Genomic DNA, 72,089 nt, shown 5'->3' on the forward strand with positions numbered 1-72,089 from the left:
TAAAAAAACAAACTTCCCTACATGCTCTAAAACAACATTGTAGTCCTGAACACCTGGTACTGATCAGCCAAGGTCAAGTACATTCTGATGCTTAGCTCACTGTCAGAGTCCACTCTCCAGAAAGAAACAGTGGGAGACATTTCACATGTATTGGTGTGTATGTGACTTGGCTTTTTTAGACTGCATTATTAATTGACAGTTTAACTAAAAAGCTGTCGTAACACTCGGAACTAAAAGTTAATTTTTAGCCACTCAGTAACCTTTGTTAGTTAGTTACAAATCTTTTAATCAACCTAGATAAATTGTCTTTGTCCAAAATAAAAAGCATGGCTTGTAGTTCAGTGTCTCTAGTTCCTCACCCGCTATCAAGAAAGTGGCAAAAAGAACATAAATAGGTAAGGGTTTTCTTTTAATATGCAATATAGAAAATAGTGTTAATAAATATCCTGACTTTTCCTGAATAGAAGACTTGCATGAGTTAGGAATGTAGGCCCAAGCCTTCAGTAGTAGAGCTGGTTGGGGAATTTTAACCTGGCTCTTCTGCATCCCAGAGGAGTGCTCTAACCAGCAAGCACTTTGGCTCTTCTTGTGTGGATGTCTCTCCATCTCTCCTGTTGGAGCTGTTCCGTTTTGTATAAATTAAATATTCATTGGGCCAGAGAGAGAATCAGGCAGAGCAGAGACATGAATCTGGGTCTCCCACACCCTAACTGGGCTATAGAATCAGTCTCTCTGTATAAGTAATTACATATTTACTAGGTCAAAACAGCTCCAACAGATGAGATTGAGAGAGTAGTCAAGTGAGTGCCCTCACCACTGGGCTATTGGCTGTTGTGGGCTGGATGTCTCTCTCTTTTTTAAATTTTTTTTTTTTTTTTCAAAAAATTTTTGAAAGGTTTTCACTGCATTCTATGGAACCAAAAAAAAAAAAAATATCACAACCTCACATTTTTTTCACAAAACAGAATTCTTGGTTTCCCACCTGCTCTAGTCGTAGCACTATTATCTGTCTTGGAAACGGCTTTACAAAGAATTGCAAAAACAGCATTTCAAACAGTAGCGATCAGTGTGTGGATGTGCTTTCTATCTACTAACCAAATGTCAGATCCTGCCAGCACTTCACCGGGAGAACTTCCATTTTAGTTATAAGGCTGCAGGATGAAACTCTGTTTCTTTGCCCAGCTTAAATAACTGCCAGATTTGGTGAGAGGCTGAGATCTTGCTGAATGCCTTTTGCTCCTATGGAGTACAATGGAAGCTGCTTTGCATGGCTGAGCCTTTTCTGGAGAATTTGCTCAACGAGAAATGTGTGAATACTAGAACCAGCCATGTGGCCACAAGGGGTCCCATTGCTTCAGTCAGAATTGTATTCAAACAAATGGTTGCCCTTTTGTGCACTAGGTAGGTAGGTCTTTGGACAACAGCGCAACACTAAGTTTTTGTCTGTGTTATTTTTAAACGACCTTCATTGATAGTAGTTCCATTAGGAAGATCTTACCTTCAAGAAAAAACCCACCATTTATTTGCCAGACTAACCCTTGCTGTAACTGAAGACTCTTCCCATTTCAAATGTTCAGTTCACTGTGAACAGGATGTAAACCCAGGTATTCTCCAGCTTTTTCATGTTATAAAGAAATTCTTTCATAGGATCCACCTCCCATCAACAAACATCACCTCCACCCCCGACTCTGCTTGGTCCTCAAAATATTTCATTCTATGGATGACTGGCTTGTTGACTTCAAAGCATCATACCCAGATCCACAGCACCCGATTGCGATGGCATAAACCAGAGAGTCACTTCAAGCAACAACTAAGGCCTATCTTGGTTAGGGGTGTGACTTTTCTATCAGAATAATTAAATCACTACAATGCCTCGTGTGGATGCAGTTATCCTCATAAAGGTAATGAGGGCTTGTCGACACTACAGAGCATTGGCCGATATAGCTATGCTGACAGAGACTCCAAGCTGAGAGACAGCATAAGCAGGCAGAAGCAGTTCTGCTGCAATAGTTACGCCAACTCCCCAAACAACGTTAGCTAAGCTGACAGAAGCACTCCTCCATTGGCATAATTGCGCCTACACCTGTGATTTTCTCTGCATGGCTTTTTTTCACACTCCTAGCTCATAAAACTTTGTTGTGTAGATCAAGGATTGCATCTCTATAGTTTATTCCTGTTACTGACAATAATAGCTATGTGATATAAGGTGCCTTTATCCTGATGTAACCCACTAGACTGGGTTGTACTGATACAGTTAAAGCATTACAACTTGTGCGTAGACAAGGCTGAAGCTGCAAAACAGAACACTTAAAAAGCAAAGATCCTCGTTTCTTATTAATGACTGTTGAATAAAAAGAGGAAAGTGAAACACAGAAAATGTGCTTATTAATAAGGAGGGAAGGAAGGGAAGTGCTAAAAATATATATATCTATATATATATATAAATTTCTAAAAACAATTGTTTTGTTTTAAACTTTCCCAGGGGCTGTTAGCTGCTCTTTAAGGTCAGACCAATTCAAATGCGTTAGGATTTTAACATGATAGTGTTTGTTTTTTCCTTTGCTATTGTATGTCTGTACCATCCTATGAAACTAGTGCCTGATGGTTTTTGTTGCAACAATGAGTTGCTTTAGTGTCACCAGAAGGCTCACTTCTGTTTATTAAACCAACTCCCCTTACACAGCTCTTTCTGGTTACTACACAAATGCTAAGTAGACGTTGCTGTTTTGTGTAGTGCAAGTACCATGTAGTTTCTTCTCTTAATTTCCCCGCCCAGATGAACAGCACAACATGGTTGCTATCTAATTCCTTTTTGGATTTACAGTATTTAGTTACCTTGTTACCTCTGAGGGCTCTGTGAGTATTTTCTCATCTCTCTCTTTTCAGGTTTTTCATGTACGTGTTTACTCTTTGCTTAAAAAAGCAGAATTTCACCAAAATCTGTTTAACAAGTGATTAGATCCCCTCCAATTGGACACTTGTAGAATTAATCATTTTACTCTTCTTTTTCACACAGCATTTTAGTTTCTTTGCTTTTTTTCAACCCCGTTTAAAGCTAATTGTGAATAAAAATTAAATCCTGGGCTTCATTTGTGAATTGTAGCATTGCCAGGCATCTGGTTTTTGACCAGAACACCCAGTCAAAAAGGGACCCTGGTGGCTCTGGTCAGCACCGCAGCCACTGGGAGCTGCAGGGGCAGCGTCTGCGGGTGCGGGTAGCGCACACCGCGCAGAGCCACCTGGCCACCCCTGCACCTAGGAAGCAGACATGCTGACTGCTTCTGGGAGCCACGCGGAGCCAGGGCAGGCAGGGAGCCTGCCTTAGCCTTGCTGCACCTCCAACCAGGAGCCACCTGAGGTAAGCACTGCCTGGCTGGAGCCCGAACCCACATCCAAACCCTGGCCCCAGGCCAGAACCCCCTCCCACACCCAAATTCTGACCCGGAGCCTACAACCCCTCCCGCACTCCAAACTGCTCGGCCCCAGCCCAGAGGCCCCACCTGCACCCCAAACCCCTCATTTATGGCCCCACCCCAGAGCCCACACTCCCAGTCCAGAGCCCATACCCCTCCCGACCTGGACCCCCTGTTCCAACCCAGAGCCCTCTCCTGCACCCTGAACCTCTCATTTCTGGCCCCACCCCAGAACCTGAACCCCCAGCCAGAGCCCTCATCCCCTCCCACACCCCAACCCCCTGCCCCAGCCCAATGAAAGTGAGTGAGGGTAGGGGAGAGCAAGCGACTTAGGAAGGAGGGATGGAGTGAGTGGGGGCAGGGCCTCAGAGAAGGGGCAGGGCAGGGCAGAGGCGGGGCCTTGGGGGAGGGGTGGGGCAGGGGGTGGGACAAGGGTGTTCAGTTTTATGCCATGAGAAAGTTGGCTACCCTAGTGTATTGGGCAGACTGTTGGGCTGGCTTCTGAGACCTTATCCACTTAGTTTCCAAAAACTCAGCTCAACTCCAAACTTGTCACTGAGATGTCTTTATTGGCATACAATTAAACTACACTTTAATTGTATGCCGATGTGATCAGGCTTAAGCATAGTGCAGTGGCTCTCAACCTTTCCAGGCTATTGTACCTCTTTCAGGAGTCTGGTTTGTCTTGTGTACCCCCAAGTTACACCTCACTTAAAAGCTACTTGCTTACAAAATCAAACATAAAAATACAAAAGTGTCACAACACACTATTAGTGAAAAATTGCTTACTTTCTCCTTTTTACCATATAATTATTAAATAAATCAATTGGAATATAAAGACTGTACTTACATTTCCGTATATAGAGCAGTATGAACAAGTCATTGTCTCTATGAAATTTTAGTTTGTACTGACTTCATTAGTGCTTTTTTATGTAGTCAGTTGTAGAACTAGACAAATACCTAGATGAGTTGATGTACACATAACCCTGGTTGAGAACCACTGGCACAGGGCATAGATTCAGTGCATACCACATGTCTAAAGATAAACAGCAAATCTCTACTTTATTGCATTTATTATACATTGCATCAGATGTTCTGAGGCTGGCTTTATCAGTTTGTAGGAACCAGTCCCTGTACAGCAGGCTATGTCTACACTACTCAGCTTTTAGTGACCCGGCTATGCCGCTACAGCCGCGCTGCTAAAAAGCGCACAGTGTAGCCACTGTTTGGCGGCTCTCCTGCCAACAAAAAACTAGGGCCTGTCAATTAATCTCAGTTAACTCACGCGATCAACTCAAAACAATGAATCATGATTAAAAATATTAATCGTGATTAATTGCACTTACAACAATAGAATACCAATTGAAATTTATTAAATATTTTTGGATGTTTTTCTACATTATCAATATTGGTTTCAATTATAACACAGAATACAAAGTGTACAGTGCTCACTTTATATTATTTTTATTACAAATATATGCACTGTAAAAATGATAAACAAAAGAAATAGTATTTTTCAATTCACTTCATACAAGTACTGTAGTGCAATTTCTTTATCGTGAAAGTGTAACTTACAAATGCAGATTTTTTTTTTTTTGGTTCCATAACTGCACTCAAAAACAAAACAGTGTAAAACTTTAGTGCAGTGGTTCTCAAACTAGGGCCGCCATTTGTTCAGGGAAAGCCCCTGGTGGGCCAGGCCACTTTGTTTACCTGCTGCGTCTGCATATTCGGCCGATCGCGGCTCCCACTGGCCACAGTTCACCGCTCCATGCCAATGGGGGCTGCAGGAAGGGTGGCCAGCACATCCCTCGGCCTGCAACACTTCCTGCAGCCCCCATTGGCCTGGAGCAGCAAACCGTGGCCAGTGGGAGCCGCGAACAGCCAAACCTGAAGATGCGGCAGGTAAACAAACCGGCCCAGCCCTGAACAAGCAGCTGCCCTAGTTTGAGAACCACTGTTTTAGTGCCTACAAGTCCACTCAGTCCTACTTCATATTCTGCCAATTGCTAAGACAAACAAGTTTGTTTACATTGACGGGAGATACTGCTGCCCGCTTCTTATTTACAATGTCACCTGAAAGTGAGAACAGGCATTCTCAAGGCACTTTTGTAGCTGGCGTTGCAAGGTATTTACATGCTAGATATGCTAAACATTTGTATGCCCCTTCATGCTTCGGCCACCATTCCAGAGGACGTGCTTCCATTCTGATGATGCTCGTTAAAAAAATGTGTCAATTAAATTTGTGACTGTACTCCTTGGGGGGAGAATTGTATGTCTCCTGCTCTCTTTTACCCACATTCTGCATATATTTCATATTATAGCAGTCTCGGATGATGATCCACCACATGTTCGTTTTAAGAACACTTTCACATCAGATTTAACAAAACACAAAGATGGTACCAATGTGAGATTTCTAAAAATAGCTACAGCACTCGATCCAAGGTTTAAGAATCTGAAGTGTCGTCCAAAATCTGAGAGGGATGAGGTGTGGAACGTGCTTTTAGAAGTCTTAAAAGAGCAACCCCCAAACCACCAAAAAAGAAAATCAGCCTTCTTCTGGTGGCATCTGACTCAGATGATGAAAATGAACATGCACCCGTCCACACTGCTTTGGATCGTTATCAGGCAGAACCCATCATCAGCATGGAAACATGTCCTTTGGAATGGTGGTTGAAGCATGAAGGGACATATGGATCTTGCAATGCCAGCTACAACAGTTCCATGTGAATGACTGTTCTCACTTTCAGGTGATATTGTAAACAAGAAGCACGCAGCATTATCTCCTGCGAATTGTAACCAACGTTGTTTGTCTGAAGGATTGGCTGGCTAAGAAGTAGGACTGAGTGGACTTCTAGGCTGTAAAGTTTTCCATTGTTTTATTTTTGAAAACAGGTTTTTTGGACATAATTCTACATTTGTAAGTTCACCTTTCATGATAAAAAGATTGCACTATAGTACTTGTATGAGGTGAATTGAAAAATATATTTTTTGTTTTTACAGTGCAAATATTTGTAATAAAAAATAAATGTAAAGTGAACACTGTACACTTTGTATTCTGTGTTGTAATTGAAATTAATATATTTGAAAATGTAGAAAACATCCAAAAATATTTAAAATAAACTATATTCTATTAACAGCGCGATTAATTTTTTTGATTGTGATTAATTTTTTTAATTGCTTGACAGCCCTACAAAAAACTGCCACCGCACATGAGCGGCATTTGCGTTGTCAGCAGGAGAGCACTCCTGCCAACAAAGCACTGTTCACACTTGTTGCACTTGTCGTTGGCAAAACTTTTGTCTTTCAGGGGGATGTTTTAACACTTCTGAACGACAAAAGTTTGTCTTTCACTTGCCAGTGCAGACATAGCCTTAGGGTATGTCTTGACCAGCAACGTTAAAGCTGTGGCTGTCTAGTCGTGGCAGAGCACTGGGAGAGAGCTCTCCCAGCGCTCTAAAAAAACCACCTCCACGAGGGGAATAGCTACCAGCGCTGAGAGTGTGGCTCCCAGCATTGGCGCACTGTTTACACTGGCACTTTACAGCACTGAAACTTGCAGCGCTCAGAGGGGTGTTTTTTCACACTCCTGAGCAAGAAAGTTGTAGCGCTGTCAAGTGTTAGTGTAGACAAGCCCTTACTCTTTATCTCATCTTACATTCCAGGCTTATTTTATCCATTGTTATCTTGTCCATTGTAAATGGTTCCTTGGCTAGTGCAGACATTCTTTTCCAGCCTGCTGATCCATTTACCTCCCTAATCCTGTCTCCCAAGAAATGAGGCCTCACCAATTACTCATGTCAAGTCAGGCCTACACAGACATAAAAAGAGAGGTCATGATGGCCATATCAGAAACAACAAAATAAAAATAAGCATTTTCTGTAGTTGCATTCTTCATATTAAAAGTGCTGTATTTCTTTGGGCAAACACCAAAACCTGAAAGTATTTTCATCTTCAGATTTCATCGAAAACAAAATAAAAAAAATTGTGAAACATTTTCACTTTCAAAAAAAGACCATTTTCAACCCTTCCCCCCTCCAAATCATTTGTCAGTCCCTGGTCAAAGAAGAGACAAAGCACGGGATTTGGTCCTAACTACAGAGAACAATATTCCTGCAATAAACTGATGGATGACTACTTTCCTCCAGGGTCTTAAGCTCTTTGTAAAGACACAGAAGATAAATTTGCAAATTAATTAGAATAAATATTTTTTGTTCAGCAGTATAAATCTTTAATCTTTGTATTACAAATTTAGAAATACTTCTCACTCTAACTAGTACTGAGCACTCTCAGAGTTACTTGATTAAAATAGTTAAAGGTAAATGTTCCAAGTGGGGCGGAGGCAAAGGGATGGAAATAACTGATTAGTTTTCTGAATGCCAGAGCATGTCTGCATTAAAGCTGAGTTTTGCTATGAATAACAATGGCATCATAATGGTTTTTATTTAATAACTGGTATTTCTCAGTACTGTGGTAATTAGCTGATTTGTTATTACAATGTGAAATATAATGAGTGCAGATGTACACCTAAGTGGCCAAATTACTGGCACTTGCACTTGCTATTAAAGTGGAAAAAAGAACATAAGGTTAGTAGAAATTAAAGAACTAAATAGAGAGAGAGTGAGTGAGCATCTTAGAACTCTGGAGTGCTGGATGGACGCTCAGGAGAAAATTCCTTATGGTTCTTAGAAGAGAGATCACCCAGTGCTCTGGCCAGAAGTGCGCTAGAAGCTTTTGCTGGTATAATAATGTTTGCTAGCAGTGTGATTTTTTTTTTTAACAACATTTTTATACTGGCGAACTCTCCTGGTGTAGACGCAGTTATACCAACATAAGTGTCTTTGTCAGTATACCTTATTTTGCGAGGGGCATTAGTATAAACTATACCAGCAAAAAAACTTTTTTGCCAGTATAAGTTGCATCTACACTGGGAGGGTTTGCTGGTATAGTCTGGTCCCAGTTGTATGTCCCAATGTAATAAGATTGAGGGCGAAAACTGGAAAAAGGATTGTGGTAGAAAATTTAAACTGGACACACTGAAATTAAACAAATGGAAAATGAAAGTAATAGTACCTCGGCTGGCCAATGGCAGGAGAGCTCAATTTAAGCTCGTATAGAACCAATGGCAGAAGATTTAACAAAGGTAGTGTTGGGTAATCGCACAGGATTAGGTGTCAGGAGAACTTGGTTCTAATCCCAACTCTGACAGACTCTCAGAATGACTTTATACAAGTAACACAACTGCTGTATCTCTTTTTCCCCATCTGTAAAAGCATACCGCTCACTATACCTCCCAGTTGTGGGTGTTGTGGGGCTTAATCAGTCAACCTCTAGAGAAGCACCTGGATATTGTTGGATGGAAGATGCTACGTAAAAAATTATTTATTTGTATTGTAGAAGTGCCTAGGAACCCTGGGTATGGACCGCAGTGCGCTAGGCACTGTATAAATACAAAATAAAAGGATTAAAGGATTAGAAAACATGCCTTAAAGTAACATACTCCAGTAACTCAGTCTATTTAGCTTAATAAAGAGAAGGCTAAGGGGTTATTTGGTTACAATCTGTATGTACTTACATCTTTGGGGAACAAATATTTAACAATGGGCTCTTCAGTCTAACAGAGAAAGGTATAATGCCATCCAGGGGCTGGAAGTTGAAATTAGACACATTCAAATCGGAAAGAAGGCATACATTTTTAAAGGTGAGAGTAATTAATCAATAAGGCGATGTTTCTGTCACAGGTATTTCTAGTAATAGTCACGGACAGGTCATGGGCAGTAAAGAAAAATTCATGGCCCGTGACCTGTCCATAACTTTTAGTATATACCCCTGACTAAAACTTGGGAGCGGGGCGGCTGGGGGCGGGGCCGGGGTGTGTGCGGTGGGTGCTGCAAGGGAGGGTTAGCGGGGCTGGGGCAAGCTCCTTACCTAGCTCCTAAGCTCCATGGGCTGCCTCCACTCCGCCCCAAGCCCCAGTTCTCCCATTGGCTGGGAACTGCTGGCCAATGGGAGCTGCAGGGGGGGGGCGGTGCCTGCTGGCAGAGGCAGCACATGGAGCTAGGAGCTGAGGGAGGAGAGTTCCTGTTGCCCTTCTGGGGATCCACCCCCCTCCTCCCCGGTAAGCACCACCCCGCACCCCAATCCCCAGCCATGAGCCCCCAGCACCCAAACTCCTGCTGCTGGGGTGGGGGGGTGAAACTGCCCCAGCAGTAGTCCACGCGAAGTCAAGGAAGTCACGGAATCCGTGACTTCTGTGACCTCCGTGACAAACATGGAGCCTTATTAATCAATAGAACAACTTACCAAGGGGTTGTGGTGGATTCTACATCGCTGACCATTTTTAAATTGAGATTGGATGTTTTTTTTAAAAGACCTCGTCTAGGGGTTATTTGGGGAAGTTCTATGGCCTGTGTTATACAGGAGGTCAGACTGGACGATCACAGTGGTCCCTTCTGGCCTTAGAATCTCTAAATCTATGAGAAAGATGATCCCCGTCCCAAAAGTAATATGTCTGAGGCGGAGCAGCTGCTCAAAAACCACACTCAAGAACCATAAACAAGAAATTGCTCACCTAAACTTTATTGAAAATGGACTGAAATAAACGTTCTGTGACACAGGACTGAAAAAGGTGGCATACACATACACAATACAAACAGGTGTTCAAAAATTGCTTTAACTTGGAAATACTGGAACTGTCAAGACTGCCCTTCCCTGGCTTTGCTGGGGAGCCTCCTGGGTGTCTTGGAGGTTGTGCATTGTGAGCTCTCAAACGGCAATGGAATGGCCAGGGTGCTGAATTTTAACAAAGGTATCTTTTCTCTGAATTATTAATTCATCATAGAAGGTAGAGGTCTGAACAAAACTGGAGTTTTATATGGTCACATTACAAATCCTTTCCTCTTGGTTTTCACACTTCTGTGGTGTTATTTCACTAGTTCGCCTGTGATTATAGACTTTCCACCACAGACAAGACTTAATTTCCAACATTAAAAAAATAAATAAATAAAAAAGCAGAAAAATGAATCTTTAAAAAGCAAAGTTTCAGGTTCCCTTTATACATCATAAAAAATGAGACAAGCTCCATTTTTGTTTTTCCTTTATGTAATGGCAAGCATTGGCTTTTGACCTCTTGCTACACTGATCATATTGGTTTTGTGATCTCACAGAAAGCCTCATTAATATTTTTCTGCAGTTAAAGGCATTTTCTAGCACCTTCTGAATTGATGATGAGCATTTCCTTGTGCAGCCAGAGCCTTTCAACAAGGAGCCATCCCTCTTCTTAGAGTTTTCTCTGGGTCTGATTTAATTCCTCCCGTCTTAAGAAACGTGTATCCCCCAACTCTTGCATGGTATTTCCAGTCTCACAAGCCCTTTTGTCTCAGTGCTAAGGGCTCTCACTCTAAAATGGGTCCCAAGCCACAAATGTTTGTAGCAGTTTTCACGCTGAAACATTATGGGAGAGGTTCAGATCTGGGATTTTGGACTCTATTGTAAGCCTCCTATTGTTAAATCCTCTCTGCTGCTGCTCTGTCCTAAACTTTAAGATACTTTGAACAATTAAAAACAAAAGCACCAACAAGCATCACCTATTTCTTATTAACCCCTCTAAGATATTTTTTCCCCACTCAAAATTTCCTGGCTTTTTTTCATGCTTGCTTCAAAAGTCCCTTCACTATTTCCATTTGGTTTTACCCCACACTTCTATTGCTATAACTGATTAATGGAATCTATAAATCATGGAATGTTTATTAGCTTAAACTATGAATGGTTTATTAGCTCCATCTGCTGGATGAAATTTTTGCCTTTTCTTTATCTGGAGAAAAAACCCTCATTAATGGAAGGAAATTATTATGCTGATCACTGCTTGAGGTTTTTTTCCTCTCTAACCACTCTTAGTATTTCTACAGTATCCCCATATTTAATCTCGACACTTCAAAATATCTAAACATCTTTTTCTTATGCTGTCATTTATATTTGCCGCTCTTTTAAATAATGAGCAAATGATTTCTCCTAACCCACCTTCACACTTTCCATTACTCTACTTTCCAGTAACATTCAAATATCTGGTACATACAATATGACCCACACTAATTCTAAACAAAATACATTCTAATTGGGCTATTCTGCCTAAATCTATTTTTGGAATGCTCTTGTTTTTTGGACTCCACCTGCTTACATCACTCAGATCTCTCAAATGCCAATGTTTCAAGTGCTGATATGCTGCAGAACTGTATATGTCAGGAATATCTTCCATTTAAATATTAAATTTGATGACACAAGGCCTTATCCTGCAAATTCTACTTCTTCACAAGTCTCTGCTTGTGTACAGTAAACATGTCGACTTCACCCATGAATAAGGGTCACTGGATTGGGCCCATGCTTGGTCCCAGCATTCCCAAGCTGAAGTGGGCAGCATTCTAGATCACCATAATAAATCCATTAACTTGCTCATATGCATGACCTCTAACTTTTTGTCTAAGAAAGGGGTTCTTGAATTGGGGGTCGTGACCCCTCAGGGGGTCGCGAGTTGTCAGCTTCCACCCCCAAATCACGCTTTGCCTCCAGCATTTATAATGGTGTTATACATTAAAAAAAAGTGTTTTTAATTATAAGGGGGGTCACACTCAGAGGTTTGCTGTGTGAAAGGGGTCACCAATGCAAAAGTTTAAGAACCACTGCTCTAAGATCTGCTCTTCACTAAACTTGTGCGGACAAAGAATCTAGCCACGAATTTCAGATAGTTGATGAGGAGGTTGCTGTCTACCTGGACCATTACAGCCCATTTGTCACCACCGTCCAACAGACTAGCATTCCATTTCCACGTCAAACTGGAGTTTGAGAGACATGAAAAATGGTAGCAACCATTTCCAGGGAGGACTCAATAACAAGCCCTCCAACCTTCCATGTGATGGAACCAGGAGAGTAGTTTGCCCAGGATGGCTTCTAGCTCAGGGAGACTTGCAGGCCATAGTTTGACTTTAAGGCTCAAGCCTCCAATCTCTGCAGCTTAATTAAACTCTAGAAATATTGCCCATATGAAAACTGAGAGCAGGCCTTAGGGTCTTACAATAGTAGAAAAAAGTGAGTTTTTGTTACTTTGCCTGCCTGCTCTAATGATAAAATAGTAGAGATGGCTGTCTTTCAAGTTTTAAGCTTCTTTTGGTCACCTACAAGGCCCTTCACCACTTTGCCCCTCTTTGCTTTTCCTTTTCTGTCTCATAGCCCCCTGCCTCCTCCACTATGCCAATGCCTTGGCTGCCAGTTTGTCAGCTTATCACAGCTGTTACCATACTTCCCTCTCTTTCAAATCCCTCCTCAAGAACCACCTCTGCTGTGGTGCCTACAAGAAATTATCCAACTGGTAAAAGTTGGTTTTGTGTCAGGTGGGTTTAGGTGATTGTAGGTACATTTAATAAAAGAGAGAGCTCTTTTATAAAACTAGAGGCTAACATTTCAGGAAAGCATTTTTGCATTTCACATGCCAGAATCAAAGTATGAACATTACAGTTTGTGCATGCAGCGGCTTGTTTTGTGGACTCAATTTAAAGTACAACTTTTTGGACAGGCAGCTCATTGTTTTAAATCCCAGAATCCCTTTTTCTGAAGAGATCACTCCCTACAAAACTATTTCATTTTTAGCCCCACCCTTCCAATGTCAAGTATCTAGCTCCCAGCTCAGAGAACCATTAGCAGAAACTCCAGGAACACAGCAGGAGAAGCATTTTCAAACGCTTGTGAAGCAAGAACAATATTTTAACTAAAGTGGCTTGTTAAATCTTGTTTTGTCTAACGTTCGTAGCAGTGGGACTACACAAGGCAGTAAGTGACTTCTGCATTATCTAATGTTTCAGCTTTTCCCTCGTGTCTAATCATCCACAAAAGCCATTTATTGACTCATATACTTCTCCATCAGGATTGTTATCCCTTTAAACAAATTGCACGTACCATGTGGAATGTACATTATTGAATTAGTTCTTCTTTTTCCTTTTGGAAATGTCAGAATAGAAAGCTGAGCGACTTGGGCCATTGGTATTTGTTTTTGCATTCCCCGCCCATGATGGTTTGTTGTGTTTGGCAGAACCTACAGTTTGAGATTGTTTCACAGTTTCTCATGAAGAAATAAATGTCTCTTTAGAAAATGTTTGTGTATCAAAATAATTCCCAGAAGTTGCTTTTAGTCCAGATAGTGCAAAACCCATTTCCCATTTCCCACCCCCTACAGATTGACCAATAAATTCTGCATGCTGTATGTGCGATATGCCTTTGCCTAGTGCAGTTGGACTTTAAAGCAGACTGACCTGTCCATTGTTCAGCAGTTATTTGTGGCTGCCTGCCCAACCGTGAAATATACCTGACAAATGCTTGTGGATGTCTTCTCTTCCATATAGCAAATTTTGTCTTGAACTTGCAGATATTGGCTCTTTCTGTTATCATGCTGCTCTTTGAGGCAGGAGTGTCCTCATCCTCCTCTTCCTCAGGCTTGGAGAATCAGATCTTCCAATATATTGATCTTCATCAAAATGAATTTATTCAGGTAAGAGCTACACATATTGTCAAATAGCTACAATGCAGAAGTGAAGTAATAAAGACCAACAATGTGTGTTTATGAGACCACATCTTTTTTCTTCTAAGGGGAAAAATACTGAGCAGGCTTCCACAAGGCCTCAGATGTACTGGAAATGCCACATTTCACTACATAGCAGGGCTAGGCAAGGAAAAGTCTATGGTGGGGACACTGTACTCTTCTTGTGTTCCATGTAGCAGAGATCGGTGGTGGCTTTGCGCAGTGTACCATTCAACACGGGAATGTGGGTGGACTGTGGCCATCACCACTAGATCCATGCAGAGTATGCAAATCCATACTGAGCCAAAACCTTGAATGAAGGGGAGAAGCAGGCTACTTATGCTGCTGCTTCACTCACTTTGCCATGCAGACATGCCAGCTCTGCACCGATTACTAGGTTGGGGGCAGGGCTCAGGATTCTTTTCCTCAGTGCTGTGATGTTTTTGTGCATTTCTGTGAGTGCACAGCTTGTTCATTTGGCCTGTGCCCTCTTCTCCAGGGTTTAGCCTTTCAAGAGATGCTTTTTTTTAAAAAAAAAAAGTGGGATCAATTTGCATTGGGGGAAAAGGAAGAATTGAGGAATGGTTCAGACATGATTAGTTCATGTCAAATTATGAACGCTTCATTTTGCTGGAATTACTCAATAGCAGTACTCATTGTAACAGTGGGCATGTCTGAAACTAGATGAGGATTGTCTAGACTCTAGACAATTCATGCAAAATACAATTACCCAGTTGAAGGGAATTTAGATGGACAGCTTTAATACTACTCTGGTCCCTCTCTACATTCTCTAAGACTTGAGTTTAGATCCTATGATGACAGTTAGCTTAGAATTACCTCAGATGGATAGAAGACAGAAAGATAGACCATCCCTGCCCTGCAAAATCTCTCTAGAGCACCCTATCTTTAAGGAATCCATTGGGGTGCATTTTGTTTGCTCTGAAACTATACCCCCCCCCCAAGGTGTATTATACGTGTGAAAATGGTGCTTCCTGAGGGACAAGTAGAAAGGTAATCAGAACTGTTGGGGTCCGCTGATGGAATCAAGAGGGTTGTTTCAATGAAGCACTGTAAAGATGGATGAGGGAATCAGATTCTGATCACTCTGACTTTAGCAGCAGAGCTGACACTTTAACAAGAGAGAAAGTGATCCAGTGTCCTGACAATTCTTTGCCAGATAGAACAGGCAAAGAGGCTAGACAGAGCTGGAATTAAAACAGCTTCAAATCTGATGTGTTTTGAGTTCAAAACGCAAACAACAGTGCAGATCTGGTTTTCAGTACCCCAATGGTTCATTTAATTATATTCCTGGCTTCCTTTGCAGACCCTTAAGGAATGGGTAGCCGTGGAGAGTGATTCTATTCAACCACGGCTAAGACAAGAAGTAACACGAATGGTGGAATTAACAGCAGACAGGCTTCGAGCTTTGGGAGCCACTGTTGGGTTAGTGAAGTTGGGCTCCCACAAGGTACCTATTTATCGTTGCCATGTTTCAAAATACTCTGATCTGTACTTTAACGGTGTGTTCTAAAGTAACGTATGAATAATTCTCATTGGTAGGAAGGAGTGAGACACCTATTGTCACATGGATAGTCACTTCTAAGCATAGGATCAAAACATTAACCCAGGAAGTAAGGTGGTTTCTTATATTTGGACCCAGCAGAGAAGGAGATACAGACAGAGAGAAGCTCATTTAAGCACATCTCTAGCTACCTTGGAAACCTTTATTGTTCTTGCAACAAAACTGAAACCAACCCGAAAGTGAGGCTTTGCTCTGGGGAGAGGAGAGTTCTCAAACATTTAAAGGGACAGGACAACACATTTTTACACCCTACATTAAAAAAAAAACTTCCCAAATATATATGTACCTTATCATTTACATAGACCCACAATCTTTATGGCCAGAAGGGACCATCAGGGATCATCTAGTCTGACTTTCTGCACATTGCAGGCCACAAAATATCAGCCACCTACTCCTGTAATAGACCCTTAACCTCTGGCTGAGTTACTGAAGTCCTCAAATCATGATTTAAAGACTTCAAGTTACAGAGACTCCACCATTTACACTAGTTTAAACCTGCAAGTGGCCCATGCCCCATGCAGCGGAGGAATGTGAACCTCCACACACACACACACACATCCGCCTCAGGGTGTTTGCCAATCTGACCTAGGGGAAAATTCTTTCCCTACCCCAAATATGGTGATCAGTTAGACCCTGAGCATGTGGGCAAGACCCACCAGCCAGACACCTGGGAAAGAATTATCTGTAGTAACTCAGAGCCCTCCCCATCTAGTATCCCATCTCCAGCCATTGGAGATATTTACTACAAGCAGTCGCAGATTGGCTACATGCCATTGTAGGCAGTCCCATCATACCATCCCTTCCATAACTTATCAAGCCCAGTCTTGAAGCCATTTAGGTTTTTTGCCCCTACTGCTCCTCTTGGAAGGCTGTTCCAGAACTTCATTTCTCTGTTGGCTAGGAACCTTCGCCTAATTTCGAGCCTAAACTTGTTGATGGTGAGTTTATATCCATTTGTTCTTGTGTCAGCATTGATGCTTAACTTAAATAACTCCTTCCCCTCCCTGATATTTATCCCTCTGATATCATTGCACTTTAAAAATATATCTCCCCTCAACCTTTGTTTGGTTAGGCTACACAAGCCAAGCTCTTTGAGTCTCCTCTCATAAGGTAGGCTTTCCATTCCTCTGATCATCCTAGTGGCTCTTCTCTGCACCTGTTCCAGTTTGAATTCATCTTTCTTAAACTTGGGAGACCAAAACTGCACACAGTATTCCAGATGAGGTTTCACCAGTCCTTTGTATAATGCTATTAACACTTCCCTCTCTCTTCTGGAAATAAGTTGCCTGATGCATTCTAGGACTGCATTAGCCTTTTTCACAGCCACATCATGTTGGCGGCTCATAGTAATCCTGTCATCACCCAATATACCCAGGTCTTTCTTCTCCTCTGTCACTTCCAATTGATAAGTCCCCACCTTATAGCAAAAATTCTTGTTAGTCCCTAAGTGTATGGCCTTGCACTTCGCACTACTAAATTTCACCTATTTTTATTACTCCAATTTTCAAGGTCATCCAGATTTTCTTGTATGATATTCCAGTCCTCCTCCATATTGGCAATACCTCCTAAGTTTGTGAGATCTGCAAATTTTAATAACACATTTCCACTTTTTGTGCCAAGGTCATTAATAAAAATGTTAAATAAGATAGGTACCAAGACTGATCCCTCAGGAACTCCACTAGTAACCCCCCTCCAGCCTGACTGAAAGGTTCACCTTTCAGTATGATCTATTGTAGTCTCCCCTTTAACAAGTTCCTTATCCAATTTTTATTTCTCATATTAATTCCCATCTTCTCCAATTTAATTAATAATTTCCCATGTGAAACTGTATCAAATGCCTGACTTACATCCAGGTAGATTAGATCTACTGCATTTCCTTTGTCTAAAAAATCAGTTATCTTCTCAAAGAAGAAGATTAGGTTGGTCTGGCATCATCTACCTTTTTTAAAACTATGTTGTATTTTATTCCAATTATCATTTACCTCTGTGTCCTTAACTACTTTCTCTTTCAAAATTTGTTCTGAGATCTTGCATACAATTGAGGCCTATAGTTCGCCAGATCACTTTTCCACCCCTTTTTTAAAAAGAGGTACTATATTAGCAATTCTACAGTCATAGGGCACAACCCCTGAGTTTACAGATTCATTAAAAATCCTTTCTATTGGGCTATCAATTTCATATGCCAATTCCTGTAATGTTCTTGGACGGAGATTATCCAGGCCCCCGCAATTTAGTGCCATCAAAGACTAAATAACCTAACTAAAATTTGTGAGTGGACAAGCCATGATCTGCCAAATAGCGGTGGATATTTTCCTTCGATCACATAAAAGGGATTGTCCTTCTAGTTGAAATTTCACTTGGAGTATCCCTTTTGGGACTAACTTTTCTCCAGTATAAATCTTCAAAACCATAAAAGTTTCTTCCAGAGGAACTTGTAACAAAGTCTGGTGATATCAATGAAATGCCAGCTCCAGGATCAAGCTCCATTCTTGTAGACATTCCTTCAATCAAGGGTGCGACCCAGATGCCATTTCTGACTCCAGCTTGTGATAAGGTAGTGCTAAGTCTTGGCCAGTGTCACTAGAGCTCTTGTTTTTTTCCACATTATGAATTCCTAATTCCCATCTTCTCTTAGGTTCAGTCTTCACAGGTGTCTTCTGGTATGGACGATTAACCTGTGCTGGAGGTCATTGAACTGTGACAGATCACAGCAATGTGTCCTTTCTTCTGGCACTTCCTGCAAATGACCTGGTGTGTCCAGCAAGTCTTCTCAGCATGCATAGTTTGTGCACAGTGGCCACACAGAAATTCCTTATGTAAGGGGGCTGTTGCCCCCTTACTAACATTCAGTGGGGGTGTTTTGGTTGGCTAGCTCCCAGTACAAAAGGGGGAAGGGTCTATGGGAAACCATGACCCTAAGACTGATAGTCCCCAGGAACAATGGGGAGAGCCCAATGCTCCAGGCCAGCCTGAATGACAGGGTGGGCAGGCTAATCAGGGAGTCAGGAGGCCAGGGAGGTCCCGTCTTCCGTGTGAGCTGGATTTGCCTGGGTCAGACAGAGTGGGGCCGAGCTAAGGAGAAAGCAGGGGCCCAAGCTAAGCTGGGAGCAGAGCTGTGCCAGATCCAGAGGGACCAGCAAAGCAGCCCAGAGAGAGCAAACCCTGTCCCGGGAGCACAGCTGCAGCCCCAAAGCCAGAGGCACAGCCCAGAGAGAGGAGACTTGCCCTGGGAGCAGAGCTGCAGCAACCAGAGCCAGAGGGGCCAGAAAAGCAGCCCAGGAAGCAGGTCAGTGCTGGGACCAGAGTCACAGAAGCAGCCTGCAGAGCAGACCTGTCCTGGGAGCAGAGCTGTAGCAACCAGAGGCAGAGGGGCCAAAGAAGCAGCCCAGGGAGCTGGAGGCAGAACAGCAGCAGCAGTGCTGAGACCGAGTGGTGGAGCTGGGGCTGGAGCAGTCTGGAGCTGGGTGCGGTGAGCAGCTGTGGAGACCGAGGGGGACCCTGGGCAGCGGGCCCAGCACAGGGAGACACCTCAGCCAAGGGGCTCTGCAGGCCAGGCTTGGATCGTAACCCTGACGGTGCGGGGGCGACACTGGGAAGAAGGGTCCTACCACTTAGAGCCTGAGAGCGTGTAGCCACCACCAGAGCAAGTGTCCAACCCACAGCATGCCTACAGCACAGCCAGGGCCTGAGAAGAAGGCCTGGGACTTTCAAGGAACAGACTGTGAACTGCCCTGACATTCCAGAGACACCGTTTGTGATGTTCCCTGCCACAGAGTGGGGTGATGTGTTTCCTTTAACCTTTCCCATTATTCCTTATTCTTTTTAAAATTAATTGTTGATTAAATAACTTGCATTTGCTTTAACTTGTATGTAATGGTCAGTGGGTCAGAGAAGTGCCCAGTGCAGAGAGAGCACCCCGGCGTGGGGACACCCTAGCCCCTGTCCTAGGTGACCACAGCAGGGTTGGGGGTCAAGCCCCCCAGGAATCCTGGGCCCAGCCTTGTTGGGGTTACGAGGACTCTGCCAGACAGGAGAGTGGAAGGGGAGTCCTCAAGGGCAGGGAGGCCACTGGGTAAAGGAAGTGGGAGCGAGGACTCAGGTCCTTTCATTAGCCCACTTCACCGGGGTAGTGCATAGTGACTATTCCCCCGCTTACACTTACATTCCCGTGGTTTTCTGTCTCATCAGTTCACAAGATGAACTTGTCAGTTCATGCTAAAGTCCAGAGAATCCTCTGCACTTTCCATTGCAACAGCCACTTCAACAGCCTTCTTGAATGTAAGCACTGATACAGTAAATAATTTTTTCAGGACCTGCTCATTGCATAATCCAGAGACTAACTGGTCATGGAGGGGAATCACTTAATATTTGTCTGAACTGACAACTTCCTTAGAGCAGCAGTGAACTGTGCTACCAACTCTCCACTTCCCTGATGTCGCTGATGTGACTGATATCATTCTGCTACCATCGATGGGTCGGAGAAAAATGTTCCTGTATTTCTGCATGAATTGCAGCGTACGTGGCGGTTCCGGGCACAGTTGGAGACAATAGATCATGCAGCAGTCCCTATGCCTTCAGTATGCCCATCACTGTTAACAAGGGTCTAACTCGTCTGACTGGAATAGAACAGCAAGTTACAAATTACTCAAAATTTTGGAGATACACCACCCATGATTTGCAGTTGTTGTTGAATTCACCAACATTGCCCACACAAATTTCCATTCCTCTGTTCTCCTGTTGGACTTCAAACCTCCTGGACACCTTCTCTGCCACAAGGAAATTCTTTTTTTGTTACTCTGCATCTGCACTCAGTCTGCCTCTTTTGGCTGCATGGCAACACTAGACTGTAGACTTCTCCCTTTGGCTGTATTTGGGCTCCCTCTACTGTCCGTAGACCCTCTGGGCAGGCTAAGCAGCTGCTCCGTCGCCTGCTTGCACATGGTCTGTCAACATGGTTGCTTACTTCCCGCTCACTGCTTTGTTTTCAGTAGCTCTGAGTAGTAGCCTATTCTTTGTTCAGTTTGTAATTGCCAGTTCCCCCTCTCTAGCTGAGTGGATCACACTCTCCCAGTAGCAAAAGCAGCAGACTGTCACCTTGTGCCTCTGGGTAAACTTTCCCCCCTTTTTACAGTATTATTTCCTTCCTTTGTCTTCTTTTCATTCAGGCAGTAGGAGCACTGGACATGCATGGGATAGAAATCCTTCATTGCCAAATGTTGTATCTGGACCCAGCGGAGAACGAGATACAGACACAGAGAAGCTCATTTAAACTCATCTAGCTGCCATGGAAACCTGGCAAAAAAACAACCCAAAAGTGAGGCTTTGCACTGGGGAGGGGGAGAGACCTCAAACATTTAAAGAGACAGGGCATCCATTTTCCTTCATTCTGTAGGGAGGAGAAAGCACTACACTTCTTACAAATTTCCTCTCCTACCAGTGTAATGCAGCAGCTACCTTCCTTTCATGCAGACCAAAAGCACGTGTTAATGCAATGCAGTCTGCAAATTCTTCTCCTCTGAAACAGAGAGCTGCTCCTTTTGTGAGCCATCCAGTTTTCTCTGACCTGTGCAGAAATCTGTCTTGTGTGCCATATTAGCTTGAGACCTTAGCCTGTCTTCAGAATGGTGTGCCTACCAATACGGCTTTATATTCATTTTTTAGTCGATTCCAAGAGCCTGGAACTTCAATCTGTTGCAAAACCAAAGTCAAAAGGCTTCTGTGCAGCCTTTGTTTTATTTTCCTGTCACATGTGGACAGTTTTCTATTGTCTCCATTGCAGGCTGAGTTTGGGAGGGAATGGAAGGGCCTAGCAAAGAGCGTGTGCTATCATTGTATTACAGTTAAACATTAGATGGGCTCTTCAGTTTCAAGAAGAAGCTCAATGGCTGGGGAGAGGAACTTAGTTTCTGTATAAGCTTTAGCGATAGGGTGGAAATCAGTTTTGACAACCTGCTCTGATAAGAGTCCAGTGCACCAGTAAAGGGTCATTTGAATACTGACAATTCCAATTCCCCTTGTAACTACTAGCATGTTCTCACAAAGCTTTGGCGTTTCTTTGTTACTGTGTTAATGTTCCTCCACAGCTACCTGATGGCCAGAGCCTTCTGTTGCCTCCTCTAATTCTAGCAGAACTTGGGAAAGATCCACAAAAACCCACTGTATGTTTCTATGGCCATGTGGACGTACAACCTGCCAAAAAAGAAGATGGATGGAAAACTGACCCCTACACACTGACTGAAACTGATGGTCTGTACATGGTCATTATTCTGGCACAAGTATTTGTATGCAAGACGGTAAATTATGGAGTGGGAGGAGGTTCCCTCTAAACTCAAGCCTGGTGTAAGAAGGTGCTACTCTTGTGGAAATCTCTGGGACAAATTCAAGGGAAATGGGCTTTCAGGAGCCATGCTGTCATTGGTTGAGTCCTGCTTGTGACTGCACAGAATCAGCTGGGAAAGAGCCAGCAGGAGTTAATCAGGGTTGGTTGTAGGAGCAGGCAAGCAAGGCAGTTGCCCTGGTTGTTAGTCTCTATGGTGCCACAAGTACTCCTTTTCTTTTTCCAGCGGGCACTGTACTGCTGTGCTGCTTGTGGGTTTTTGGTTTTGGGGGGTGTTTTTTGTTTTGTTTTTGCTCTGCTTTAATTGGCTGGTTTTGGTTTTGTTTTGGCTCTGCTGATTTGTTGGCTGTGGGCTGCACGTGGTGGGATTTTGTTGGTTTTTTGTTTGTTTGGTTGGTTGGTTGGTTTGCTTAGACGCTGGTGGGCTGAAAACATTTTCTGCCTTGGCCAACAAAACAGAATGTTTTTGCTCTGAAATCTTCTGGGTCAGAAGAGGATAATGCAGAATGTACAGCGCCTCCTCCCATTCTGCTCTCTACCCAGTGCTGTGATACCGCAGCTCCACAGAGCTCTGCCCAAGGACCTTCCACAGGGGCCAACAGTCATGGGCAGCTGTGAGCCCCCAATGTGGGGAGGCTAGCCGTGCACCTGCGGTCCCACCCCTTCTGTCCAAAGCCCTGCCTCCCCCTATCCCAATCTGCTGGAGCCCCGAGCCTCCCCCCATCCCTTCTGTTGGCCAGAGGAGCCCCAGCTGAACCCCCTTGAGCCTCCGGCCGGCCCCACCACTGGGCCACCAACTGGTCCCTGCTGGCCTCTAGCCGGAGCTGAGCTCCCTCTGGCTTGGCAGAGCTCATGCAGGGCCAAGGCTAGGCTTATGGGAGGCTTAGCCCCCTCCCCCCCCGCCCCCAGCCTATTATACCCGCCACCCATGCCGACAGTGATGCATGAAACTCAGTCGTATTCCCTCCCTTAATTTCATGCTCCCTCGAGAAATCAGATGGATCTAAGACAATGTAGAAAAGAAAACTATGGAGCCAAGGTCAAAGTGAGTCAGTAGAAGAGTAAGGTAGAGAACTCAGAAATCCCAACTCCTACTCCTGTGCTCTAACCACTAGTCCACTCCTTCCCACTCTTTGGGACCAATTCCTATCAAACTTACCAGTGTAGCTCCATTGACTTCAATGGCAGTTTCTCTGGATTTACACCAATGTAAATGAGAGCAGAATCTGGACCCTTATAAATGTATACAGATTTATCAATCTGAAAAGTTTTGTAGTAATACCATGGCCTGTAACCCTGGATGCATATATAGGACTTCAAGGTAGTGTGTAATTCCTACACACATCACTGCTGAGTGATACCATCCCTACAGTTCTTTTTGTGGGCTTCATCTGCATAGCAACTGCATGTTGTGCCAGACTGTATCAAAATGTTGTGATCTGGACAAACTTCTGTTAAGAACTAGAATAAAACCAGCAAGCAGACTTGTGCCACAAATCAACATTTGAACTTGGAGTCCTCAGAGGTCTAGTGCACTAACCCTACTGGGAAACATCTAACACCTTTACTTAAAACTATTCTGTGAAACGCTGGTTCCATTGACCTCAATGGGAGTTTTGCCATTGACTTCAGTAGAGCCAGGATTTCACCCATTTATATCTGAAGCAGCATCAGAGGCTCCAAAGTTTGATATAAGCTTTTTGTTTTTATTTTTTTAAGGAAATCTTTATGGGCGTGGAGCAACAGATAACAAAGGACCTGTCTTGGCCTGGATAAATGCAGTGGATGTATTCAGAGCACTAAAATTAGTAGGTAGCAAAGAGAAAACATTTGTATTCCAGTGGCACTGTGCAGGAGTGAATTTCAGATGTAACCTCATCCCCACAAATTGGTTTAATATATTTGTAAACATTAGTATAGTTTTAATACTGTTTCCAAGCCTTCCCCAAGAGCATTTTGTGCTTGGTATTTTATATATTGACCAGGCTCAATGTAATGCAGAGGGTGCAACCTCCTTGTCCTGCTTTATAGAAGGCACTGAGGAAAAAGGCAAGCATTAAACTGATTGGATACCCAGGAAGACCATTTGCTTGAAAGCTTTTTAAAATTGTAAAAGAACTGACTTTAAAGCAAGCTTTGGTCATGCTTAGTTTTGCACCTTTTAGTTCTGCTCTTGGCTGCAAGTTATCATCAGTATATGTGTATCCATGGTCAGAATAAGGATATGAAGCACCTGGAAAATGCTCATTCAGAACAGTATATTCTTGCAACAGCATATGAGATTCAGCAAAGAAAACAGCTAGCCTGCAAATATATAAATTATATCTTAGGTTATTTGCTGTCCAAGTCAGCTGTTGTAAACTGATTTGATTTATGGCTGTTTTCTACAATGTGCTAATCTTTCAAATCAGTAATGTCCAGGTTGGCATTTTAACAAGTGAATCAGATAAGGCTTAAGCTCCTGAATCCTCTCTCTAGCAAACAGCAAAGTTCATTATACAATATATGTGCACAGTTTATTCCTAATTTCTTTGTGGTTGTTTGGCGAACCACTCTGGTTTATCCGATCACTCAGGTTAAATTCCTCCCGGACATAAGTCCGTTAAAGTCCAGGGATTGTACTGGTGTTAAATCTGAAACCTGAAGAAAAGCAACGTGATGCTTTCTGTTTAACCTAGAAGACAATCTCCATAGCCTGAAAATGAGCCACAATGGAATGCTGAGCTTAGTTTTTCTTTCTTGTATGGGACATATGAGCATTTCTGCCGACTGCTGGCCCTTGATGAAAGTTGTCGGATGACCTTGCCTGCACTGAAGATTTTCTCAGACTCTCTCTATGCTGGAGTAGCTGGGCAATTTCACTGGTGCTCAGGGCACTGGCAGTACCGCTGGAGACTGCCCATCTGCATTTTTACCACCATGTCTAACCCTGCAGGTTTAGAGAACACAATGATAAAAATGCCAGCAAAGGGCCTACACTGACAGCCCCTCCATTGCTAGCATTGCTAGAGCTGCAACAGTGGGAGATATAGAGGAAAACTTCAGTGAGGATGCAGCCTGTATGTTAGGGAGCAAAGGGGAAAAAAAGGGAAAATAAGGAAGAGCTAGAGGAAAAAGTTTATCAGGGAAAGGAAATGTTGTCCCTGAGGCTGTATGTTCCAGGAGTGCCCTTTCTGGTGGGATGCGTTGTTATTATTTTTTATGACTTGTATTACTGTAGTGCCCAAGAACCCTAGTTGTGGACCAGGACCCCATTGTGCTCGGCAAACATTGCACAGAAAGGGGCTCCCTGCCCCAAAGAGATGACAATTTAATTAGATAGCCCACTTGGGCTGCCCCCCCTTTAGCCCAGTTTATTGGCCCTCTTAATGATTGAAAATGCCAGTTTCTTACCTAGGCTTTGTTGATTTTTTTACTTAGGACATGCCAGTAAACCTCAAGTTCATTATTGAAGGTATGGAAGAAGCAGGATCTCTTGGACTAGAGGAATTAATTAAGAAAGAAAATCAGCTTTTTTTCTCTGATGTTGACTATATTGTGATTTCGGATAACCTTTGGCTTAGCAACAGGAAACCAGCCCTCACCTATGGGACTCGGGGGAATCTCTGCTTCTCCGTGGAGGTACAAGAGAAAATGGCATTGATTTATTTGGGGTTGGGTCCTGGGGTGGAGGATGACAATGTGCTCTGTAAATACATGTTTGTGAGCAGAGGGACAGACTGACTGAATGCGAGTGCAGACCCTTCATCCCCATTCTCTCCAACTTCCACACCCTCCCCGCCCTAATTTCATCAGCTCCATTCACTCGCTCTCTCTTCTCCCAATCCCTCTCCTACTCCCCCTCACCTTCTCCCCACTCACAATTTCACATTCACTTTCATTGCCTCCTTCTCTCCCTCTCTCTCTCCCTCCTCCAACCTCCCACCTCCCCTCCACCCCCAAGGGTACATCTATGCTGCAACTGGAGGTGCAGTTTCCAGCTCGGGTAGACATACATGCACTAGGTTTGATCAAGCTGGCACACTAAAAATAGAAGTTGTTGCCTTAGTGACGCAGGCAGTGGCACTGGCTAGCTGCCCAAGTACAACCCTGGCCCCACTGCTGCCCCACCCCTGTGTGGCAGGCACTGCTCAATGCATGGTGTCTGCCGGCAGAGTGCACAACTTAGTGATATTGGGGACTGTTGGTTGAGAAGCCACACTAAGGTTCTGAAGCCACTGACCAGAGTAAGTAGTACATTGTAAGTGATTTACCAGTTTGCATGAGCCACTGGGAAATAAAGGGAGGACAGGAAAATAAATTCCTTATCTGGAAGTTTTTGCATCAGTAAGTAAGATGGGAGATCCTTCCTTGGCACCATCCTTCAATCTAATCCCTAGAGAACCAAATCAAAATCTACATCAGCCCCAGTACTGGAAAAAGAATAAAATTAGTCAATGAATATTTTGACTAAAAGCAAATCTCTCAAGCTCCTGAATACAACTCTTTCAAGCCATGCTGAAAATGAATGACTCCATCAAAACAGCAAAAATGATCCATATCTGCTACTAGGTGGCTGCCCAGAATGATACTTGGAGCTCAACTTGTCTGTCTCATACTATGTCGCAAAGCCACTAGGCCATCTTTCACTTGCCAGAAGCAGACCTGAGACCATTTCTGACCCGGAGTTTTCCACATTGCAGCAGAGGGAATTTCCTAAAAGTACCTAGGATACGTCTTTTTTTAAATAGAGGCCATAAATAAACATAAATACCTGAGTCCCTATGGAAAGCCAGTGATTTGAAAGCATTAAAATAATGTGCTTTGCTTGTCAACATGTTGCCTTTATTTCATACAGGTACAGTGTGGGGAGAGAGATCTTCATTCAGGAAGTTTTGGAGGCATCATTCATGAACCAATGACCGATCTAATAGCTCTGCTTGGTAAGACTGCATTTCATATGACTAGGCAATAACTAGTTGGTAATGGGTGAGGGTGAACCTCAGAAAGTTCAGTGTGGTTTGTGTAAGTATCCTGACTTTTGGATGATCGTGTGTGGGGTTTTTTTTTGTGTGAAGCTGGCCCACTGACTTCAGTGGAGTAGCTCAGGTGCTTAAAGTTACACGTTAAAGTGCCTTGCTGACTCCAGGCCTATTAAATGTGGCCCCTCGGTGCATGTCTAAAATACAAATACTTCGCACTATTTCCACCAGTGCTACCAGTGTTAGGAGCCCTAGAGTAGATGGCCCACCAGTTGCTGACATCATTGTCAGCACCATGTTTATTAGACTGCTCCAGGCAAGTCTTATTGACATGTGCTATTAGTGAAGCCTTCTGACATTGGATATATTTTATGCTAATTGTTATATAAACTGAATGATGTTTCCATATCAGCTTCATGAAAGACTGAACAGCAAACAGCAACTCAATGGGTTTTTTTAGTAAATTAGCAAATACCCCAAGCCAGAGTACTGTATTGTTAAATGGGAACGAGTGACTTGACTAGATGTGACTGGGTCTTGGTATGAAAAAAAGGGGTCCCAGTATGGAAATGGTTGAGAACCACTGCCCTAAATTAAAGGGATGATTATGTCTGTTGCTATGTGTTCTGTAGATAGCCTTGTGGATACATCAGGTCGTATTTTGATCCCTGGAGTCTATGATAATGTTGCTTCCCTTATGGAAGAGGAGAAGAAGTTGTATGAAGCAATTGAATTTGATCTAGAGGAACATAAAAATAATAGCGGTGTGAAAAAATTCCTATATGACACTAAGGTACAGTAACATCTTTATTAATGGTCTGCAGAAAGAGTTTAAATGACCCATTAATTACTTTCACCGATTACTCCAAACTTCAAGGTTTTTCAAGCAACAGTGAACACAGGCAAAAAAACCCCAGGAATCTAAAGAGTTAAAAGCTCAGGTAGGAAGTTTAAAAAAAAAAGATTTGGCCTGGTCAAATGCAAACATCTAGGGGAAAATAATCAAAAATGCAGATAGTCAATAAAAAGTAATAATACAAAAAAACCCTCCAAAACCCAACAACCCCCCAAAAGAAACAAAAAACACTTATTAGACAGCCAAGGTGGATGACATGATATCTTTTATTAGTATTCATATCATTACCTCACCCATCTTGTGTCTCTAATATCCTGGGACCAACACAGCTACAACAACACTGTAGACAAAAAGCCACTTATGTAAGACCGTAGACTAGAGAGTAAAATTGTATTCAGTTTGGAAAGTGGATGGCAGCAGAAAAGTTGGTATAATTTGGGGCTGGTTTTATTTATTTAATTTAGATTTTGATGTCTGAAGCTTTTGACAGAATTTTAAGATGACGATCCCAAAAACGAACAATACCAATAAAACCCAGCAGCTAAGAACTGGTCTACCCAAGTTGTACCAGTATTCCTATGTCACTTTGGGATGTGATTTTTTAAAAATTACCTCTATATTTACGTTGGTGTAAAACCCTAGCACATATGCAGTTATTCCGGTATATAAGTGCCTTATACTGGTATAGCTTATTCCACTTCCTGAACCAGAATAAAAGCTATACCGTTTTAAGCACTTTTATATTGATATAACTGAGTCCACACTAGGGAGGGTTTGCCACTTTAACTATATTAGTATAGTTAAAGCCGTACAAATTGTCTTTTGCATCCGCTCCAGAGAATTGATGGGACTGTTCGCTGATCACTGTCCAGTTACTATTTCCATTATTTAAATATGAGTTGCCCATTATTAAAAGCTTTTCTTCCCTTCTTCACCGTCGGAGCTTGTCCATTCTGCTTAGTATCATTTGAACCAATGCACGAATAGGGTACGGCAAGATGGTGTAAAACCTTGTAAGCTGAGTAGGCCAGCAGTTCTAAGGTGAGTGGCCACGGAGATCTGAGGGGTTTTAGTAGCTGACTGGAGACTGCATAATAATGATCCCTGTTAACTTGCATCCGATGAAGTGAGCTGTAGCTCACGAAAGCTTATGCTCAAATAAATTGGTTAGTCTCTAAGGTGCCACAAGTACTCCTTTTCTTTTTGCGAATACAGACTAACACGGCTGTTACTCTGAAACCTGTTAACTTGGTAACGATCATATTCCAGGCTAATACACTCCTTTGCCATTGGCATCAGAATTTATTAGCCCAGGATACAACTACTACTTTGCAAACAAGAAGAACGCTCAAGTAATTTATAAACAAATAGAATACAGTTTATTAAGAGATTATCACAATTCATGATCCTTCTGTAAAATTAGAAGTAATGACAATCGAAAATAGCTAAATAATCACTTCATAAGTCAGTTGGTATTTTCCTTTTTAGTTCATTATTTTTATTATCCACTTTTACCTCCAAGACACTCTTCCCATGCTGTTTTTTCACCTGTCTGCTCCTACTGTCACCAGAGTTGTACATGAATAACTTTCCCCTTCCATATATTTTAACCACAAATCAATCAGCTCTTAATTGCAGAAATGATCAAGCACAAATTTTACATGCAAGATACTTAGCTTTTCAGTAGATTGTGTGAATTTTGAATGGCTGTGGCATTGTCACTTTTATTTTGTTTTGTTTGTTACATTATAAAGGAGGAAGTACTTATGCACCTGTGGCGTTACCCCTCTCTCTCTATTCATGGGATTGAAGGAGCTTTTCATGAACCAGGAATAAAAACAGTTATACCCGCAAGAGTAATAGGAAAATTTTCAATCCGGCAAGTCCCTCACATGGACATTTCAATCGGAGAACGTCAGGTAATACTGGCAAACTTGAACTTTTGGTCAGTCCTCTGCATGTTAAATTCCTGTTAATTTCAGAGATCCTCTCAACACTTAAAATTTACAGCCAGAATAATGAACTGCATCTTTCCACTGTGTGGCCGTGTATGGGCTTGGGAGTGAAAGTGTGTGTCTGTGAGTGCACAATTTCTGGATACATTATTGTTGAAGGATGTAATTTATAAACACTGTTAATGAAATGATGCTTTCCTTTTAGGTGATACAATATTTAGAGGATGTATTCTCTAAGAGAAACAGCCCAAACAAACTGAAGGTGTCTGTGCCAATAAGTGCAATGCCATGGGTTGCTGACATAAATTCTCCTCTTTATACAGCAGCAAGAAGGGCAATCAAAACAGGTTTGTTCTTTCTTTTATTATTTTTAACATCCACCAAACAATGTCACACTAACAGTGACTTGCACAAAGGAAAAGGAGCTTTTCTAAAATTAATGAATTTCTTGTTTGGAAGATTATTTAGATCCAGATAATTTGGGAAGGCGGGGCGAGGTACTTATTCAGTGAATGAACTGTCCCTGTTTGGTGACACTCTTGCAATTTGGTTTTATGGTTCTAGTCTCCCAACAGTTCATGGAAGAATTTAGTTGCAGGTAACCACTTACTGCTGCTGTCTTATGTATCAGGCACACTAAGGAAAACTCACCTCAGTGCTGCCCTTTGACATATCATAATGTACCTGATTTCAGTGGAGTGTAATACTTAAATAAATAAATGCAGCACAGCAGGTAAATGGGGCAGCTATGCAGATAAGCATTACCCTTGTAAATGCTCCCACTTGTTGATAAAAGATCTTTTTAATGTTCCCCCTCAGAAATATCAAATATGGTTGTCTCTCTACCTCAGGAAAGGTAATGTAAGCAGGTCTTTCACTGCTAGATCTGAGTTAAAGTTTCTCTTCCCCGGGACACTGTAAGCTTCTCCTGGAACCCCCAGGAACTGCCCTCCTCCCTTGCCTGTCCTCTTTTCTTCTCTCCATTCCCAAGTAACAGGGTACAAATATTAAGAACCTGATTCTGCCTCTCTGCAACACTTTTGCTTAGGTTATTCAAAGGGGGCTTGGGGCAATAGAGAGGGTATTTCCTCTTCCCCTAGGAAGGAGTGTGCAATGCTGTCTCTTTCTCACTTCATGTATCTTTGCTTTCTACACAACATTTAATATATGTGACACAGCAGGACTCCAAATAATTTTGTTTACTAACTATATATAAACACACAAGGCCTAGCTACATATATACACTGCTGCACTGTTAGATTCTGGTGGCTTCTATGATAGAAAAAATGGAAACCCATAAGAGGGTTACATTACTTTTCAAAAGCAGAAGATTCGCTTACAGCACTTTAAAAAGAGGAGAAAACCTAAACCCAGTGCAAATAGCTGGTTTTTGAGGCTTTGATTTAGCAAGGTATTTAACCATGTGCTTAATATTAATCATGTGAGTTGAATCACTGATTTCAATAGGACTACTTGGTCTTAAAGTTAGGTATATGCTTAAGCACCTTCTTGGATTGGGGCCTATATTACAAGGTAAGAGGCAGCTGGAAGATACTGTCTCACTTTTCTGTGTACTGTGATGCAAAATCAGAATAGTATCAAAAGACTAGTATAGTTTTCTAGGATGTGCATAATGGTATTATTACATCAGCTGGCTATACAGTCTCCCACAAAAGAAATACTACCAAGAAAAGTTTGTGCTGGGCAGAATGCCAAAGCTCACTAGTTCCGGTGAAGAGACCAATGTGTCTTCATTTTACTTCTGCAGAATTTCATTCTTTCCATGTGTTTCAGTTTTTGGACAAGATCCAGAAATGATCCGGGATGGCTCAACAATTCCTATTGCCCAAACGTTCCAGAATATAACAAGGAAGAGTGTGATGATGCTTCCAATTGGAGCAGCTGATGATGGGGAACATTCCCAAAACGAGAAAATAAGCAGGTTAAATTTTAAAAAAAGGCACCGTAGGAGACTAGAGGAGGAACTGAAGTACTAATACTCACCCACAGCAATCCCAGCATACTAGGCTGTGCCCAACTGATTCCAATTGACAAGTGATTCCAATTGTCTCTATCTGTTTTATCCAATAGAATCTATTTGGGGGTATTCAGAGTTGTATATGCTTATCTTAATGACAAAAAATAAGGTTTTGTGGCTTTTTACTTGTGTTGCTCCTGCAGTACCAAACAAGGCTAAAAAGGAATAAGATGGAGTCTGTTCCTTCTTCCCTATTAACAGAAGTGCATTGTTGCCAGCTTGCATGAGTTTATTGCAAGTCTCATAATAATTGGGGTTTTTTTTCTTAAAGTCCCAGCAAGATGCTGGAATCAAGGGATTGCATGATAATCTCAGCTGTCATTTAAAAAAACCTACCCTATATGTTTCTGGTCCTTGTGATTGCGGAGAATTAAGAATGGGAAGGAAGTGTGCCCTAAAGTCGCCGACACATGAAGGCAAATAAAAATAACCCAACATTTATTTTTTTAAAAAATCACATGAATTTTAAGCTTATTTTATGATTGTTTGGAGCCTGATGCATGACTTTGGAATGCATGGGGTCGCCAATACTGGAATTGTCTACCAAGTTCCAACAAGTTACACTTTCAGACAGCTAGGTTTTCACTGAGGGCATAATTTGAAGGAAATAGTGTGACTGAGGAAGGCTGCAGACCCTTTATAACAGGTGGTGATTTGTGAGATGGAAGAACTCAGCTTGATTTTTAGAACTCAGGTTTATAGTTGCAGGGTTGGCAGTTAGAAGAAAATATCTTTTTCTTGTAAACTGACCACATATGATCTGGAAATAATTGAGAGACAGTAAACATGAAATCCCACTATCACATTCAACAGCTGTTTTTTCAGAGTAGACCCACACATTAAGGTTATGGACAGAAGTACTGAGGGGAAACTACACAAAATTTTAAATCCTCTGATCATCTTTCTGGAATACACACTTTGCTGCATGTCAGGAAAACCAGATGTTAAACGGCATCCTTAATTCATGCAGTTGTTCCATCCTCCCTCCCTGCTTTCCCCTTACCATGTGAATAAAGGAAGGCCTGACAACACTGTCTTTTTAGGATGGAAGAGAAAATTTATTGTCGTTTGCCTGACCCTTTAGTTTGTCTGTGTTAATATGCTGTTAATTCACAGAGAGAGACTTGCCATCATAGCTGGCACTAATGACAAACTTATGAGACACTTAGCAAAGAAATATGGATTAAGTTGGCACAGAACACTGCAGTTCCTGTCTCATCCTTAGAGATGGTTTTCCCACCCTCCCCATCCCTGAACTAGGATAAGGCATTTTGGTGGGATGGGATGGAGAAGCTAGCATGGCCATGTCCCATGTTGTGTTTGTCCTGTGGATAATTTGGAGATTTACAATTTAAGGGTTCTTAATGTGGCACTTTGAAACCCAAGCACTTAATTCTTCCTTTCTCTCTCCCTCCCCACTAAATGTAGGGCCCGATCTTGCAAAGTGTTGAGTGCCCTCAAGTCTAATTGAAACCCATAAGAGTTGAGAGTGTCAAGCACCTCACAGGGTCAGGCCCTTGTTTTGCATAATCTGTTTAGCAACATTGGTCTTTCTTTCTTTTTTTGCATAGGCACAATTACATTCAAGGAACAAAACTGTTCGCAACCTTTTTCTTGGAGATTGCAAAGCTGCATGGACAGTTATAGGAAGCGTCCAACACGACGACTACAAACTGATGGATCCTGGCAAGACAATAAGCTATACACCTGTGTATTGGCTTAAGTATTCTAACCTCCTTCTTTACTACTCTGGAGAAATATGTACAAACAATAAAATATTTAGAAGTTGTCATAAATATAAAGGGAAGGGTAACCACCTTTAAAATCCCTCCTGGCCAGAGGAAAAATCCTTCCACCTGTAAAGGGTTAAGAAGCTAGGATAACCTTGCTGGCACCTGACCAAAATGACCAATGAGGAGACAAGATACTTTCAAAAGCTGGGAGGAGGGAGAAAAACAAAGGGTCTGTGTCTGTGTGTGTGATGCTTTTGCCGGGGACAGAACAGGAATGGAGTCTTAGAATTTAGTAAGTAATCTAGCTAGATATGCGTTAGATTATGATTTCTTTAAATGGCTGAGAAATTAAGCTGTGCTGAATAGAATGGATATTCCTGTCTGTGTGTCTTTTTGTAACTTAAGGTTTTGCCTAGAGGGATTCTCTATGTTTTGAATCTAGTTACCCTGTAAGGTATTTACCATCCTGATTTTACAGAGGTGATTCTTTTTTACTTTTTACTTCTATTAAAATCCTTCTTTTCAGAAACTGAATGCTTTTTCATTGTTCTAAGATCCAAGGGTTTGGGTCTGTGGTCACCTATGCAAATTAGTGAGGATTTTTACCAAACCTTCCCCAGGAAGTGGGGTGCAAGGGTTGGAAGGATTTTGGGGGGAAAGACGTTTCCAAACAACGCTTTCCTAATAAAAATAAACCCAGATAAACATTTGGTGGTGGCAGTGGAAGTCCAAGGGCAAAGGGTAAAATAGTTTGTACCTTGGGGAAGTTTTAACCTAAGCTGGTAAAAGTAAGCTTAGGAGGTTTTCATGCAGGTCCCCACATCTGTACCCTAGAGTTCAGAGTGGGGAAGGAACCTTGACAGAAGTGCACCGCATGTCTGAAACTGTTGAAAAATTAAATGCCTGCTACGGCTTGCAACATGCACTAACTAGCATATAGATAGTGTTTAACCAAATCAAGTGATTCCTTGCGCAATACAATTGGATCAAAGGTGCGTCATGCTCATTGAATGGAATGTTTCAGTTTGTAACTTTAGCCTAGGGGGGTGTCTGGAGCAGGAAACACAGTTTATGTTATTAAAATTTACTTATTTCCAGAAATGAGCCAGGTCAGCCGATAGTTGGGGGGTACAGTGAGGGCAGCTGGCTTCAGCAGTGTAACTGAGCATGCTCAGTGCATTTGAGCATGCTCAGTACAAGCCAAGCAGCAAATCTGGGGTGGGGGAGCATGTGACCCTGCATGCCCTCCCGCCCCGTATTACTGCTGCTTATTTGCAGTTTGGCAAAGATCGTATTGCTTTGTTCACATTCCAGTTCCTGAACATAAGCTCCTTCGCAGTACCCCTTCTTTCCTTTTGGCTATGTATGAATTTCTATCAGATGATTTGCTGAAAAATATTTCACCATATTATCCTCTTGCCTGGTCACTTTTCCTATGCAAAAAACTGGAAATAAGATGAATATGCCATCAGGATCAGTTTGTCAAACTCAGTGCAAAGAATAGCCCAGTCCCGAAATCTCTCATTCTCATGAGCAGTCCCTCTGAAGTCAATGGAGCTTCTCAGGTGAAAAGAGATTTGCCGGTTTGGATCCTGCCTAGTTCTTTGTTTAATCTTATTCTCTTCCCATTTTGCTGTTTGTCATTAAAGATTGCTGTGTATTATTCTCCTCCTTAATGTGACTTTATTTTTATACACCAAGCATGAAGTCACTCATGAATATCTTTTCAGACGGATAGTGTATCACCTGAATAGGTGTTTTACTCCCAAATCAGCTGGTTCTAAATTGTCATCACTTTTAAAGTATCAATTTTAGGTTAAGAACAAATTAAAAACTAAGACAAGTGATGTGTGTTGAAACTACATTTACATATATGAGAGAGTTACTTTTGTTAGATTTTTTTTTTTGTTAAACCTCTGGAAAAACTTACATGAGAAAGACAGACAAGATTGTGTGTCTAGTTCAAATCTGTATCTGTGTCAAATCAAAATGGGAATGATTTGGGCCACATAGTTAGTTTACACAGAAACAGAATGATCAATCCGGTTTGAAACAACTGAAATAGAGAAAAGAACTTTATTTTGTGCAACGATGTTATTCTTGGCGACATTATCCCTATTGTCAAAAAGATTAAATAATTAATAAATAATGGCAACTGACCTCTCTTCTTTTTTTACCCTACATAATAATGAGAACAAGGAAAGGGCAGAAAGTTTGGAACCAATAAATGGAAATGCTTTGTAGTAGTTAACCTGTGGAATCAGCTGCTGCAAGAGGACATTAGGATAAATGCTACAGCAGAATTTTTAAAAAGTTGAACTAATTTCTCGTTTGTAGTTATGCAAGAGACTCCTCTCTGCTTCTGGAAACACTTTGTGCAAGTTCTCCACCTGCAATGCAGAAGTATTACCACCTCCAAAAATATTCTGATGGAAAATGCCCGATAAGATCTAGTAAATAGTGTTACTGGGGCACTATAGAGCACTGTTACACATAGAGGTGCAAGTTTTGGTTTTTTTAAGCCTGTCAGCAGTGTATCTGCCAGGTCAATACTGGTAAAAGAAGGCCTCTCTGGGGATACATGAGCTGTATAAATATTTTCCACTTTTACGACTAGCAAGAAGGGCAGTGCAGTGACTTTCTCCAGACTTGGCCCCCTATTGCTTCCCGCTCTTCCTATCTGTGTAAACTTTCCCCCAAATCACCACCTGTTGCAAGGGAGCCCTTAAAGAGGCCAGCATCCCTTTTCTTCCAGCTAACCAGACAAAGACCCCTCTGCGTGAAGGTTACAGTGGGCACAATCTTTGAAGAAATGTTGTGTTGTTAGTTTTGTGATTGTGGTAGCTTCCCCAAAACAAAACTAACAGCAAGAAGGTTTTGTGGGGAAGAGACTTCAATATTGATGTAAAAATGATAACAATAAATGTATCACACATTAGTCTTATAATGTTAGGTCATTAAAAACTTGCCTGTGCCTTTAAGGAGTTTTTAGACATACATTTAAAAAAAATAACTCACATGCTTATGTTTTTCATTGCTTAGGTTTATTAAATAAGATTTTCAGGCTAATAAAAGAAATTGTAGGAAGCTTTCCGTCACCTAGAGATAAGCCAAGTGTCAGCAAGATAAACCTTAGCCATAACACCATGTATGTTACCCCAAAAAGTGCTAAAAGAAACTCTAAAATGTAGCTTTTGTAATTGCTATTTTTCTAAGTCTATATTTTAAAAATATGTTAATTGAGATTTGTGTTTTGCACAAAATATTTAATAGAAGTTTTAATTGCCAACTACAAATACTATAAAGACAGGTCATAACTCTAAGAAGACAAACAAACCAAGAAGAGCATCTTTCAAAGAACTAATTTGTCCCTTTGTTTAAGATACCAGTTTTGGTATAACTGCAAACCTTATCTCAAGAAAATAACCTTGTAAAAAACATTCCTGTTTTAGGAAAAAACATTCATTGTGTAAAGGAATGCAAAGATGATCCTTATTTAGGATACCTCAAATTTAGGGATGTGTTATCAGAGCCAAAAACAGCACTAAAAATGGGCTTTGTCAACCCTTCTTTTGCAAGAAAAAACCCACAAAATTCTTATGGAACGTAATTCCTTTATTAACACTCTAAAATCTTTATTCTGAAACTTTAATAATGGGGAAGGGTTTTGAAGAAAATGTTTGTTTATTTCATAAATGTTGAAATGGCAAGTGTTTTGCGGATGTACCTTCAGAAATATTTTGTCAAAATGCAAAGCTTATAATGTAATTTCCTAATGTCCTTGCTATGTGAAGGGTAAAATCTTTTATGTACCAGTCTGAAATCTTGTTGAATGGATCACTAATGTGAGAAGCTATTTAGATAGAGAAAATTTATTAATTAGCTATCTGCTAGCAACTCCTCACCCAACTCAGAAGAACAAGGATCACCTCTTCAAAATTTGTTGAGACGAGAAAGCAATCCTTTAATAATTATTCCAGTTTGAAGATTCTCTTTAAGAATTATTTATTTTTAAAAGACTTTGAGAGCTAAAAAGCTTTTCTATAAAGAACAGGAGTGTTTGGACTCTTTCAAATCAGAATTTCAATTCCTGTTGAACCCTAATGAAACTGACGAAATAGCTCAGAAAATGGGCTGAGTGAAAAAAGTTAAAGCTCTAAACTTAAAGATGGGGGGAGAATCTCCCTGCGCAAAGAAAAAGGCAATATAACTGTCAAGAAAGAATTACAACTCTAACACATATAGGAATTAACATATTACGTATTAATAAGATAAAGAGGCTCCTAAGAACAACCCAGGAAGATACTGAGCCAATGAAAAGATGACTGCGGCTAATTTGGCATTTGCACTCTCTGTGCCTCCATCCACAACTTTACAACACTCATCAATTAATCCTGTCCAGCTATACAAGCAAGCTGCCACAGCCAGCTAAGACGAAATAGAAGAGAACAGCCATGCAGCAGCAGTGAAAAGGCAACCTTCAATCCCCAATGGACATCACCAAGACTTCAACATGGAGCAGTGAGATGAAATAACTAAACCGTTACCAAGAGAGTAGATTTGAAAACTCTTGTAATGATTTTACTGGAATATTGACATGCAATTGTAACTGAACAGTTTATCCTGTTAATTACCAAATGGTTACAATGTATCCCTGGAGAGGAGTCGGGGCTAAACACCAGAAAACAGAAAAACAGTGGGATTTAACTGGATTTAAGATTTTTGGCTTAAGACAGATCTGTAGATGGCTTTTTCTAAGTAACTGGTTTAAAAAGTTTATTTAATTTCCTTGGATTTTAGTTGCTTACTTTTCCCATTTTAAAACACTTTTAGCTTATCAATGGTAACCAAGCAGGACTCACCTGACCTTAAACGAAATTATTTTGCCCATCAATAAACAGTTTTCAGTTATCTAATGATTTATTAAGACTGAACCCCCAATCATTTTGTGAAATAAGACCTTAGCCTCAATTTACCAAGAGAAAAGGGCCCCACCCAAGCCAGGTCTCCTCTCAAAAGTGTAATCTCTGTAGAAAAACTCTCCACAGAAAGACATCCAGAAGAGACTGTAATAGAAGTAACCTTTGTTTATCATTTGTGTTTTGATTAATGTTTTCTTTTACTTTCTTTAACAATCAAATAGCCAAGGTTAATAATTGTGATCATTTGCTCAGCACTAATCGTGGTGTCCTCTGTGGTATGTCAAAGAACCCCTTTGCCTAAAATAGTGAGAGGCTCATGCCTGTCTTGGCAGTAAGAGATAATTAGTAAGAGCTGGCCTGCCATTTCTTGTTTATCCAGACTAAACATTTTTAGTAACTGTTGGGATACAATTACTTGGCACTCAACAATTCCCTCCCACCCCCCAACAGTTTGCTCTCTGTCTTAAACTCTCAATCTAGAATACATTTTTAGGCCAGAGTTGCTTCCTGGGAACCAGGCACTGGTGTCCGGGCTGAGATTCCTGAAAGAGGGGTTTGCTTGCATGCCGTTTGTGATCCCCTCTGATCAAGGAGTGGAGCGTACATTGTGAATAAAAAATTATACTAAGAAAATATGTAGACACTATATCACTGTTTTCTTTTCCAACAGGAAACTTACCTGCAAGGCCCCAACATCTGCTACCGCTCAACAGAGGGGCAACAGTATTATACCCATTTCATAGCTGAGCGAATAAAAGGACAGAATTGTTCGTGAAGTGAAGTGCCCAAGGTACCAGTGTAAGTTGGTAGCACAGCTAAGAATAGAACTCTAACTAGTACTCAGCTCTAACTATCCCATCACACTCCCTCATTCAGCTTTTCCTTAGGACTTGCTGAAGTGGGGTTATTTAGTCTGCAGAAGAGAAGAGTGAGGGGGGATTTGATAGCAGCCTTCAATTACCTGAAGTGGGGTTCCAAAGAAGATGGAGCTGGGCGGTTCTCAGTGGTGGCAGATGACAGAACAACAAGCAATGGTTTCAAGTTGCAGTGGGGAAGGTCTAGGTTGGATATTAGGAAACTATTTCATTAGGAGGGTGGTGAAGCACTGGAATATGTTACCTAGGGAGGTGGTGGAATCTCCATCCTTAGATGTTTTTAAGGCCCAGCTTGACAAAGCCTTGGCTGGGATGATTTAGTTGGTGTTGGTCCTTCTTTGAGCAGGGTATTGGACTAGATGACCTTCTGAGGTCTCTTCCAACTCTAATATAATATTTTGAAGTTTGGAACACTGTATATTTTCTCTCCAGTCCATTTAGCAGATCACTGAGTTCTCTAACCCAGTGGATTTGGGGATGGAGAAGACAGTAAAAATCATTTAGTTCTGCTGATATTTTCCTCTCCCTGTGCATGCCTAATGCAGCTAAGGTTCCTCAAATGCTGTCGATTTCATTATAACTTCTACATATCTTTACAAGTCTTTAATCTCCCTGAGTAGCAGTTTTTTCTGCTCTTCTCTTTACTGGCATTTTCAGGTTTTTCTATGTGTTTCTGTCATATCTATAATTTAAAGCAGTTAAAGATCCTTTAATTTCACATATCTATACTGGCAGAGCCCTTTGAGATGCATTAACTGTTTGCAGCATTTCTCCAAAGTCAACTTTTCCTGTGCTGTTTTTTTTTTTCATCCTCTGCAATCTGTGGAGCTCTGTACTGGATTGCTGTTAGTTTAGGCTAATTGCATTGGCAGCCACCTAAGGCCAGAACCTAAACAATCATTTCACACGCAAGAATTTGCTCATGATTATTTTTAACCAGCTTAGTGGGGAGAAAGAACCTCCTGCCACAAGACTCACATAAAATAATTGTGTAAGAATATTATAGCAGGGTTACATATCTTAATAAAAATGTTCTCTTTATAGTAAATCCAGACAGTTGAGGAAAGGAAACACCTCTTCATAATCTGTCTCAAATGAACCAAAGAATTGTGGTTTAGTGGAGAGATTTATTCCCTAGGTAAGATGGTATTAGTCAAGGCAAAAAATGAACGCCATTATCTCCAAGTTGATCATGGCAGCCTAAGTATTCTGAATCTAAGTAAATGTGACAGATGTTTGCTCTACAGATATTGTTAACAAAATATTTGGAGAGACTAAATAACTAATGTTAATCAAGAGAGAAAGGGGGTGGGAATGCGTTATTGGACAAGAGTCTGCTGGAACCTGAGATAAAAGGCAGTCAACACAGGTCAGACTGTTACCCAGTTACGACCATCTCTACCACCAATGTACTAATGAGGCAATTTTGGAAGCTTCTCCATTTCACAGTCATGGTAAAACATTTTCTGGTTCATTTTTATGCTTTCTTGTTGTTGTTCTGTTGCACAAGACAATTATGTTACAGCCCAAAGAGAGTTTGAGCTTTTTTGAAAAATCAAGATATTTAGATGCCAGGAGGGTATTCTGTTTGGGGAGCCCCAGGGCACAGAAAGAGGATGTATGCGAGAGTCAGGCATTTTGCTTTTAGTTACAAATGTCCTGTGTGGGTATGTGTGCTTATACAAATCTTTGTAAAGAGTGTGAGAACATTGCAGTTTTGGCAAACATAGAAGTGCTATCGTTAAAAGCAGAGCAAAATAAAGGAAAGAACTGAGTATGCAAAGAGCAAAATGACTTCAAAGGAGTTTAGGGAGGAATTAAAGCAAATTTTAAAAGGCTCAATTGAGTTAAATAATTTGATAGAGAATTAAAAGAATTCCAGACTTCCTAGGTTAAAAGCAATGTATCATGAACTTAGAGAAACTTCAGCTCTTCAAGGACCCAGTTTTGTTCCCACTAAAGAATCAATGGAAAATTTTGTCATTTTCTGGCATCAGGATTTGGCACCAGTTATGAAAATTTCAACAAGAAAAGCCCTTTATTTCTGCTAAGAAAAAAAAAAGAGTGAGTGCAGCCACTGAAGCAAAATTAATAAGTAATAGTAATTTATATAATACTAGTGCTTACATCACACTTTTCATCCATTGATTTCAAAGTGCTTTACAAAGGAAAGTAAATGAGAGGTCTAAGCCATACCATGCTGAGCACATATTAACCTTAAAGAATATCTTCTGATTCCCCCTTTTGACAATTTTCAGAGGTCTTGATTGTTTACTATTTTAAAAGCCAAATCCTGATCCCAGCCAAGTCACTGTCAAAACTCTTATTGAATCATAGTGTCAAGTATCAGGGGGTAGCCATGTAAGTCTGTATCCGCAAAAACAACAAGGAGTCCAGTGGCACCTTAAAGACAAACAGATTTATTTGAGCATAAGCTTTCGTGGGTAAAAATCCACGTTTTTACCCACGAAAGCTTATGCTCAAATAAATCTGTTTTTACCCACGAAAGCTTATGCTCAAATAAATCTGTTTGTCTTTAAGGTGCCACCGGACTCCTTGTTGTTTTTATTGAGTCATAGAATCATAGGACTGGAAGGGACTTCGAGAGGTCATCTAGTCCAGTCCCCTGCACTCAAGGCAGCATGAAGTGTTACCTAGACCATCCCTTACTGGTGTTTATCTAACCTGCTCTTAAAAATGATGGAGATTCAACAACCTCCCTGTGCAATTTATTCCAGTGCTTCACCATCATGACAGTGAGGAAGTTTTTCCGAATGTCCAACCTAAACCTCCCTTGCTGCAATTTAAGCCCATTGTTTCTTCTCCTGTCCTCAGAGGTTAAGAAGAACAATTCTTCTCCCTCCTCCTTGTAACAACCTTTTATGTACTTGAAAACAGTTATCGTGTCCCCTCTCGTTTTTCTCTTTTCCAGACTAAACAAACCAAATTTTTTCAATCTTCCCTCATAGGTCATGTTTTCTAGACCTTTAATCATTTTATTGCTCTTCTCTGGACTTTTTCCAATTTGTCCACATCTTTCCTGAAATGTGGCGCCCAGAACTGGACACAATACTCCATTTGAGGCCTAATCAGTGTGTAGTAGAGCAGAAGAATTACTTCTCATGTCTTGCTTACCACACTCCTCCTAATACATCCAGTATGATGTTTGCTTTTTTTGCAACAGTGTTACATGTTGATTCATATTTAGCTTATGGTCCACTATGACCCCCAGATCCCTTTCTGCAACACTCCTTCCTAGGCAGTCATTTCCCTTTTGTATGTGCGCAACTGATTGTTCCTTCTTAAATGGAGTACTTTGCATTTGTCCTTATTGAATTTCATCCTGTTTACTTCAGATCATTTCTCCAGTTTGTCCAGATCATTTTGAAGTTTAATCCTATCTTCCAAAGCACTTGCAACCCCTCCCAGCTTGGTATCGTCCGCAAACTTTATAAGTGTCATTATCTAAATCATTAACAATATTGAACAGAACTGGACCCAGAACTGAACCCACTCATTATGCCCTTCCAGCATGAGAAGTGGTAAAATAATTTGGTACCAATGATGGTCAACCTCTTATTTATCTTGTAAATAGCACCAAGTGTGCAGACAGCATTTGAAAAGAAGAGCCAAACTAATAGTCCCTTCCACTTACTACAAGGTGCTGATGGTAGCTCAATAGCTTGTGTCCAATACTTCTCTATGCTTTTCATTTTGCATTAAATAAAAGTTGACTCTTGGGATGAATGATTTGGCACAAATTACACATTTTGTAAAGTTAAAAACAGCAACAAAATGCTTAGCGCTGAGCTGAAATGCTTCTTAATGAGATCAATAATACGGGGTGAGAGCCTAAGTCAGTAACTGAGCTCATGTGGCGTGGAGAGGAAGGGGCAACAGGGAGCTATTGGTACCTTCCTGCATCACAGCCACCCAGCACCAGGGCAAGGTAGGGCTGCACAAGGGTGGCCCTAATTTATGCAGCTGGCATATGGTCCCTCAGGGTTGTTCCTGTGCTCCCTCAGGGACCTCACCTCACTGGGGCATAGGGTATAGCTAGAGTTGGCTTCTTCCATCCCCCCCGCCCTTCCCCATCCTTTTAAAAATCAAGATTGGATATTTTTCTAAAACATATGCTCCAGGTTACACAGGAATTATTTCAGGGAAGTTCTATGGCCTCTGTTGTGCACCCCCAACATGCTCCCTGCCTCCCTCTTTTCCTTTATAAAGGGAGCAGGTGGGGAGAGGGAGGTGGGAGATGGGAGGCACAGAAGAAAGTGGAGTTTTCCCTGGCACAGGGAGAATTCTCAGATGGCCACCGCTGGTGCATTAAGGTTCTTTTGTGCCACTTGCTGAAGAATCTGGCTCTAATGTATGTAGATTTTATGGGGCAGATTCTCACTTGTACTCTGGCTCCATTATACCAGTCTGCCAGTGCAAGGGGGCTGTAAAAATGGCAGGTGTGGTTGAATAGGGATTCCCTGAGCATGGGGGAAATCCCTGAATGAGGTAGGGTTACCTTAGTAGTTCTTATACCACTCCCCATTCATAGCTCCCTGGCTTTGTAAAGCACCCAGCTGCACCTTTATTCACCAGCTTTCAGAATGTTCTCAGCATCTAAAGCATCCCCAGAACAGCAGCCCTGCAAAGGTGCACTAAATACATTTTATCCTCTGAGGCTGAATACAGACTTATAAATACAGTATGTACTTTTTTTAAAAAAGCATATGGCATCTGAGGTTGTGGAGTGGGAATCTGAGATACTAACTGTTGTCATGCTGGCCATTCCCTCCCTCTACTAACCCAACATCTTTCCTTCTTTCTGTAGAACGTGTCAGCTGCTACCATCAGGTGAATGGAGCTGTGATGTTACAGTGGTCACTTTAACAGTTTCCCCATTTTGTTCCACCAGTCTAAGAAATACACCCAATACCTAAAATGGGTGATACCACTGTGTCATGGATCCACAGGATTGGTGCTGTACTCCTAGCTTTTGAACAGTATCCAGGAGAAACAGCTTCAGTGTAGCCAGACCTCCAAGGGATCCCACTTTGCCTTCAGGGTAGGCCACACAGCCTCACTGCCTCCTGAGACTGAACCTCCAGGTCTTCAGCACTCCTGTTTCACACTGTGAGCTCTGATTATTAGGGACCAAGAAAGGAGCTAGAACTGGAATAACATGAAATAAATGTCTTCCTACGTGTTTAAGCACTACCTGACACTGGTATTAACTAAACTACCCAGGTCATTCTTTGCAATGGCAATACATCTTCCTGGAAACACACAGACTGAGCATTGTATAAAGTCTGAGAATCAAAAGATTAACTTCTTTTACAACATTTCAAATTTTCTTTTACAGACTGTCTTGGTGTTTGTCATATCGTTCATTTCACTTACTACAGCAGTATCTGTGCCTTCGGATCAAATATTTCAGTATATCGAAGAACATCAAAATGAATATGTACAGGTAAGGCCCATTGCTGCACAGTAAGAATGTTTGCGATGTAAGTTTCTAGTCATATGAATTCTCAAAGTAGGTTAGACATTAAAAAAAAAAAAATCCTAAAATGGTTCAATTAGTCATCATAGCACACTTGGTATTTTACTTCTGGTCATAGTATTTTTTGCTCTTTTTGGATGAAAAGTGATATATACATGCAATGAATTATTTTTGGGTAATATTTAATAAGATTTTCATAAGAGAGTAGTAGCAATAATAATAAACACCTAGCTCTTGTATAAAGTTTTTCATCCGTAGATCTCAAAGTGTTTTACAAAGGAGTAAGCAGACTTATATCAGTTTTCTGTTTCTTTCCGCTAATAAACTTTAGCTTCTAAAAGTACTATGTACAAGGCAATTATTTTTTAACAATAAATAGGAATAAGGAATCAAAGAAGGCCAAAACCTCACCATTGCAGTTTTTTTTACCTAAGTAAGATATGCAAGATTTTTCCTAGGAGTATTCCGTGCATCTATAATCACAGAATTTATCACAGAATGTACCCTTTGCCAAACCGGTACTATAAGTTTGTGTTCTGGAATATAAGCTTTATATATTTATATATTGTAGTTCTCAGGATAGTGAAGATAACCTTGAAAACCTGAACTTTGTGTAAAATGACTTAATGTTGTCTTCCTCACTCTGCAGCCAGCCTGAAACAATACCTTTGAACTGACCTGTTCATTTCCAGTAGTTTTTTTGACCCAGAAGCCTAAAAATGACATTTTAAATGTTGAAATTAACAATCCTGCTACTCATTATTTTAACAGAAACATCCAACTAAAGAGCCTCATCTATTCCCTACCCAGTTACCAAAACCTCCAACGTCTCCCCTGACAACTTCTACTATGCAGCTATGCACTGTGAATACAAAAAAAGCATACCATATTGGTAACTGGAAATGTGGGGACAGTTTAAAGGAATTAAACATCAAAATAAATAACACAAGGGGCACCGTAATGATTTAATAAATCATTTTCATATTTAATTTATTAGAAAGCTAAATTTCAATGAACCTTCCATAAATTTTCAGGCTAAATGTTAAAATGTGACATTATAGGATTATACGGTTGTAGCTTCTTAGAGCCCACTTTTAAAATCCTAATTCACACTGAGTTAGTACCTTTCTACACAGGCATTTGCATTTATTTCAACAGGACAACTGGTGGAGGAAGTTACAACCCAACATGAATACATTTGGCAGAATTAGGCCCTCCTTGATTTCCATATGAAATGTGTTCAGTTTACAAATAAAAATATTTTAAATAAAGTTTAATAAATGTTAGCCATGCAAATTTGACCTGGAATCTACGACTTAAGCTGAGTTCTTTCCTTCAACATATCATCTTCCGTGATAAAGGTTCTGATGACAAAATTAGGCCATCACTGACCCCATACAACCTCACTGTTTAGGAAATATGTCCCCAAGGACACCTGTGCAAAACCATTTTCTTCAATGGATTTGTAGGGGTGCAACTGTTTGGAATTTAACAAACAAACAATTCTACTGATGATGCACAAGAAGCACTAGAATTCAGCTCTCTCTCAACTGCATTGGCTCTGCAGAGCTATCATTAGTGAAGAACAACAGAAACTTATTATTGCCGCGAACAACAAAAAAGAAGACCCTAAGGACACACAAGGAGCAGTTTTCTGAAGTAAGAAGGTGCTATTCATCCATAATCAATTTGCAGAGTAGAACCACATTTCAATTTCTTAGCTTTCTTAATTTGTTTAACCTGCTTAGGTCCCAATACAGGAATGTTCTGCATAGGAGAGAGGACCCTGTATCTATGAAGAGCTCTGCAGGATTCAGGCCATAGTTGATATTTAAAAGCTATGTGACTGAGGATAGAACAATCAATGTGATTGTCAAGCTGTCTGGAGTGGCTCACGACCATGAGTGCCAACCTCAGGGCAGAGTGAAAGCAGAAAGCAGGGCAGAAACCCCGAATTAGTTGTATGTTCTCCAATTAGATTTCAACCAATCCAGTGAAAAATGTGAACTCCTAAAGCATTGTAACAGTCTTATCGTGGAGTCACAGACAGTCCCCTGGGCATTCCAGTCTATGTTGACACCCAGGCAAGCTGGACTATGTGATAGACAGCTGTTTTACACCAAAGATTGCAAAATATTCAGGTTACTCCCAGTCCCAAAGGACCAGTCACTTACCCCAGGTAAATTGTACTCAGCTCTCAAACCAATGACAATGCCTGTAGCCAGTCCTGTAATAAACTAACTAAAGATTTATTAAGTAAGAAAAGAAATGAGTTATTTATGGGGTTAAAACAGGAAACATACACATACACAAATGTGTGTGTATGTTTCCTGTTTTAAACTCATAAATAACTCTCATTTCTTTTCTTAGATTTTAAAAGGTAATATATGCTTCTATAATAAGCAGCTCTATATGTCCCTTAGGGCTGACCCATGCCAAGCAGCATGGGGATCTCTTGCTTACGTTTAGGAATCTTTGCCCCTCAGACGCTAACCAGCATAAAGATCCAGTTCCCCATGTCAGGGATTTTTATCCCCTTCACCCCAGAATCCAAACTGATAGAACAAGTGCCGGTGCCTGGCTCCTCTTCATGTAGGTTGGGAGGGCAATCAACCAGGTCTTTGTCCTTTTGATGCCTTACAATGGCTCATCTGGTTTCAAAGGCCCTCTTGTCTGCTGGACCAGTGCTTTACACTAATTAACGCTTCTTTTCCTGTTTGGTGAGTTACATAATTAGAGGTTTACAATGAAAACACTCAATATAAATGTATACCATGGGAGACAGGCATTATAAGTAGGATTAATACATGCAGCATCCTACAAACATTGTCTAAACACTAAACACATTCTTTTAACACTAATATCTACTTTAACCATACTACCACCTAGGTAAGCCAGACTGGTTTCCAGGTATGCATTTGTCAGTGTTCAGCAAAGCCCTGGGCCTTGGCATCGGCTGGCACCTTGTCTGCCAGGGTCACAGTGATGTTTTCAGGTAACTTTCATTTCAGAGGGCCGTGACACCAGTTTAGAGCAATACACTACATATAGATCATCACCTTCAATTTTCTTATCCCGCAGAGACTCAAAGATTGGGTGGCCATAGAAAGTAACTCCAATGACCCTGCAGAGAGACATCTGGTTACAAACATGATGCTTTTGGCAGAAGAGAGGATAAGAAAGTTAGGTGGAACAGTTGAGATGGTAGATCTGGGCATGCACGAGGTAATATATTTTCACTGTGTTTTCAGGATGCAAATCTAAGTATCTATTACCAGCTTTTGTCTAGTGCTATAACAAATTATCTAAGCGCTGTACAAATTAAGAAGCACACCTATAAAATGGGTTACCACTGTAACTGTAAGCATGGTTTTTCTTTGGCTTTTGCATCAATAAGTAAAATGCAGACTACAAAGAAAGCCTCATTTTATATACACAGGAACCAATAGTGTAATCCTGGTGGATTAAGTGACCAGAATGTAAAGGGCCATCATCAACTTTAAAATCATGTTTACAAGGCAGGGGAATCAGTGAGCTACGAAGATCCTTTCCTCTCCTTTTTTGGAGGCCCAGAACAGGAGATGACAGGAGACAGCAGGAAACATAATTTCTGTTCCTCATTCCCAAGGCTTAGAAGAAGTAGAACTGGGTGTTGGTGGAAGCATCTGCCTCCTCGCACTAGAGCTTCCAGAACTTTTCCTTATCCCCTTAAATCCGAGGCACTGCACATACCAGTGATGTTTTTAATGTTATGTGACTGGAACCAGGACCAACCTCCTGCAACAAAATGGTTTGCATGTCCCTAAGACCATTTCTTATTTTGTACTACAGCTAGCATTGTTACTCTTTTGCTGCATATATAACCATTCACTGCTCCAGAAAATTATATATCCTTGCATAGTAGCCTTAGGATGTAGTTTCTAGTCTGCTTCTATATAGCAGTCATTCTCAAATTATTTTTACAATGACAGAACTAAACAGAAAACATTCAAAAATCAAGACAAGTAGGATCAAAATCATTCCTGGTGCAAACTCCAGTGACTTCATCATCTATAAATGCTTGTTTTGGAAGCCTCTATCAATGTATATATATAATGAAGCTCTTTGATTTATTTTAGTTACCCAATGGAAACAAAATCTCTTTGCCACCAGTTATTCTGGCAAACATTGTAAAAGATCAAAAAAAGCCTATGGTATGTTTTTATGGGCATATGGATGTGCAGCCGGCAAAAATTGAGGATGAATGGTCAACAGAGCCTTACATAATGACAGAGAAAAATAGTAAGTGCTTGAGCTGCTTGAAAGCTTTCAGCAACTGGCTTATCATTTATACAGTGAGACCCTTTATACTAAAGCAGCTTCCCTACCATGAAAGAAAAAGAGGAAGATCATTCAAATAACATAGAAAATAATAATTTTCTTCAGGTAAAACAGAAAACCTTCTGGGAAATGCCTTCCTTGTCTGTGAATAGATTTTCCACTAAAATCCTTTGAACTTTTCTTTCCTTATATGCAAAAATAAGTACTTGTCCTAAAAATATAGATGCACGGAAGATCTTGTGTCAAATTCAGATTGTATCTTGCACATATGCCTACACCAGACATTAGAGGTGAAATTCTCGCTCCACTGAAGCCACACAAGTTTTGCTATAGATTTCAGTACAGCCAGGATTTCACCTGAGGTGTCCAAATAGGGTACAACTTTTGTGTCTCACTACCAGTTCCTGTCAAACCCACAGAATCCATGCTCTGCTGTTCCTCCATGGCTAGAAAAGCAGGAGAATTCTGGGGCAGGAGGCATGGTTCAGACATTTAGCTCCCTTGATCAGCTATTATTTTCCCCCATTCAGACTGCTTATGTTCCTGCTGAGTACTCTGTATGGATGGCTGTGCTGAATTTGTGGGCATTCCCGGTCTGATCAGAATAAGGTTGCAAAATCATATTGCTTTTGTACTATTATTTTCTGCCAGTTTTGGAAGGCAATGCTGAAGAGAACCTTGCTTTAGCCCCTTCCATTCAGCTTGTTATAATATTTCTCCTACTCAACTATCACCCACCAAAGCACTTTAATTAGAATTGAGCATACAAAAGGAAGAGTGCCCAATATAAACATTTACTACAAGTAAATATGGACTTTACAATTATTACAGTACAATCCAATACTGGAATTTGGAATAGCAAAGGTTGAGTACTCCAGCTACATTCTGAACATCACAGGGATAGCTCATCCTGGCTACAGGAGACCTTGTTATTCAAATACTAATTGTTTTTCTACAGACCACGTAGAGCTCTGTGTTACATATACAACCTGTCAAAAAACTATTTTAGTTGTATGCAAGATCATAAATAGAAGGAGGAAATACTATGGAGTTTGTAAAGATTTCATATTTATTAATAGTTTAAAGGGTAAATTCTATTCTAAAAATTGATTCAGTAAAATATTGCATCCTGGGACTATATATTTATTGTGTCCCAGTAATTTCCACATAAAATATGGTCAGTTTACAAGTAAAAAGATAATTTTCTAAAGGCCATCCTGGCAAATTCATCCTGAGCTTTGAAAGTCTAGCTGGTTTCTTTCCTATTTGTTCAGTGCACAATGATGAGTAATAAGATGTCTACCGATAAACTGTGCCTCTATTACACCTATGCAACAACCCTGTCTGCATTTGCCTAACGAACTAACTTTATTAGTTATCATGATCTCATTCTATTTTGTTTTCAAGGCAATCTCTATGGACGAGGTGCATCTGATGACAAAGGACAAGTTCTCGCTGTGCTGAATGCAATTGAAGCACTTCAAAAACATGTATGTGACTTTTTATTCCTTGAACAATAAGTTTGCTATTTTCAACTATGTAACTAATTGCTTATAAATCTTTTTGAAACATTTCCTTATAGGAACTTCCTGTTAATGTAAAGATTCTGCTTGAAGGTATGGAAGAAGTAGGGTCCATTGGGCTAAATATGCTGGTTGAACAGAGAAATAGTACATTTTTTTCTGACGTCTATTACATTGTGGTCACTGACACTGCATGGCTCAGCAACAAACCTGGTATTACATATGGGACAAGAGGAAACTGCCACTTCTTTGTTGAGGTATAGTGCAAAAAGGAGCATGATCTTATACTCTCATTAACTGAATGTTAGCTGAGTACTTATCAAGTGGCTTTATATTTATCCAGGTCCAAACACTAACAGCCCTACTGAATATATAAACTCACAGGGTTAAAGACAGATACAGGATTATACAATGATTCCATTTCTGTTATATATGGTAGTAATTTTAAGGCTGCACTAAAGGAATCACCACTTTGTAGTACTGGTATATAGAAATAACAATAGTAAATTCACCTATAAGCACATTATGGGTCAAATTATCTTTTCAGTTGTACCAGTGCAACCTCACTGAAATTAACTAATAGGAGAATTTGTCCCTCTATATATTCAAAGGGCTTTACAAAATATTAGCTAATGAATTAAGGATTTCCTGTACATGCCAGTCTCCAAGGAATTTATCTAGGATCATGAAACACATGGGATTTAAGGTTGCAAGCAGAGATTTATCATGGGTAGGGTTAGTGGTCTATCTTCATAAATTATAACAAAAAGTCACAGTCTGATAGTAGGGAAAGGGAAAAAGGCAGAAGTCGTGAATTTATAATGACGAATGACAAAAAAGAGGCCACATTATTTTAATCAGAATATCTTTTATTTTCCATAAAAACTACTTCATTCTCTATAATCTATTATCTTAAAATGATTTAAAACTCTTATTCTGGTGCCTGTTGGTTCAACAGCAGTGCAGGAAGTTGGAAGTATAGCTCCTGCTTTATCTTCTTCTGCACTGCCTCCACCTCTGAAAAAGGCAGCTAGGACACCACTGTTGTGCAGGCATCTCTCATCATGTCCACTTCCTAGCTATGTAAACGCCACTATGTTTTACTAATAAAACCAGAGATACTGTGCCATTTCATAGTAAGCCCGCCCCCAATGACAGGACAATAAAAATGGCAGCGGGCACTTCATTTTGTGCTGAAAGTTTCATCCTGATTGTCCAGAAAATATATTTATTCTACATTACATTTGGAATAGTAGAAAATATGAAAATGTCAGTTCTCATTTCTAATACCCAGCATGTTTTTCAAAAATATGGCTCTCAAGATTGTCACACTAGCCTGTCAGCATCAGAAGAAGTAAATGAATAATAGATTCTTTAATATTAAGTCAAATAAATATTATTTAAAGAAAGGTGCATTAGCACATTTGGTCTTTTTCCACAGTGAAGGAAAAGAGAACAAAATGGCAAGTATATAAATTGTGATGATATACCTAGAAATCCTGAAATGAAAATGACCATAGACTTTTCCCGTTGCCTTCCCGATGGTTTTTAAAGGAAGTATCAAGTGTGTTCATCTATTCTATTTTTGCAGGTGCAATGTGCTAAATGAGACTTACACTCGGGGGCTTTGGAGGAATATTACATGAAGCAATGAATGACTTAGTATTTCTGTTAAGTAAGTATTTAATTATCTATGAATAAATGTCATGTTCTAGGACTGTCATGGTCCATTTCAAAGTATATCAGGTATTGTTCTTACTCTCACCAACCGATAAAAAGCACAGGAATATAAAAACATGAATTACATGTACTGGGCCTGGTACTGACATTGTTACTCAGGCAAAACTCGTATTAATTCCCATGAGACTTTCTTTTAGTAAGGACTAAGTAAAGAAGATTTCTGGTTTGGATCCATTGTATGCATAATTGCAAGTGCTGCAGCATTTGATCCAATGGTGTATTTTACTTTAATTATATAGGGCCAAGTAAACTTAAATGGGCAACTCACAAAAAAAGGAACAACTCTGTGTGAGTAGGGGTGGCAGAATTAGGCTCATATTTATTTTAAAGCAACACCAGCAACCTGTGTTTACTTTAATGTGTTTGTTAACATTGCAACCCCAATTCTGTTTGTTTCATGTACCATGTACTGGATAATAACATGAAAGGACTCTGTGTTGTTAAACTGTACTGGATCTTAATTGAAGCAACTATTTACGCAGGCACTGCAACGGCAACTAGCATTCAAACTGTGTGCAGACAAACAGACTTCTTGGTGACAGCTTTCAGGGGTAGCCGTATTAGTCTGTATCAGCAAAAAAAAAAACAAAAAAACGAGGAGTCCTTGTGGCACCTTAGAGACTAACAAATTTATTTGGGCATAAGCTTTCGTGGGCTAGAACCCACTTCATCAGATGTATGAAGTAAAAGATACAGGAGCAGGTATAAATACATGAAAGGATGTGGGTTGCTGTAGCATTCTGAGTTGCAGTTTACTTCATTAAAAAAAATTTCAGAAATACTTTTATTGAAGGAACACTTCATGTTGAAAGGAACCTCTTGCAACCACTACTTGGGCCAGGTCCAGAGACTCCTTTTTTAATTATTATATTCTTCAGAACATAAATGGCACAAACCATGTTTTTCTTTTCTTTGGCTCCCATTCTCTTGGTATGACAATGGCTCTCCTAAATTGCCATATCATTTCTCTTTGTCCATCAGGTCCACAGGTATCTATTTGTGTTAATTAAGTGCCTATCATCAAAACACCTAAGCATTGTCATCATCATCATGTTCCTATTACACCTCTGGCGTTTAGGGCAGTGATGAAGCTCCTCCACTCCTGTCTGTTTCTGGCAAATCTTTCAATAGTTCTCCAGCTGTGCCCCACATTTTTCAGCTTGGCTTCCACAGCTCTTCACCATATTGTTTTCGATTACCTTCAGGTGTCCATCTTATTGCCACTCTGGTGATGGAATCAGTTTCCATCCAAAGCACATGACCAATCCATCTCCAGTGCCTCCTGGCAATGATGGTGCTCATATCCTCTTGGCTGCACTGTGCCAATAGATCTTCGTTTGAGATAGTTCTGGGCCAAAAGATACGGAGGATTTTTCTGAGGCAGGTTGTATGAAATGAAGACAGTTTGGACATGTCATACTTTCTCATTCCCCAGCATTCTGAACTATAAAGTAATGTTGGTTTTGGTATTGTATGCTGATGATTTCCAGACTGTATTTAAGCTTCTGAAAGTGTTCCTGTCTTTACTGATTTTGTTCTGGATATCCTGGCTGATGGTGCTGCCTAAGTATGTGAATGCTTCTACATTGGTGAGAACATAATCCTCTATCCATACTGGTGATGGTGAGGCAATATTAAAGGTCATGATATCTGTCTTATTGTGGTTGATTTTCAGTCCAATTTGCTGGCTGAATGCACTGAGTCAAGTTTTTTTTCTTGTATATGTTGTTGGGTATGTGATAGAAGAGCAAGATCGTCTGCGAAGTCCAGATCTTCAAGGGATGAGAAGGGTGTCCATTTAGTACCTCTTGGCATGTGTTCTGTTGTATGCTGCATTACCCAGTCGATGGCAATGTTGAAGAGGATTGCAGACATGAAACACCCCTGACGTACTCCTGTTTTGACTTCAAAACTGAGCTCACTGTGATCAACACTGCACGTAAAGTTGAAATAAAAGCTTTTGATGATGTTGATTATATGGAAAGGGATTCCATATACCTGCAGAATGTGCCATAGGCTGGTCCCGTGAATGCTATCAAAAGTCTTCTCAAAGTCTATGAAATTTATGTGGAGTTGCCACTGCCATTCTAAGCATTGTTCTATTATGTTTCATAGAGCGAAGATCTTGTCTGTACAGCCACGCCCTTTCCGAAAAACCAGCTTGCTCTTTTCTGAAAATGTTATCGACTGCCTCTGATATACGCAGGACTATGATCTTACACAATACTTTGCTTGGCACAGATAAAAGTGTGAACCCACTCCAGTTATTACAATCACTGAGAGTTCCTTTCTTTGGTATCTTCACTATAACCCCATTAGTCCACTTATCTGGCACTTTTCCCCTTTCCCAGACTGGTGTAAATAGAGGGGCCAAGATAGATGCTGCTAACTTAGGATTTACCTTGAACAATTCTGCATTCAAGTTGCCAGGAGCTTTCCCATTTTTTAAGGATTTGACGGCTTGAATGATCTCTTCCATAGCTGGGGTGTCTGTGTTGATATCAAGATCTTCTGCCTCCTGGATGTTTGATTCCTCTTTAGGTGACTCCCTGTTCAGCAATTCTTTGAAATGCTCTGTCCAGCACATTTCTTGTTCTTTTTCGGTTGTTAGTAGGTGTCCTTGTTTGGTTTCTGATGGGAGTGTTTGTTGGTGTCTGCCGTTTACCACTGATAAGCCATGTCATTTTGTAGACGGTTCCTTGTTCACCACAAGCAACTGCATCCTCTGCTTGTGTTGCCAGATTATCAATATAATGCCATTTGTCCGGTCTCACAAGGCATTTGACCTCCCGGTGTGCCTTGCTATACTGCTCGTGGTATTTGTCCTTCAGCTTCTGGGATTTTGTGTCTAAAACTTTTTTCTTCAGGGCTCATCTGATTTCTATGGCATTCCATGTGCTGGGTGTAATCCACCACTTCCTTCTGTTCTGCCTGCACCCTAGACAGGGTTCACTGCTGTTTATAAATTGCTGTTACTTTGTCTCACTTCTTGTTGATCTCCTCATCTGCATTCCCCCCCGTCCTCATCAAGGTATGCAAGTGCTTGAAACCTGTTCTTTAACTGCAGAACAAAGGCTTTCTGTATTTCAGGAGACTTTAGCTTGTCAATTGCATAACGTCTATGTCCCTTGTTTGGTGGACCCACACATCTCAATTTTAACTAGATGGAGGCTGTCACAAGGTGGTGGTTGCTGCCAACATCTGCACCCCTTCTCACTTTCACATCTGTCGGTGAGCGCTGCCATTTGCCATTGATCATGATATGGTCAATCTGGTTCTTATCTCTGCCATTTGGAGAACACCATATCAGCTTGTGAATTTCACGATGTTGAAATAGGGTTCTGGTGATGACTAGGTCATTCATATTACAGAAATCAACAAGCCTCTTTCCATTTTCATTCATGGTGCCACACCCTTGTCTTCACATTGCTCTGTCGTTTGTTGTAGTTACCGACCTTGGCATTCAGGTCTCCCATGACGATAGTTAGGTCGTGGCGTGGTACTCTCTCTAACTCCGCCTGTAGTGTAAGGTAGAATTTGTCCTTTACTTCTTCATCACTGTTATTTGTCAGAGCATAGCACTGAATCAGTGATATTATTGTTTCCCTTTCAGTCTGGCTCTCATAAATCTGCTGCGGATGGACTTCCATTCAAGCAGGGAATGCTCCACTCCCTTCTTCAAAAGGATTGCAGCACCCTTATGGTGTTGTCCATCATCCCATCCAGAATACAGCAAAGTTTCTCCCAAGGCTGTTGTTAATCTTCCTGATCCCGTCCATCTGCTCTCGCTTACACGCAGGATGGGTAAGCTGTAGCGTCTCATCTCTGCTGTGACCTGAGCTAACTTCCCTGTTTTGTACATTGTCTGTATGTTCTAAAAACCAAGTTTAGTTTTTGTCTTGGTGTTGAGCACTTCAGTCTTCATGCCAGTGGCTTCTTTTTGGCTTTCACCACTGTCAGTTATACAGTTCATTGACCCCTGAAGGCCATCACACACAGTAATGGTCAATTTCTCCATCGCTGTTTCCGTAACATATTTTTTTTTACGGGACAGGGTTGTTAGCCCTGTGCCTAACCCCCAACCTGGAGGACCAGGGTTTGTTTTGTTTGGTCTCTTCCCTCACAGATCAATCCGGCATGGTTCACCCTACCAGGAGCAAAAAGCCCCTGCCGACACAGGCTTTGGGGATCATTAGAGCACGCAAGCTGTCTTGCCATGACAAGGCACGGATACCAGAGGACAGTACACTGTAAGCACTGTACAAGATTTGAAATACACAAGGAGCACTCTGATCCAGTGGTTCTCAAACTGTAGGTCAGGACCCTAAAGTGGGTCACGACCCTCTTTTAATGAGGTCACCAGGGCTACTGTCAGACTTGCTGGGCCCTGGGGCCGAAGCTGAAGGTTGAGCCCTAATGCCCAGGGCTAAAGTCCGAGCCCCACCATCCAGAGCCAAAGCCCAAGGGCTTTAGCCATGGGTGGTGGGGCTCAGGCTTCGGCTTTGCCTCCCCCCATTGGGCGGCAGGGCTCGGGCTTCAATCCCTCCTCCTGGGGTTGTGTAGTAATTTTTGTTGTCAGAAGGGGGTCACGGTGCAATGAAGTTTGAGAACCCCTGCACAGTTTTCCATCCTATACTGGGTATAATTGGGGACAGTTCAGCAGTGAGTTACTAAGTGGACAAGTGACTGAATTTCTGATACCAGTATTTGCCAATATTTTGAGCAGACATGAAGTTTTCTTTTGTAAACCACCTGCCTGTGAGGCAATTCGGACAGGAATGACATAAGAATGGCCATACCGGGTCAGACAAAAGGTCTATCAAGCCCAGTATCGTGTCTTCTGACAGTGGCCAATGCCAGGTGCCCCTGAAGGAATGAATAGAACAGGTAATCATCAAGTGAGTTATCTCCCATCACCCATTCCCAGCTGCTGGCAAACAGAGGCTAAGGACACCATCCCTACCCATTCTGGCTAATAGCCATTGATGGACCTATCCTCCATGCACTTATATAGTTCTTTTTAGAATCCTGTTAGCCTTGGCCTTCACAACCACAACATCCTCTGGCAAGGAGTTCTACAGATTGACTTTGCGTTGTGAGAAAAAAACACTTCCTTTAGTTTATTTTAAACCTGCTGCCTATTAATTTCATTTGGTAATGTGAAAATTCTTGTGTTATGAGTAAATAACACTTATTTAATTTCTCCAAACCAATCATGATTTTATAGACCTCTAGTCTATCCCCCCTTAGTTGTCTTTTCCAAACTGAAAAGTCCCAGTCTTATTAATCTCTCCACATGTGGAAGTAGTTCCATATCCATACTCATTTTTGTTACTTTTCTGAACCTTTTCCAATTCCAATATCTTTTTTGAGATGGGGCGACCACATCTGCATGCATGGATTTACACAGAGGCAATATGCTCTTTTCTGTCTTATCTATCCCTTTCTTAATGATTCCCAACATTCTGTTCCCTTTTCTGACTGCCGCTGCATACTGCGTTTTCAGAGAACTATCCACAATGACTCCAAGATCTCTTTCTTGAGTGGTAACAGCTAATTCTGACCCCATCATTTTATATGTATAGTTGGGATTATGTTTTCCAATGTGCATTACTTTGCTTTTATCAACATTGAACTACATCAGCCATTTTGTTCCCCAATCACCCACTTTTGTGAGACTTGGCTGATATGGGACCAAATTTTTCTTTATGCAGCTTTACTCATTTGAGTTAGAGCTACATGGGACATACTTTCTCACTAGCTGCCTAGACCATTAGCAGGCCTGTGAACTAGTCCTCAGAATTTTCTGTTGGGGAGATGGTAGGTCTCACTACAAACTGATTATGCCAGGAGTTAAATACACTACATCTCCACAGCACTCCCAGACCTTTTTGACAGAGAGAAGCAAGAGACTAGGATTTGAGTCATACCTCATTTTCTTGCATGGCAGTGCAGGACACTTAGCTTCCAAATTCACACAAACCACTTAATCACCCTTTCTAGATCAAGTATTCTGGGAATATTTTGGATTGTTTGCTGCAGTTCAGGCTCAGACTGTTACTTTTATGATGATAACCAATGTAGACATCTGGAGAAATTACATTTATAGAATTTGTTTCAGAAACATATGAGCAAAAATTGCACAAATTAGTGTGCATTTTGTACATTAAAGGTGCTTGGTTTCCTTGTCTTTCATTTGCGTTGGCAGGCATCAGAGTAGCGAATGTAACTGCATAGCCAAGCTCTTGTCTGTTATGTAGGAGTGGAGAAGAAATCTTTAGGGCAATGGACCCTACGCTACTCCATTCTATTATCCAAATTCAGCATATAACTGAGCTGAACCAACCATCAGTGAGAATCATTGTAACTTTAAACTCTATTTTCTCTAAATGTCTTTTAATAATTACCTTTAGCATTTTAAAAGTTTGCTAATTTCTTTATTAGCCAATAAATTCTCTTTCCACTTTCTGCCTGACAGTAATTTCTGATGTAATTTATTTATGTATTTTAAAATAATGTTAAATATTAGAAGTATATACAAAATTTGGGTTGGTTGTTTGTTTGAGCAGGAAAGCTTTGGCCATCTGTAAATGAAACTGAGATGTAGATACAGATATGGAGACAAATTCTGCTTTCAGTTACATTGGTATAATTTCAAAATAAAAAGACTGACATTAATAGAGTCTCTTCATTGGTGTACTGAGAGCAATGTACTTGAAACTTCTGGCTACAGGCATCTGGTTTATGGAAATGGGATTGGGAATATTAAAACTCTCTCTGTGCACAGTATACCCTCTGCTGGCTATACTGCACAGCATTATTAATATAGCACTTGCCCTGGACTTTAAAAAACTGATCTCACATTCTTTAGGCAAGCAAAATTCGCAGTAAAATCAATGACAGTTTTGAAAGCATATGAATCACAGAATAATTCATAATAGTATTTTCTAAATATATTTGCCTTTATTTAAAAAAAAGCTATTTTTATCATCTTTTGTTTATATTATTAAAAGTTCATGCATGTCTCATATTGATACATTTTAACAAATACATCCTGATGGTTTTAAAACGGATGAACATATTTTAAATTTCAGAATTGTTTTAAAATTCTTTACATAAAGTTAAAATTTAATTCAATAGTCACTTTGTGTAGTACATTTGTTAGTTTAAAATGAGTTTTTATATGTGTTTATAAAAAAGAAATAAGAAAATAACTGATTTTTGTTACATATCACACTTCCTTTGCAAATATTGTTTTTGTTAATATTGCCACTTCTACAATAGTAATGTCCTCCTCTTCAAGTTGCAGAACATTAAAGAAAACTTAGGGCCCAATCCTGAAGTCCTTAAAGCACATAAAACTTCCAAAAAATTCAGCTAATGTTTTGCTTGCATAAGGACTTCTGGATTAGGCCTTGATTCTGAAAACCCTTAAGAACATACCCAATTTTACTTACTAGAATAGTGAGCAAAGCTAAATAAGTTTTGTAAAAGGGTTTGCAGGCTCTCCATCTATGTGATGAAAATCAAAAGAATGAAAAATAATTAGAATACATTTAAAAACAGGATACAAAGAAAACAGGACAAGCAGCAAAGAGTTTACAGTGCAGCAAGGGCGGCTTAGGTTGAACATTAAGAAAAACTTCATGTCAGGATGCTTAAGCACTGGAATAAATTGCCTAGGGAGACTGTGGAATCTCCATCATTGGAATTTTTAAGAATAGGTTAGACAAACACCTTTTAGGAATGGTCTAGTTATTACATATTCTTGCCTTGAGTGCAGGGTACTGGACTAGAGGACCTCTCTAGGTCCCTTCCAGTAGTACACTTCTGTGTGTCTTGGGGCATCCTCCAGTGGCCAGAGTGTGGAAATGGGAGTGAATAGGCCTATGTACTGCTCCTGACCACCACAACTGTAGCAAGTCACTTAATCGCCACACAACTCAGTTCTTCAGTCTGGAAAAGGATGATAATGCTAGCCTACCTGTCCAAAGGGCCTTGGGAAGAGGAAGTGCTGTACAATTAAATATTACTGACTCAAAAACTACAGTGTGGTCAGATTGCAAGGCCCTAATATGGCTTGTCTAGCAACCGAGATACTCAACTTGAAAGCAAAAGCAACTGCATTTGAGTACAGAGACATTAGTGAGAATTAAGAGATCAACCACTGCAGAGCAATGGCTATTCTTCAACTTGAACATTATCAGAAGGGGTTTCAAGCCCGTAATTTAGACCACTGGTTCTCAGCCTATTTACCACTGGGGGCTGCATATGCACCTCTCTGTATGTTACGTGGGCCACACCCACACAATACAAATACTACCTGTGTGGCCCTAGGGATGTGGGGTGAGCGCTGCAGGCAGGGGCTGGAAACCACTGATTTAGGCAGTAAAACCACTCAGGTGGAGGCCAGGGAGGCAGGACACGCTCATCTTTCAGCGGCTCCCGCGCCCAGCATCTGGCCCTGCTGGGACTTCACAGTCTGTTGGGGTTTTTTGTTTTTTTTGTTTTGTTTTGCCTGCTTGCGTATTTCCCCCCAACCACCTGCCCCAGCGGTGGTGAGCGAAGCCGCGCCCAACGCCCCTCAGCGCGGCTGCCCGCACAGGGCCCCGGCGCCGCGCCTCCGCCCCTGAGCCGCGGGCGGCGCCGCCCGGAGCAGCGCGAAGCAGAGCCCGCAGGTTCCACCGCAGCCCCCACGTGGGGCCCTCTTCGGAGCCAGCCCCTGCAACAGGGGCATCTCAAGGAAGACGCGCGGAGTTCTGGGGGTGGGGACGACAGGAAGGCGAGCGGGTTCTCTCGCACGCGCCGGCTCCTCGCGCTCCTGTTCCGGTCATGTGCCACGTGACCGCACGTCGCCTCTCTCTTTCTCTCCTCCCCCCCGCGCTACGCGGCCTCGTTCTGAGAGTGACGCAGAACGGCGAATCTACGGCGCGCCACTTGTGACCAAGATCATCACAAGCGGAGGCGGACGGCTCCCCCCGTGCGGTAAGTGAAACGTAACGGGCTGCGGCCGTTTCGCCTCCTTGGGAGGCTCCGTCCCGCGGGTTGTCATTTGCAACCGCTGTAGGCGCCTCCTATGGCCGTATGGGGCTCCTGCTGGACCGAAACCGGCGTTACGCTTCCCCCCAGGCTTTTTGGGCCTCTGCGCTGCCGTCGTTTTCTTGCTTTTGTGGGCGGACGCCAGGAACTCGTTTACCAGCCAATCTATTTGCATGTCCCGCCTCCACGCTTTGAAGGGGTGTGTGAATGGCGGGACCGCTGAGGGCTGGAAAAACGTAGCGAGCTGTGATTGGCTAGCGCGCGTGGCCACTGAGCTGATTCTCCCTCTCCAGTCAAACGAAAAAAAAAAAAAACTTAACAAGGAAGCGAGGGAGTGCGCATGCGGACGGCTCCCTGTCCCTGCGCGTTCGGACTGCGCGTGCGATTTGAGTTGTGGCGACAAGGGGGCGCACATGCGTGGAGCGTGCAGCAATGTGGAGCAGGGAAGCGCCCAGGCCCTGAGCTTTCTGCGCCGCAGGGCGAAGGCGGCGGAGTACGCACGCGCGACAAGCGCCCCCGCTCAAGGAGGAGCGCGCGCGCTGTGCCGCCATGTTGGCTGCGGGGAGAATGTGCATGCGCGGCCGCAGGCGCTCGTCTGGAGCCGGAGGCCGGGGGCTTTGTTTCCCAGCGTGCACTGCGGCTTGCAGGCCTCGCCGGCCTTCCGTCGGCGGTGCGCAGGGCCGCGGCCCGGGCGCGTGTCCTGACCGGGCGGGGGCGCGGCGCGCGACCTCTGCCGGGCGCCTCTGTTCTGGGCGGCCGGGCCCTGCCTGGCGCCTCTGGCGCGCGCCAGTGCTCGGGGCAGGCCAGGGGAGCGTGGAGGCCTGGGCGCGTTAAGATGGCCGCTCTGTGGTTGCGGCGTGGCCTCTTACTGACCCTGGCGCTGCGCCGGGTGGCCTGGTACCTCGCTCCGTAGGGTCCGCCCTTCAAAATTGCTCCAGTTTTAGTTCGTTTCAATCAAACCCCCATGTTTAGTTCGAGCGGTGCCGCTTTGTAGCCTGTCTGTGCAGTGAATTAAAGCTGCTTGCTTCCCTGGGCCTGGTAGTTGTGTGGTGTCATGCAAACGGCACCGCTGTGTGAGGGGATGTCTTCAATGGTGCAAAGGGTCACTTACCCCTAACTTGCGGAGTGTGCATAAAATAAATCCATTTTTATAAGAACTGTTTTGCAAATGTGTTGTCAAGAAATAAAATGGCACTGTATATTTTCTTCAGTCTGCCTAAAGCCCCAAGTTAGCAACACTCTCCACTTCTAATTTCGTCTAAGCAGCCCTTTAAGTTGGGGGGCCCTTTTTCTGATACAGCTTCACATGCTTTCACTCTTTACTCCTTCACTGTTTTCTTAAATGACTTTTTATGAGGCCTATAAACCCTGATCTTCAGTTCAAAGTGTGGGTGGGTTGGCTGGGGAGAACACATGGGGGGAAAAGTCCCAAAGTGTAACTTTCATGCTGTGTCTTAGTATCCACATAATTTGTTGCTTTAACCCAGGGGTTCTCAAACTTCATTGCACCACGACCCCCTTCTGACAACAAACATTACTACACAACCCCAGGCTGGGGGACTGAAGCCCGAGCCTACCCAAGTCCTGCTGCCCCGTGTGGCAGGCAAAGCCCCAGCTCTCATCGCCCCAGCTAAAGTCCTTGGGCTTTGGGCCCGGGTGGTGGGGCCCTGCGCCACAGCAAGTCTAACACCAGCCCTGGCGACCCCATTAAAACAGGGTTGCTTTAACCCTTGTTCCCTTATGCCACCTTGATGTTTTTTCTTAATTTAGGTTTGTAAGAGCTTAGGAACAGCATTTTTTTATCATCTGTAATATATGAAGCGAATTTGTGGTATCTATGGGATAATAATAATTGGAATCCAAAATTGCTGGAAGTTTTTGTAGAAGGAATGATTTGCTGATGGTGCAAAGCATTAGATGTGGGCTGTCTGGACTTTGTCCCATTGGAGGTTGCATTAGCAGCTCTCCAGCAGCTCAGCTAATTAATATAATTAGAGCAAATTACAGCTATTCTTATTTTAATAATATAGAGGTTTGGCCTGAAGACACTGTGAATCCCAACATCCAATTCTCCATTATAATGTAAGGGGTAAGGCTGCTAGATGGAACATCGGATGGATGAAAGATGAAGACAATTACCAGTTTCAGTTTGGTCTGTTTTGCAGTCCCCTAGGCCAGAGTTTCTCAACCTAATATGGGTCATAATCCAAAAATAGGATCCCCGAATGTGTCAGAGGGTTGCATGGGAGGCCCAAGGAAGGGGTTTGGGTCCTGTCTCTGAGTTTGTGTAGGAGGCCCTGAGGAGGGTGGTTGCAGAGCCCACTCTACACTCACCCCACAGCGGCAGCTCCTGTGGTTCCAATACTAAGGAAGGGGCTGGCTGGACTTGGCTTTCTGCTTTGGGTGGTGTTGCTTGGTGCATGGGGTCGGAGCACTGCTTGGGTTTGGCCTAGCTGCCTCTCTGTCGTGATGGTGGGGCAGGCTGGACTAGATTTAAATGTGTGGCACTGCAACTCCATGCATTGGGTCACAATGGTACTTACACAAACTTGGCCTGGCTGGTCCCCATTGACCAGCCCAGTCTGTCCTGTGGGGCAGGAGTTGGGTGACCAGATGTTCCAATTTTATAGGGACAGTCCCAATATTCAGGGCTTTGTCTTAGGGGCCTATTACTCCCTATCCCCATCCCAATTTTTCACCCTTGCTATCTGATCACCCTAGGCAGTAGCCACTAGGATGGTCCAGAGTGTGGTTATTCAGGACTTACTTTTCGGTAACAAATATTTACTAAACCAGATGTTTTTTGCACTAAAGCTATTTACTGGGTCAGACAGGCCATCAAGATTTACAAATGCCTGAGCCCAAAAAGATTGAAAACTACTGCCCTAGACTATTCACAGCAAGTTACATTCATTGTAAAGGTAACATTATAGTTATACCAGCTTTATTTCATAAATTATTACAACATGGACATGTAATCAGATTGTAGCTCTTATATATAATATATGGAGGCTGGCAGTAATTGTATAATCCATACATTTTAAAAAAAGTCAAATGCACTGATGTGACATGAGAATGATGGACTGTGACTTTTTCAATATGTTCAAACGTCAGTTTTATTAGCATTTTGGGAAACGTAATTCAAATGACCTAAGTTAAAACACTGAGCCAAACCTTTACTATCATTCCTGCAGAAACTTTTCTATATATTAATAAGTTCAATCACTTCTAAGTTACTTAAAGTTTTCTTAGTTTAAAACTTTTGAAAATGTAAGCTTAGTTGCATATTTTTTATAACAGCATACAACATGGACTGCAATGTGTGAGTTAATTAGACTCTTTCCTTATTTCCTTATAGTCAGTGCTCTTCACTGAAAAATAAAAAGGCATTAATGAAATATTATGGTTCAGAGTATAAACCCCCAAAATTCAGAAATACAAAGTTATGTTTTCCTTAATAATTATAACTTGAATCTTTGCATGTATGCAGTTTTGTATTTCTGTGTATGCTGTCACACTTATGGCCAAATAGGTATATGAAATGTGGTTGAATTGTGGTTGCTATGGGCAACAACTTTGAATTTTCTAGCATTTGTGTATTTAAATTCTCAGCTATTATGTTGCAAAAACTTATTTTCTAGCACTGAAGTTTGTTGTCGTCTTATGTAAAAAAAGAGTCTGCAAAGGGTGGTCACCCTTTGGAGAACAAGAAGGGAAAAAAACACATCCTGGTTTCAGTGGCGTTTTGCCTAATAAAAGATACCACAGCTCAGTGTCTGATCCAGTCATTCATTTAAAAAATACATTTTTACATATGTATTTTATGTACAAATTAAATAACATTTTGTACACTATTGCACTGTGTATCAGAGAGTGCAGAGTATCATGCAGAGATCACACAGTATGAAGAGACATATGGTAACAAGATTCAGACCACTAGACCTACTGGACCCATTTCAGTACCACCTTTAGAGGGAAGGTGGGGTGGGTTGTCTATCAATTCTAATCTTTACATTATCTGTGTAAAGAAATGGGCAGCGAACATAATTATTTTGGCAATTTACATACTTTTCTCTTGTTATCAGCTAACTAAACAAGCACTTTTTAACTTGTTTTGGAATGTTCTAAAGCGTTAATATGTGGCTGAGGGCATTATTGCTGTGTGACCAGGGAAAGTCTGAGAGAGGTACTGTGTGATAAAAGCTGCATCTAAATCAAAACATTTTTGTCATTGGAACCGTATTTTAAAATGTCACTTTCCACAGGAAATGACTCAAAGCAAACAGTAAAACGATCAGAACAAAAAAGACAATGTTTCTTGTATAAAAATATTTGATGAAAATATAGATCAACACTGTATAAGGTTTAATCCTGAAAAGCCTAGGATAAGCAGCTCTGGAAAAACAAGTCCTTTATTTAGCCACAGAACAAGTATTGCATGGCCAGTGGAAGTACAAATTGTGTTGTGTGTCGGGCCCAATGTAACTGGAGCTAGTGGGATTTCTTCAGGGGCAGCAAAAAGGTGATTCATTTTCTAAGACTCTTTGGCATCTCTACCAAGACAACAAAACAACAGTTAGGTGCTCTTCACGAAGTTTTTGTAAATCTTAAATAAATCCTTAAGCCCTACACTTCTGATTCTGGATCTTTGCCCTATTTTCTATGGATGTGTTTTCCCTCTACCAATAAGGAGAAATGAAACTACTACTAATAAAATTGAACACATTATTGGAATAAAAAATTGGTCTTAACTAAGATATGATTTAAAGTATTGAGCTACCTGTATATTAAAACAGTGGAGAAGCACAGCACTATAAAGTATTAAGGATCTGATGTGGGCACCAGTAACCTCTAATTTCTGGTCCATGGAAACTCTACAAGCCTTGTTTGCTCCACAAAGAGAAATCAGAGTGCTAAGGTGGGAAACTACGGTTATGTCTTCTGAATGTGGCTGTGTAGTCCTGGCACCACCCCCTACTAGGGGAATAGACGGCTCCCAGTGCTGGTGCGCTATCTACACTACCACTTTTCAGTGCTGAAACTTGCATTGCTCAGGGGGATGTTTTTTCACACCCCTGAGCGAGAAAGTTTCAGCGCTGTAAAGTGGCAGTGTAGACAAGGCCTACCTTTTTCTTGCTTCTGTGGAATTATTGGCATCCGATGAAGTGAGCTATAGCTCACGAAAGCTCATGCTCAAATAAATTGGTTAGTCTCTAAGGTGCCACAAGTACTCCTTTTCTTTTTGCGAATACAGACTAACACGGCTGTTACTCTGAAACCTGTCATTATTGACTCTAGTGATTCTCAGTCTGGTCAGCTCTGTTTCTCCAAATGCCAGCTATGCTTCTGAAATTATTGAGGATTTTACAGACCATGCTCAAGGATGTCTGGGACATCTTAACCCCAACAGTGAGTCTTCTAACAGGGTCATGTGTTCCAAACTTAAAAACAAACAAACAAACTTTCCTGTAGCTTTTGGTTAGAGGGAAGTCCTTCTAAAGTGCCCCTTGAATTACAGAAGTGTAGTTCCTCCACAATTTTCAGTGGGTATTTAAACCCCAATCCCTAGTGCAACAGAGACCTCATCTTTACTCTCACCTGCTTTTTACGTAGACGCAAAGGTTAGGGAAATCCTAAGAAGGGCACTAGTGAAGTTCAAAATGTGGAATACTATTTTGGGAGAGGTATGACTTTTCTTCAACAGCTCTGCCATGTGTGGTTGTCAGGCTGAGTACCTTTTGTTTTGTTCTACAGCAAGCCAGCCTTTCCTCTGACTAGTTTGTCTGACTGCTTAGCTAGAATTTGTGACCTTACAGGGGAAAGGAGGGTTGCAAACATTCTTGGATTGCTCAGGTTCTTGGTGGTAAAGGAGAAGCCCCATTACATGTCTGCTGTTAAGACAATTTAAGTACTTACCCTGAATTTGTGTATGTATCATGCAGAGTGTCTTGGGTCCCATGAGGTATAGTTTGCTGAATGTTCTGTGTTTTGGGGTTGTAAAGTAAACCTAGTTTCCATGTTTGGAAGATGTAGATCACAAAACTTTTTATTGTTAATCCCAAAAATACTTGTTGCAAGGTCTAACATGTACTTGCCTCAATATGTTCAAGAGGCAGGTTCATGGCATTTTTTACACTGGTCTTTCACTTTGACTGTTTTGCAGAAGAATCTTTAAAAATATAAATAGAAGGAAGATTTTATTAACTCTTGGTTTTGTAATATCAGAACATTATAATATCTATATATATATATCTTTTTTGAGATGGGGTAACCACATCTGCACACAGTATTCAAGATGTGGGCGTACCATGGATTTATATAGAGGTAACATGATATTTTCTGTCTTATTATCTATCCCTTTCTTACTTAGTCCCAGCATTCTGTTCCCTTTTTTGACTGCTGCTGCATATTGAGTGGATGTTTTCAGAGAACTATCCACAATGACTCCAAGATCTTTCTTGAGTGGTAACAGCTAATTTACACCCCCATCATTTTGTATGTATAGTTGGGATTATGCTTTCCAATGTGCATTACTTTGCATTTATTAACATTAAATTTCATCTGCCATTTTGTTGCCCAGTCACCCAGTTTTGAGAGATCCTTTTGTAGCTCTTTGCAGTCTGCCTGGGTCTTAAATATCTTTAGTAATTTTGTATCATCTGCAAATTTTGCCACCTCACTGCTTACCCCTTTCTCCAGATCATTTACGAATATGTTGAATAAGACTGGTCCCAGAACAGATCCCTGGGGGACACCACTGTTTACCTCTCTCCATTCTGAAAACGGACCATTTATGCCTACCCTTTGTTTCCTATCTTTTAACCAGTTACCAATCCATGCGAGCACCTTCTCTCTTATCCTGTGGCAGCTTACTTTGCATAAGAGCCTTTGGTGAGGGACCTTTTTAAAAGCTTTCTGAAAATCTAAGTACACTATATCTTCTGGATCCCCTTGGTCCACATGCTTGTTGACCCCCTCAAAGAATTCTTGTAGATTGGTGAGGTATGATTTCCCTTTACTAAAACCATGTTGACTCTTCCTCAACAAATTATGTTCATCTATATGTCTCACGTTATATTATCTTTATAGAGCATTCGTGCCCTTTACTATTTGCGAAGTTTAGTGAGCTAATTTTGAAGGCATTTGTGGCCTGCTCCTGCTCCCACTGAAGTCAGTGGGAGTAGAATCAGACCCTTGATGTCTGTGTTTTTTGTTTTTATTTTGGGTAACCTGGTAGAATTCATAAAATTGACTATGAGTATGTGATACACAACCCACACCTGAGTCTCTTTTACAGTCCACACTTAAATTTGGAGAGTATACAGAATTTATATCTGAATTGGGCATGGTTTAGGATGCATACTAAGGGCCTGGTCTGGCTTTTCTTGTGACCCCAGATCTCCCATTGCAATTATTGGGAGATTTGTGTGTGCAAGGAATGCAAGATCAGGTCCCCAAAACTAGATGACATTTCTATTACAGAAATGTACAAGTATCTCTGTGATCGGTTCTCACAAAATAGTGTAAAAAGAAAAAAAAGAAATTTCCATACATTAAACTCTGTTAAATTGGAGTTAAGCTTGTACATTTATATCTGTGATTTAAGGGAAAACCACATGTTTTAAACCAAACCTTTGAAAGCAGATGTAACGCATGTTACCACATTGTGGGTCTTTGTCCCTCTCTAGTGGCTGGTCTGCATAAGACGTTAAATGAGTCGGCTACAGCTACCTGTGAGGGTGCTTAGTCTTTTATCTCAAGCAATTTATGCCCTACTGGTGATTCATAGCAGGCAGTTGACACACATGTAAATGCAGCAGTAAGATACCTCTCAAAATAACTGTATTTCCAATTGTGTTTCTCTCATTCATAACATAACCATACACCTGCACACTGTACACTTTCTGCAGTGACAATATGAGCTGCATTTTGCTGTTTGGTGTGCACCCATTGCACACTGCATGTGTGTCACCTTCACCTATTGTTCAGTTGGAAGTGGTGCATTACAGCTTAGTTCAGATGATCACTGTGAAGTAAAAGCCTGTTCAGGGGAACTCCAAAAATTCTTAACAGGAGCCATGCTCCCATGGATATCTTCACTGGCTGCTTCCCATTAATTCCTTATTTTGTGTGGGGGGGAGGGGGGATGGGGATGGGAAGTTGCAGAGGTGAATCTCTCTCTGTTTGCCTTCCCTTCTCCCTCCCCTCCCTTGTTACATCTCTGCCTTTTTCACCTGCAGAGGCCAATTCCTGTGGAGTACCCATGTGGGGAAGAGGTGATAGTTCTTTCTTTTCATATTCCCCATCCCAGATTTCATATTCCCCAACCCAGATCTGGGTTTTCTGCAGTTGTGAAAGGAAAGAAATTATATCACCCTATGTCTGGTAAATTGTTAAATGGGTTGTATATTTCTGAGAAGTCAAAATGGGGAAAAAATGATAAGGCACCCAGAAGCATATTATTTTTTATATTTTGTTGTTTCAGCACCGTCAGAAGCAAAATGCACTGAATACTAAAAATGCTAAGCTAGCATACATATTCTTTACCAGGCACAGCCTGATTGTTACAAGTCTGAGCTAATTTTTTTTTGATTGAATCCAGTGCTAGCATAATGCCTTAGTTCAAAGATAAGGTACATAAAAATGTTTTATGGATGTTGTCTTCAAGATCTGCCAGGCTTCTTTTCCATTGTTTTCAGTTTTATCAGTATAACAATGGGATAATTTGAATTGCATTTCTATTTTTTTTTCTGTTCAGTTTTTCATTTTAAATTATTTACAAGTTGGAGGCTTGAAGTTGAGGGGCTAATGAATGCTTAAATAAAGACCTTCCTTAAGCATGTTATGCTTCATGTTTTGAATTCATAACACAAACCCTAATGAATGTCTCCTAGTTACTCTGATTTTAGAATTTATGAGTTGCCCTATTTACAACTTTTACCTAAACTGTGAAAGGAATTTTTCTTGTTTAAATTAAAAGAACTGTGCTTTTTAACAGGTTACAGCTGCTAGTTTGTAATAGTTTAGAAGGAAATACAATACAAGAAATGAAGAAATAGCCTGCAGCCGATCTACAGTGATAGGAATATAAAAGCCCTAATGTCAAACCTTTCAACTGTAGCTATTTTGAAGGTACAACATAGAGTTTTCACTTCTGGCCCCAAGCACATTATGTACCGGAATCCATGAAGTTATGCTCTTAATGTCTAAAATGTGTTAGGTTAATAAATAAACATATTTTAGAAGGTAGTATAGCCTCCTTAGGTCTTCCTCAGAGTGCATTTGCTTAACAAGCCTGCAGTTTGCTTCCTCCACACCCCTCTGATTTTGGACAGTAAGTAGGCTTTCACATATTGTGACTTTGGTCACCATTATAAGAATTTAGATAGGGTAGTGCAGGGTGAAAACAAATCTTCCATTGCTTATGCGCACTTATATGTGTGTGATTTTTTGAATATTTGAATATTTGACAGTTATTTTTTTTTCAACTGAAAATAATACCATAGGTGAAATATAATAGGATCAGTACTAGTTACTTAGTTTTAATTTGAGTATACTGTATGTTCATGCAGTTTAATCAGAAAGGAAAGAAAACATGGAACCAGAATTTTCTCATTTACATGAGTGTAACTCCACTTAAGTTAATGCATTTACTCCAACTTATATTGATGTGACTGAGATCAGAATATGACCCAAATTCTGTATCTCCTAGCATGGGTGCTTGAAATGTTCTAAGAGATGAGATAAAAATAGAACCTTAACCAAACCTTCCCCAAATTTGATGGTATGAATAAAATAGAACCTGCCTCCAGACCAACAGGAAATCAACACTGACCCTGATTTGCATTATTTTTCTTCTGACTATTCATCTAATTTGTATCCCTAGCCATAGGTCTGAGTGCCCCTTCTGGCTCATTTCATGTCAACCTATAGGATTGCAATAGGATGACAAAGAGGAGACTGGAGAGGCAGGAGAGAAGAAGGGGAATGTAGGTTGACTTACTTTTTAAGTTATTGTTCTACATCTCAGTAATATACAGTTCATAGAGCAGCAGCAACCTATTATAGGAATGCCAGCTATTCACAATTTCCCATTCCTAGGTGAAAAAGATGCTGAACTTCCCCAATGGGGGGAAAAGAATTGTTTGTTTATTTATCCCCCCTCCATTCAGGTTACTGTTATCTTACATGTTGCTACCCTAAATACATTGTGTTTTGGAGTACCTTTTGAAATGTATAAATGTATCTGGTCTCTTACAAAACATATACATAGAAAATTGTGCATATATAAGGTTAATTAATGGGTTAATTAGTGCAACCATGTCTTGATAGGTTATACTGGAAATAAGAGTATTAATTCCTAAAATGTATGTTTGAAATATTGTACAGTGGTGCAGAACTGTTTGTGAGGAATCTATATTTGCTTAGGGGCTCAGATAATATAATGATGTGTATGGTGTGGTATAGATACCTAGATAGATTAATCACATTTTATTAGACCTATAGTTATAGGTTTGGATGAAATACTATCCCCATTGTAGTTGACTTTAGTGGGGCCATGTTTTCCTCCTTTTTTAAAATTGTTTTCACTCCTCATAAATTCTGTTTCCTAAGTAAGTGGTACCTGTATAATACTACTATAATTTTGTTTCTAATAAGTAAAACTGAAGGGATAGGGAAAAGAAAGAACGTAAAATATCTTCTCTGGAACAAAACTGCGCTAGGAATTTT

General features: G+C 41.2%; 3 protein-coding genes across 4 annotated transcripts in view; all 3 read left to right on the forward strand.

Moving 5' to 3' along the window:
* Window positions 1-271: 271 nt before the first annotated feature.
* On the forward strand, window positions 272-33,769 carry LOC141981480 (beta-Ala-His dipeptidase-like). Of its 2 annotated transcripts, none has more exons than XM_074943145.1 (12): window positions 272-395; window positions 13,825-13,947; window positions 15,302-15,445; window positions 21,643-21,805; window positions 23,616-23,704; window positions 25,317-25,517; window positions 26,734-26,818; window positions 27,490-27,650; window positions 29,468-29,632; window positions 29,874-30,015; window positions 31,463-31,610; window positions 33,278-33,769. In XM_074943145.1, the coding sequence occupies exons 2-12, from the start codon at window positions 13,846-13,848 to the stop codon at window positions 33,351-33,353; spliced, it is 1,476 nt and encodes a 491-aa protein (XP_074799246.1). In that variant the 5' UTR covers window positions 272-395; window positions 13,825-13,845; the 3' UTR covers window positions 33,354-33,769. The 2 variants fall into 2 exon arrangements, with proteins under 2 accessions (XP_074799246.1, XP_074799247.1); XM_074943146.1 differs by lacking the exon at window positions 272-395 and adding an exon at window positions 13,099-13,232.
* A 6,610-nt stretch (window positions 33,770-40,379) lies between these two features.
* LOC141981867 (beta-Ala-His dipeptidase-like) lies at window positions 40,380-52,343 on the forward strand. Its single transcript, XM_074943496.1, is given in 9 exon segments — window positions 40,380-40,455; window positions 44,065-44,087; window positions 44,596-44,703; window positions 47,818-47,961; window positions 48,855-49,017; window positions 50,464-50,546; window positions 50,639-50,836; window positions 52,171-52,195; window positions 52,198-52,343. Coding segments are annotated over 9 exon segments (903 nt in total). The 3' UTR covers window positions 52,281-52,343.
* An 8,689-nt stretch (window positions 52,344-61,032) lies between these two features.
* The window catches only part of ZNF407 (zinc finger protein 407), a 441,119-nt gene continuing 430,062 nt past the window's right edge, over window positions 61,033-72,089 (forward strand). Inside the window, exon 1 of the mRNA XM_074944727.1 lies at window positions 61,033-61,304. The gene's annotated coding sequence lies outside the window, so the exon portion shown is untranslated. The remainder of the gene's footprint in view (window positions 61,305-72,089) is intronic.

This window comes from Natator depressus, chromosome 2, assembly GCF_965152275.1.
Source record: "Natator depressus isolate rNatDep1 chromosome 2, rNatDep2.hap1, whole genome shotgun sequence".
NCBI lineage: Eukaryota > Metazoa > Chordata > Testudines > Cheloniidae > Natator > Natator depressus.

What these genes read in the sequence shown, in the direction of transcription:
- LOC141981480 (XM_074943145.1), top strand. Translation starts at nt 13,846, where the DNA reads ATGCTGCTCTTTGAGGCAGGAGTGTCCTCATCCTCCTCTTCCTCAGGC. An exon ending in ATCAAAATGAATTTATTCAG is followed by an intron (nt 13,948 to 15,301) that starts GTAAGAGCTACA and finishes CTTCCTTTGCAG; the next exon opens with ACCCTTAAGGAATGGGTAGC. An exon ending in CACACTGACTGAAACTGATG is followed by an intron (nt 21,806 to 23,615) that starts GTCTGTACATGG and finishes TATTTTTTTAAG; the next exon opens with GAAATCTTTATGGGCGTGGA.